Here is a 72,089-nt window from a genome sequence, read left to right as displayed (position 1 = left end):
TACCATTTATTTCATTTTGCGGTTATTTTTGTTTTTAATTTGTGGTTTATTAATGTGGTCTACAAGTCCTTAAAAAGAAACAAAACTCAACCTCCTACACTTGTGGATGATGTGAACATAAAGAGGGAATTCTATGCATTTCTCATATAACAGAGGCCTGGGGAAATAGACACATCCTGATTGAATCTGTACATTCTCAGGCTGTATGCCTATTCACCAGCCAGCATGCACACTTCCCATGAAGTCTGTAAGTCTAGTTTTCAGGTGGCCCACATGCTACTCATAAGCTACATATTATTTGCTACCTAATTTTACATGCTATATCCTAAACACCCTAAAGGCACCAGATTCTATCTGATCTTTGAAGCTAAGCAAGTTCAGCCCTGGTTAGTACTTGGATGGAAAAGCACTAATGTATACTAGTGCTATAGGTGATATTTCAGACAAAGGAGCTGGGAATATCACTTCTGAGTATTTTTTGCCTAAGAAAACCCAATCAAATTCATGGGGGTCATAGGTCAACAGAAGACTTCAAGGTGTATAACAGAGAGAGAGAGAGAGCGAGCAACTATTGCCAATCAATTTAGCAATGGAAGAAAGTACATGTGTCTGTAGCTTCCTTCCACTTATGCTGAACTATTCTGTGTTTTTCATGTGTATACTGGATCCTTCTGAAAGCTGCTAGAGGGCCGAGTGGGTAAAGTAAGTGGTGAATGCTTCACTGCAGCAAGGCAGATTTCCATCCTGTCTAAATTGTGGTGAGGCCGTTGCTGAAAAAGACTTCCCTGGATCCCACCATTTTGGATAACTATTGGCCAGTCTCTAATATTCCATTATTGGGCAAGGTGCTGGAGCTAGTGGTGTTCTTCTAGCTCTAGGGGTTATATCTGGAAGTAATGGATTATCTAGAGACATTTCAATATGGCTTAAGACCTGGCTTTGTGATGGAGACGGCTTTGGTTGGTGGATGTACCGACGTAGAGAACTAGACAGGGGGAGTGTGTCTCTGTTGGCCCTGTTGGATCTCTCAGTAGCTTTCAGTACCATCGACCATGGTATACTTCTGGGCTGCCTTTGTGGGATGGGTCTTGGGGCCACTCTTATGCAGTGATTCTGTTCTTTCTTGGAGGGGGCAAACTCAGAAGGTGGTGTTGGGGGACTCCTGTTCAACCCATTGGCTGTTGGCCTGTGGGGCTCCTCAGAGTTCTATCTTATCCCCCATGTTACTTAAAATCTATATGAAACTGCTGGGAGATGTCATCCAGAGTTTTGGGGTGAGCTGTCATCACTGTGTGGATGACATTCAACTCTATCTCTCCTTTCCATCTGATTCCAAGGAAGCTGTCTTAATACTGAACCATTGTCTGCTGTCAGGAATGGACTGGATGAGGGCAAACAAATTGAAACTTAATGAAGACAAGACAAGACAAGACAAGACAAGACAAGACAAGACAAGACAAGAATAAATAAATAAATAAATAAATAAATAAATAAATACATACTTAAAATTTAATATGTGTGTGTGTGTGTATAAATAATTTTAAATTTTAATTTTTTTATTCTTTGAAAATTTTCTTTAAAAAAATTAAAAACATGACATTTTACCAAAATTTCACTTTGTTTCATGTACATTTAAGCTGTGTGTGTGATATTGTAATTTAAAGGTATAATGTTAATTTTGCTAGTTATTTATGCCTCAACTATTATGATTACAGTCAGTGATATATTGGAATTATGATTTATTAGTAACATTAGTACAAAAAACATTCCTAGGGATTCTGTATGGTGTGGTATGGAAAGAGGTCAATGTTGGGGGTGTGGGTGACATCATGAGTGTAGAAGGTAGTAAAAAGAGAAGAAGACCACATGCCACAGGCTAGACACAGCCAAGGAGTCACAGGCTTGGACCTGCAGGAGCTGAGCTGAGCAGCTGAGAATAGGGAGACTTGGAGATGTCTCATCCACAGCATCACCATGAGTTGAGGTTGACTTGAGGGCAATGAGCAAGGAACAATGAGGTCCAGTGCAGTTTCCTCACAGCTATACAAGCAGCCAACAAGATCTTGGGCATAGTTCTAGAATAGTATTGGGAGTCAGGGGTTTTTTTATTTACAGAAAGTTTTGAAGGGTATAAATAAAGCATTTAGAGAGGGCAAAAATGTATGTCTAGGCATTTAAATATATGTGTGGGTGTGTGCAGATGTCTTTATGCAGTTTTTTTCCCTAGTGCTTCAGAGATTTCAGTATGGAAAATCAGCACTTTGGCCATTTGCTCTGTTGAACACTGGAAGAACTGTGGGAAGATATGTCCTGGCACTATTTCAGCCTTCTGAATCCCTCTCTCAAGTACTAAGCAAAGCAATAGGGAAGGAATATGCAGATTTTCCTGCTTATTTGTTTGGGACCCTAATGCTTTAGCTTCTTTTGGGTTCTTGAAAGGTTTTTGGAAGAAATAAAAAATGTTGCTTCTTTGTGCAAGAGCAGTAGGAATGGAGCTAAGGGGAGGAAAATGACTCACTTGGGGGAGCTGCTGCATGTTATGGCAGCAGTGCAGGTGTTCAGAAGCTGCCATTGTCGCCACACACTTTAGCATTTTCTTCCCAGGTGCCTTTGCATCTTTTGTGCACCTGGGAAGATGCAATCAATGTGGGTGGTGGGGAACCCCGTCACCAGAGTTGAGAAACTAAGGTTTTTTTTCCCAGGTCTGCCCATGTAAGTGAGAGCCCTCTAATCTGTAATCATTAAAGTTGTGGCCACTTTCTTGCCAAGAATCTCAAGTTGTGTGGTTTGTGAATTGACCTGGCTTCTTGCAGCCTGCACTGGCTTCTCACCACTGGACATTCAATGGATTGATGGCATTTCTCTATGTATTGATTATGCTGGTTTGCTCATTCTGCAGACTTGCTGTTAAGTACCTGAGCTAAAGTGGATCTGAATTCATTAAGGATAATTTGCCATTATTACTGAATATTTTTTGCAGTAGAGTTTGAAATATGGTTATATCTTGTACTATCTGTTTTGTTTTTATAGTGCGATGAGGTTTGGCTGATGCAATGCAAGAGGAGTTATTGATATTTTTCAAGTGGGAGCCACTTTGGCTCTAGGTACCAATTCCTGAACCATGAGGGCCCTCCCTCTGTTCTCCATCATTTGGCAGTGTAGTACATGACAGACTTAGTTGGAGGTTTCTCCATTCTGTCTCTTTTTACATCTTCTAAGAATGGTCTCCTCAGTCAGTCACCAGGTTACCAGACAGGCAAGTTCCAAAGGCTTTTTTTTGTTCTTGAATTGGGATGGGGCCTTTTCTTACTTCTGAGAGAGTAGTTTGGCTCTCCCAGTGCAAGTCCATTTTAGAATTAGAATAACCTTGCAGCTAGTCCATATGTTTCCTGAACTGGTGCCCAGAACTGGACACGATACTCCTGATGAGGTCTGACATGATTATAATGGTAGCAATAACACTATGAAAACATTTATTTCTGTACAGCACGCCCACTCCATATGCGGGCGCTCCATATTCTCTATGGTGTATACAGTCATTACGCGCGCACGCCACACCACTGCATGCATGAGACCCATTCATTCTAATGGGGCTCGAGCATAGGCGGAATTCACCTTACGCGGGGGTGGTGGTGGTCCGGAACGGATCCCCTGCGTAAGGTGAGGTTCCACTGTATTACCTTTTAATAGAACAATAGTTTTTTGCATTGTGACAAATGTTTTTGGTTTTGGTTTCCGGACAACATACATTACCCCAGCTTCCACTCTCCTTTTTTTCTTCCTTTGCACATGCATCCCCCCGGCCCGAAATCCGCAATGACGAGATCAGACTGATTATTGTGACACTCTTTGGGCAATTCATGTTTTATGAATTGCCCAAATTCTAGAGTTCTAGAGGATTCTAGAGTTCTGTATTGTTGTTTTAAGTTTTAGAATTAGAGTGGGGAGCAGAGTGGTTTTGTAGACAGCAATGCACTCTTTTATCCAGCATCAGTGAAACCTGTGCACATCTTCTTCACTATAAACTGGAAGCTTCACGACATAGCAGAAGCAGGAAGAATGGTTCAAGACATGCCCTCTCACACATCAACCTTACAGTCTCACTATTGTAGAGCTAAAGCAATTTGCACTTACACCATTGTGTGAATGTAGCGATATTGGCGTTATTGATGGGTTTCTCTCATTAATGTGAAATTGCACAATAATGATAGGACAACTGGTCAGCAACAGGTAGGTGCCAATGTCATGTGAAAGGGGAAGGAGTCACAAGAGTCTGTGCAATGATAGTGCTTTTCTCCTTCACAGGTAACTCATGCAGTCAAAGAGATGCCATCATACATATGGTAAGGGTGCTCTACTCTGTCCTATTTACACCCAAAGGTAACCAAATAAAATGAGAAATATTTCATCTGGACTTCATTAATCTGCTTTAGTCACTGACTTTCCATTTCATAGGCTCTTCCCACAAAAACAATTAATTAAGCTTTTTGTTTATATGCAATCCAATCATATGCAATGCCAGAAAACCTCTAAAGCCAAAAGAAGTGCATGTGTCTTGCTTGGGGTTAGCAATAAAATCGAAACAGACCATTTGGCAACAATTCAGCAGTGCCATGTTGGCTTGGCTTTTGGTAACTTCTCCAACTGTATGAATTTTCCATCTATGGGCAGATTCTTGTGATTCATAGTGTTAGCCTTGAGGTATGGTTTTAATGATGCAAGAACTAGCTGTGAACATCTTGGATCACAGGCTTCCGATTTTACTCAACTCTTTCTTTGATTGAGATCAGGGGAATCAGCCTACTTCCAATGCTGATTCCTGGGTGGTTTCCAAATAAGACTTATAAATCCCAAACCAGTGTTGGCTTGCAAATATTAGAACAGTATGCCTGCCCTGCAAACTTCAACACAAGCTTAGAGAATAGGTGGGCTACTTCTGATTTGTACATGCAATTGCCAAGCCAAGCAGCACAATGCATAATTTTAAAAAATATGGACCAGAATTCTTTTTTTAAAAAAAATAATTTTATTAATAAATTTTAAAATAACATACAACACAGAATACAAAAGGAAATATTCAAAAAAGTTAAATAAAAAAGAAAAAAAGGAAAAAACACCAACATATATACATAAACACAATATACAAAGACTAAACCTTATTACATACATTCAAACACCAAACATGTCCTACTCTCCAAGTGCTGATCCACAACCTTCTTCCCCACCCCCAACCTTCCCCCTATGTCCCTAACCCATTACCTTCAACCATCACCCTTCACACAAAAGACAGTGACTTCCTAACTGCCAGTTACAGACCACTAATGTTATGTGGCTTCCTCCTGATGGTCTCTATTTTGCTCATATGACAAAAGCATTACAAAATATATACATTATCTTCTGGAATCACTATATTGAGAACAACAGGATTTTTAAGGATTGGCTATTACTATCTTTCCCCACTCTAATTCAAAAAAGTTTGTTACTTTCTTCCAGTCATCCAGCACTTTAGTACTATACTCATTCCTCAACGCAGGGATAGGATATCCATCTCCATTCCCTCATAGAGTTTTAATAGCCCATCATCCTTAGTTGGAATTTGTTCATTTTTCCATTTTTGGGCGTAACAGATCCTTGCCAGAGAAATCATATAGAATATCACCTTCTTTTCTTCTTTTTTAATAGCCCCATTCATCATTCCTAGTAGATATAGTTCAGGTTTTAAAGTTAATTTTGTACCCATTATAATATTAATTAAGTTATTAATCATTCTCCAATAGATCTTAGCTTTGCCACACTCCCACCAACAATGATAAAAAGTTCCCTTTTCATTTTTACATTTCCAACAAGCTTCTCTCTTTGTTTTGTATATTTTAGCCATTTTATAAGGTGACAGATACCAAAAGTAAAACATCTTATAACAATTTTCCCTAATGTTTTGTGAAAGCGTCAATTTCTTAATGTCCGTCCAAACCTTTTCCCATTGATCCAATGGTATTGTGTGACCAATACATCTCGCCCGCTTTAGCATTTGGACCAGAATTCTGTTGGTGTCTTACACATGTGTGAGTTGACTTACACAAATGACAGGACATTTTCATCCAATGTGCAATGTATGTGTTGTTTAAGATGATGGAAGCAGATTTGTACATGTGGTACCACTACACATGCAGAAGCACTTTCTTGGCTGATCTGCATCCATCTGCCCTGCTACACTTGGCCTTAGTTCAGCTTCAGTTTTATTTATTTCATTGTGCATTTAGTTGTGCATTCAACAGCATATTCATTTCTGCATTTGTTTGTACAATGTTGCCATTTACCAGAAACACTACATAGCACAACCAATGAGCAGCTCTACATGTGGAGATTTATATGACGTAACATTGAGTTAGGATTACAAGCACAACATGGCTTTACTTGACTAATTTTCCTATTCCACACTTTTGAAGAACACATGCTTGATCCCCATTCTCAATTTTATCAATAGGGATTTCCCCTTAGATGACACATTCTCATCCTAATAGCAAGGACTTTCATAACCTTTATATCCCAGCATTAACCTGGCTGGATATTGTTGAATTCTTCTGAAAAGTTAGATGGAGAGGCATGAGACTGGCATAGCTGTTAGCTTTGTATTCGTATTGTGTATTTTATTGATATAGTATTGTAACTTCTGCCATGGCTGATTTATATGTTAGTGTTTGACAGCTGCAGTGATAGTCTTACCATATTTAACAAAGTGCTTGTGAGTGGCTTAACTGTGTCTACTAAGTGAATTGTTACTTTATTGAATTATTAACTCATTTGTTTAATAATGGTTTGAATTTTGCTATGTCTACCAAGTGATATCACACACACCCCCCCCCCCCCCCCCCAGATTCCAGTAACAGGGGCAAGTATTCAAGTACATACAAAGTTGGGAGAGCAACAAGAATAATAATTTTAACTATGCTAATTTTCAAAAGTGCCTTCTGGATCTTTCAGTGTAGGCAGTTTGCTAATCTACCAAGCAAATTCCAGGAATGCTACATCATTTAGCTTTCAGTTTAGTATAACTGATTCATAAACCATGGAGCTCGTAAAATACAGTGTACAGTTAGAGCTGCGGCTGACACACATTTGTTTTGTGTGTGTATATATATATATATATATATATGGGGGGGGGGGACACTTCCAAATGATAGTATGATCCCTATATCACTTTCTCAAATTCTTCCCTCCTTTTGATAGACATGGTTCCAGGTTTAGCCTGAGAAAAAATGGAGAAACAAAGGAAAACAATGATAAAATTCTGGTAGAAATAGGTCAGATTCAATGCAAATCATATTATGCCGGATGCAGTAGAGACTTCCGGACTAGTGTTCTATGGGACTGCCTTCCTTTGTTCACACAATTATTATTGAGAATCATTCTAGATGATGTCATTAGGCAAGCATTACAGCTCAGTGTTTTCTTTGAGATTTTTTAAAAATAATATCTTATTGAAAAAAATTCCATTTATACATCAATTAATTCTTGGTCTTGATTTAAATTTAAAATTTTAATTTAATTTAAATAAAAATAAATTATTTTTTCTTTAAAAATATCACATTTTACCATTTTTTCACATTAAACCACATGAAACTATGTATATGTAAACACATTTAGACTGTGCATATGATATTGTACTTTAAAGGTATAAATTTAATTTTGCTAGTTGTTCATGTTACCACTATTACCATGACATTCAGTGAAATGTGGGAATTATGACTGATGAGTAGCATTAGTACAAAAAACATGACTAAGGACTCTGTATGGTGTGGTAATGGGAGGAGGTCAATGGTGTGTGTGTGTGTGACACCATGAATTACTGCAGCGGGTGACTCCAACCCTAGTGATGCCACTGGTGGGGAGGATGGTTTATTTGGCCCATGTGGAAAGGGCCAAGGTTTAAGGGAATGTGACTTATCCAAGGTCACCCACTGAGTTTTCATGGGGAGTGGGGGATTTGAACTCAATTTCCCCAGAGCCCTAGTCCCACTCTCGAGTCACAATATCACACTGGATCAGACATCTGAGTGAAGTCAAAAACATCTGGAGGACCAAAGCTTAATAAATACTGTTCTAGCACACTTTCTGGAACTAGAGGTCCCTAAGAGAGAGGACTATGTACCTTGTTGTTGTAAACTGCTCTTGAGTTGACCTTGGCTCATGTTGACCCCATGGATGAGATCTCTCCAAGACCTCCTGTCTTCCACTCTCTGCTCAGGTCCTGCAGGCTCAGAACCATGGCATCACTGATTGAGTCCACCCATCTGGTATGTGACCTCCCTCTCTTTCCGCTGTCCTCTACCTTTCCTAGCATTATTGTCTTTTCTAATGATTTGTTCCTTCTCATGATGTGGCCAAAGTATGACAGCCTCAATTTAGTCATCCTGGCTTCCAGGGAGAGCATGGGGTTGGTCTGTTATAGAACCCATTTGTTTGGCTTCTTGAACATCCACAGTATCCTCAGCACCTTACCAAACTGCAATACATAAGAGTTCTTTAGGATAGAACATGGGAGTTAAAACTATATAAAATGGATATAAAACTGTGAGTTTGTTCTACCTGTTTAGAAGTCAAGCAGGCATCCCCCAACAGCACATCAAACCATCTTTACCAGTCACAAAGAACTTAATCACCACCAGAAGAACTGAGTTTACATTCCTCTCTATTTATCCTTGAGTTGTTGCATGTGTGAAACTGCCCTGGTTGCTGCGACATGGTGGAATGGTCATTGTCAGCTTTTCTGTAGGTCTTTGCAGGAATTTCTTGACAGAGACTGACAGGCAGGAAAAAGGGCCTGAATGTCTAGACAAGAAAAAAAAAAGAGCTTCTTTCAATAATGGGCTTCCCAAAATAACCAGGGCACTTTTTCATCAACAGGGGGCCTGTTTCCGTCAATGGAACAATGGGCGACTATTTGGACCGGCAAAGGCGACGGTGCTGTTTTCCTGAAGTCTTCTGAAACTGTGAGTATCACTATGGGCACCAAAAGATACAAGCCTAAATGATAAGGCTTGGGATTACTGAAAGGAAAAAAAGGAAGGGGGAAAAGAAGAAGGAAAGGAGAAGGGGACCTGGAGCTGATATTTAAATGGCTAGGAGAGTTAATTAAAAATGACGTAAGTTTTCCCACTGTCTCACACACAAACCAGCCTGTATCTGATTCATTGTTTCTAATCCTCTGCTCTTTTTCTTCCACTAGCTTCAGGCAAACTGAAGCTGGTTCTGTGTCTGACTTCACAATGGGACCCAAACATTTAGAGGCCATTGTGATTCAGGAGGTGTCTCCAGTCTACACAAGGGAAATGAGGTGGGAAACAGCACCGTGAAAGCAAGAGAACAGGTTGCCTCTCTGGACTGTAAAATGTATCCGGTCTCTCCTCATTGCTGCATTTGTCTTGTCGCATAATTGATAATGCAGGCCTGTAAAACTGAAGGCTATCATTTTTTGAAAATGTATGCAGGATTTCTTGGAATTTGATTTTTCAAATCCAAAAATCATCTCAACTTGACTGGATGTTTCTGTGTTGTAATATACAGCTGAATGAAATGATCCTGAAAAAAAAATGTTCTGCAAAGAGTAGGAAAGGGATTAAAGTCTTCTAATAGACTTTCAAAACACTTTAATTTGCTGATATGAAACACAAAAATCCATTCAAAAGCACTCAAAGAAATCACACTGGAACGTGAGTGTCTGAACTGTAGCAAAACTGAGTTAACACCTGAATTGATAAAAATATCAAATTTGTGAAAGAATTGTGGTACAACATTTTCATTGTGCCTTTTAAAATTCAGTGCCCCCAAATGCATTAAGAACAACTACATTATTGAAAAAAGTTTTTGTTTTCCATTTCAGGGCTGTGTAATTATTAAAAAGTGTAGTCCTAGTGTATCTTTATTCCAAGGGCTCAGAGCATGTAATGAAGGAAAACAGACATTTAGAGCTCACTTTGCAAATGTTTTGAATTCCTACAAGCTGAACACTTACCAACTTGTTTCACAGTGATGACTTTTCCACCTATTTTCCAACCTGGGCCTATATTATGGAAGTCCACCACAGTCAGCACTGCTAGGTGTCTTCCATGTTGTGAGACAAGATATCCACTTCAGTCTGAGCTGTGAAAGAGATAGCCAGGGTGTGAAAAAATAGGTCCTGGATCTTGGCAGACTCCAAAGGCCACTGACAAGTGGTTGCATAACACTCTCATTGATCTAAGGATCCAGGTCCAAAGAAGCATAACAGCACAGCTGGAGCTGGTGTTTGCTACAGGACTGTTCCACACTAGTCTTACAAGCTGTTTCAATAGAGCCTCCCTGCTGATGAGATCAAGGAGAGCATTTATTTCACAGCCAATGTGATTCTAGAAAAACAATTTCCCTTAACTGTCCATGGTAAAACCCCATTAGGCTTAAAGTGAGCACACAGGGAGGTGGTTGGAAAAGGTATCCTCTCAAACCCATGAACAATTGTGTTAAATTTGACAGATGAATCACCTCGTTAAAGAAGCATTAACAGAATGACAAGAATAACTATTTTCTGTGACTTGCTGGTCTGCCTGGGGGGCTCTGGGTGCACATTTGCAATGCCAGAAGCTATGTATGTTTGTGTTGCTTGGCATTCATGAGACTACAGGAACTTTTTAGAATCCTACCAAATGTCCAAGTAGCCCAGCACTCAGTTTCGATTTCTAAAAAAAGTAAAAAATGTCCATTGTTAGGCTATTTAAAAAGGCATTAAAGATAAAGGAAAACCCAGCTGTGTGGCATATGAATAACTCACTGATGACTTAATGTCATCTGAACACTTCTGATGAAGATCTGAGTTTCTGATGAGTGGATATTCATGTCTAAAAATTCATGTCTTCTTGTTGTTTAGAATTATCACCAGAACCTCATCACTATAGTCTTGTGTGTGTGTGTGTGTGTGTGTGTGTGTGTTGTGTGTTTTCACATCATTTCCAACTTATGGAGACTCTAAGGTGACCCTATCATGGGGTTTTCTTGGCAAGTTTTTTAGAGGAGGTTTGCAACTGTCATCCTCTGAGGCTGAGAGCATGTGACTTGCCCAAGGTCACCCAGCAGGTTTCATGGCTGAGCAGGATTTGAACCCTGGTCTCCAGAGTCATAGTCCAACTCTCAAACCACTAGACCACGCTGGCTCTCAGTACTTTATGTTAATTCATGTTTAGTGATGAACCTGTCTGCATAATACTCTTTTCATCTCCTTTATGATCAGTATAAGCTTGGAGAATAGTTTTGGAATTATGAGCTAACCCCAGGATAAGCATGATTCCAATGATGGTTAGGCACATAACTGTGGTGCAAAGCATCAAGTAGGAAAAGACCATAATGTAGGCATAGAGACAATAGAGACAATATATCTCCCTTGTTGTCTGTCTCAAGCTGCATCTACACTGCAGAAGTAGTCTAGTTTGACATCACTTTAACTGTCATAGTTCTATCCTATGGAGTCCTAAGATTTGTAGTTTTTTGTGGCACCAGGCCTCTCTGACAGAGAAGGCAAAATGTCTCACAAATCTACAGTTCCCAGAATTCCATAGCACTGACCCATTATAGTTAAAGTGGTGTCGAATTGCATTATTTCTGCAGTGTGGGTGCAGACTCAGTCTTCTGATATTCAGAGCTATATTGCTCTTGAATGTGGATGTTTGTAGAATCTTGTATGCCTAATGGATGTTATTTGATGTTAAGATGGTTTCAGTTTATGGTAATCCTATGAGTGAAAGTCCATCAAGAACCCTGGTCATCAACAGCTATGCTCAAGTCTTGCAAATTCAGGGCAGAGGTTTCCTTGATTATTTGTCGAACTACAGGTATTTAATTTATATCCCACATTTTCCCCAATACGGGACTCAAGGGGGTGACTGAATCAATCCATCTGTAATATAATCTTCCTCTTTTCCTACTGCTTCCCACTTTGCTAAGCATTATTGTTTTTCCCAATGAGTCATGTCATCCTGTGATGGGTCCAATGTAAAACAGCCTCAGCTTAGTCATTTTGGCTCCTACTGACAGTTTAGGCTTCCTTTGCTCTCAGACCTATCTTCATGAATTTGTCCCAGCATTTTAAAACATACACAGCACAGCATGTGCATATAAAGTACATTCATCTACTTCTTGCTATAACTATGTGTCTTATAAAAATATATACTGCTAAAGCTACCTTTCGCTTCTAATATAACTCTAACATCTCTAAGGGCTACTTCCCAACATTACTTCCTCAAAGATTTTTTTAAAAAAAACTGCTGTTGTGTTTCCAGATCATCATGTTTACTTTAATGCTCTCGTTAACGAGGAACATTCTTTCTTTGTTAATCTTTATAGCCTTTATCGTAGTTATGACTTATTTTTTTCTCATTCTAACCACCATATCCTCAAGAGACTTATTCTTTATGATGTAACAATCATACTGTTAAACTGCATACAAAGCTGCAGGAAATACATTGACGTGTTGGCTTAGTGCTCCTTACTTTTGATAGCTGAAATGTGGATATTCAGATACTGGATCATAGATTCATAGACTTATAGAGTTGGAAGAGATCACAAGGGCCATCCTATTTTTTATTCCAGTGCTGGTAACAGAATCAGTGGGTCTTCTCTAGTTGGGCATATGTAGAGTTCAAGCCCTTGTTTGAAACCTAGCTGCTGCCATTCGGTGTAGACCATTCTTCGTGTGACAAATTGGCAGGTCCCCCACCCCTGCCCCAGTATGCCAGGGACTAGCATCATATTTGTGATCATTGGCTACAACTGTTTGGTTCTTTTCTGGAAACGCACCACAAACCAGCAGCTTTTGATTTGCATACTGGCACCAGTCCACAGACCATCACTTTGGGTATCACTGGTGCAGACCACACTTGTCCTTGCCAATGGTGCTCTTCATATATACTGGACTGGAACAGGATGCTGGGATATTTGTTTTATATCCCATGCCTCCTACCCCCAAAGGCACTTGGTACTAAAATACATGATTTTAAAAGGCCTGATTAGATTATAATGTGAATCATATAAAAACACAATTAAAAAAAAAAGAAAGAAAGACAGAGCCAGTAACCAAGGAGTTAATGCTTTCTTTTGCCAACAGTCTACTTTACATGCCAAAGGCCTGCCTGAATAAAAAGGTATTTGCTTACCAATGGAAAGACAACAGAGAGGGAGTTAGCTTATCTAGCAAGGAGTTTTAAAATTTGGGAATCAGAATCCAGTACATCTGGAGGACACTAGATTGGGAAAGGCAATTCTGAGTTAGAAAAACTAGGTTGCATCTGCACTGCAGAAATAATGCAGTTAGATGCCACTTTCATTTCCATAGCTCAGTGCTATGGAATCCTGAGATTTGTAGTTTTGTGAGATATTTTGCCTTCTTTGTCAAACAGTTCTGGTGCTTCACCAAACTACATTCCAATATAACACTGAGTCATAGCAGTTAAAGTATTGTCAAATAGTTTTATTTCTGCAGATGGAGCCCAAGGAGAACAAGTGACTGGATTCAGTATAACAAAGATTTCTATAGTCCTAGTTGAAGAAGTAATTTACCTCCCTCTAATATCCTGTTTTAAGTAGTCATGGATCATAAAGTCACCTTGCATTAAGGTGGACTCATTATTTCAGAACTGGCTGCTACATATGTGCTTAAACGTTTTCTCATATTCTTTGTTATACCTTGTTCAGATTTATAACCCTGTCTGCAAAACAATCCCATCCCTTGACATGCTGGCCCCTGCACTGCAAAGAACCAAAAGATCTATTGTGTACAAGTCTTTGATTTCTTAGATTCTTGGAAGTCTTCTAATTTTTACAAGGCATGATGATCCTGCCATATGTGTGGGGGAGTCACACCCTACATGTGCTGGAAAGCTAGGGTGTGATGTCAGTGGAGTACACCATGTTTGAACATTCATCTCTATTGTTGTGTTGAAGGGAATATGTTTGGCTTGGGACACTGGTCAGGCAAGAAGCCAGAGCACAAAGCCAAGTGATACAGTTCATAGTCTAGTTCACTGCTTTTTGTTTATTTGTACTTCAATGGTGCCTGTAAGACCTCTTGAATCGCTGTCACCCACTAAGTTATCTGGCGTCAGTGATTTCAGTCAGCCTTGCATCTTAGGACTCAACTAATTGACACATTAAAAGCATGAATAGCATTTGTGTATCTTGATTGATTGAGTGCATTTTAGGACCACCCCATAACCAAAGTTCTCCTGGCATTGTACAAAACATTAAAGATATAAAATACAAGCACTAAACCAGCATGGAATATAAAGCTGAGATAAAACCAGCAGCAAAGAAAAAGAAACAAAAGCCAATACAGCATATAAAACCCAAGTAAAATTGTAGCAAAAGACAAGAGTGCTGTGATCTAAACACATTGAAAACTGGGCTTTAAATACCCAGGGAAGTAAAAAGATAATAATTTTGTGGCAAAGGGTGCAACTATCCTGGGGCCCCTGGCTGTTCCTGTCAAGGTATCCATGCCAAGAAGGACTCTAGAAGAATAGAGGTTTGCTGCAGGTATGTCTTTATTTGGCAACAAGCATTATAACTCCAATGTCACAGATCTGAAATGTCCCCACGTTATTTCACTAAGGACTTCATTCTCAGTGTCTCACTTTTCCAATTATTATGAATATAATTGAATGAAGATCTCTATTCCAAGGCAAATTCACCATCTCATTGGCTTTCAGTCTTCTGTCCAGGTAAATGCGATCCCTCTGTTGCTCCACTAGGGGCCATCTTTCTCTTCCTTCAGCCTGTCCTACAGCATCCTTGTTCATCTCTCCTATTCCTAGAAACCCTTTACCAATGTGAAGTCGAAGGCTTTCATGGCCGGCATCCATAATTTTTGTGGGTTTTTTTGGTGATGTAGCCATGTTCTACATGAATTTATTCCTGACGTTTCGCCTGCATCTGTGCCTGGCATTTTCAGAAAAATTGGCTTTACCAATGCTTTCCACTTGTGTTCTTCCTGCCTCTGCATCCCTCACTCTTGCACCCACCAGTACTCTTCCTGGGAAGGTGTGGTGGGAACTGGAGCTAGCTGTCTGACTAGTCCCAGCAAGTTGTTCCTCGGCAACTCATCATCTTTCTCTTCTCGTGGTTTGGGAGGGATCCCATACCTTTTGTCAGTTGTGCCAGCTGCTGCTCCTATTGCTGTTGCCCAGTGGTCTTTAAAGTTCACCCTCTTAGGGTTCAGTGATGTTGCAGCTCAGTTCCTCAGTTTTTCAGTTGCTCAGCCCAAGCCCTGGACCTCTCCTGCCTGAAGCATTCTCCTTTTCCTTTCATCCTCCACCCATCCTTTTTACTTTATCTTCATTCCCTTGTTCTTGTCCCACACTGATTGCCACTCCCCTTTAACCCACCAACTTCCACGTCTTCCTCCTCCTGCTCTCTCTACATATCCACTGCCTGGAAATGCAAAGCTGTGGTTAGGGTTGAAGGTGCTTGGGGCTTGGCTGCCCAACAACTCTGTCAGCATCGACATCTCCTACAGTCGGCAGATAGCTATGTTGCTGCTCTTGCTGCCGCCCAGATGAGTCTAGGGATGCTGCAGATTCCCCCTTGTCATACACGTAGTGCTCAGAAGACTATAACATAGGGAGAATACCCCACAGATGAGGTGACGTGAAGGCCTTAAAGAGCCTGCAACCACATTGCTTCACTGGTCATGGCTTGTGTTCATTTATTTTTTTGTTTTATGTGCCATCAGGTTCACCTTGAGTTATGGTGACCCTATGAATGAGAGACCTCCAAGAACCACAGTTATTGACTGCTTTGCTCAGGGTTTTCAAACTTAGGGCCATGGTTTCCTTGATTGAATCAATCCACTTGTACTGTGATTTTCCTTTTTTCTGACCGCCTTCCATTTTACCAAGCATTATTGTTTTTTTTCAAGGAGTCATGTTGTTTCCTTTGTGTCCAGGAGCCTTGGTGGTGCAGTGCTTAAATGCTTGTACTGCAACCAGCCAGGAGCTCAGGGCTGACTCAGCCTTGCATCCTTCCGAGTACCCAGCTTGTTGGGGGTAATTAGCTCATTGTAAACTGCTTAGTGAATGGTAAGTGCACTGAAATGTACCTGCTATTGCTACTTACTGTAGCACAGGTGATTCTGATTTTGGTATTTACTGATATTTCTTTACATGTGAGGATCTGATCTAATTCCTTCACTGCTGCTGTTCCAAGTCTTTGGGGGTGTTCCGCACAGGGCAGAATACTCTGGGAGCAGCTTGGAGCATTCTGGTCCCAGAGCTGCCCCAACCCCCTGTTACCTGGGTACTCCTGTTGTGACACCAGACAGCTGGTCTCATGCATGTCCCACTATCCTGTCTGGCATGGCCTTTGAGTCACTTGCTCTGAGAATGAGGCACCCAGCACCAATCATAAATCTGTGCACCTTATTCTGATCTGAGAGTGAGTGACTTGCTCTAGCAGCAGCTGTGATGGGTAGGCACTGTGGGAAACACCATAAACAGCTGCTGAACATCACAATGGAGGACTCCAGATGTTCCTGGAAGATCCAGAGCAAAAGGGAGATATTTTAATTCATTATAAGGATGTTATACCTCTGATTTGGTGCTGAACACTCTTGATGTTGTTCAGATTGTTTGAACCAGAACCAGCATTTGGGATTCATGCCGTCCAGACTTTCTCACCAAGAGGATGTGGGGAAGATGTGTTATTTGGCCCATGCAGAGAAAGCTTAAGTCTTCTGAATTCGTGATTACATTCTTCATTTTGATTGACGACTGAGCCAAGGTATATAGAATGTGATGCATTAGGATTAATCTTTTCTCCCAGGATGTTTTATAAATGATAATCTTCCCCCAAAGCAGCTATTTGCCCCCAAAGGGAGCTGCTATTCGTATCTATACCAGCTTTTCTTTCATGACAAATAGCAGCAGAAGAGGGGCAGAATTTCAATCAGGCCCCTGGCCAGCCACTTAAACATTATCAGAAAATTTATTTGCCTAATTTATATGTACCGATGCAAAATAAAATCAGAAACAACTTTTGAGAATAGACTTAATATATTTCACCTGAGTGAGAAAGATTGTGACCAGATGAACTATGTCCCTGCTGAATCTGCTGGATGGGAAACCTAAAGATTACCAGTTGCCTGCCTTATGGTTCCTTGTTTTTAATCCAGATTTGGACTTGAAAACCATTCAAATAGAGGATACCTTCAAAAAGAGGACTGTCCACTGGCAGCCTTTTAAACAGAGAGCTTTTCTCTGTAAAAGCAGGCATGTTGCCACACTATCATGATCATATTAGAACTGGAAATAGTTCACCTCTTTTCCCTACTTGTGATCATAAATACCTCCACACACAAACACATACTATACATATACATATACATCTCTTAAAAGTATGGAAATGCATGTTCACATTTAGTATGTTGTTTAGCTTGGTCTTCTGTGAAACTAGATTTTTGTGTTCAGACCGGACTTTTGGCTTGGTGGCATATTTTGTTTTCCTGTCTTTGCAAACATTTAGACTTTGGAGAATGGCGACATGTTTATAGAATTCATCCCTGGCTGGGGAAGATCAGGTCCTGCCTATGTAGCCCTTTGGAAAAGTCTTTAAAAACATATTTTCCCTCCTCAGTAGTCTACTCTTACAGATTTTATGGGGCTGCTTAAGGGAAATTGTTTCAGTGAGTGATTGATTTTAATGTTGGGATTTGGCTCTTGCTGTAGCTGTTTCGCTGGTTTTAACTCTGAATCTTTGACTTTTATATGTTAAGTAGTAAAATACTCAACTTCACAAAGGTCCCCTAGACCTACCTCAGTGCTCTTTCTTACCCCTCTTCTCCTTCTCTCTTGTCGCGTCTTTTTGTGGGAAGTAGGAGGTTCATTCTGCCAACAACTGAGTGTGTGCGAATGATGTTTCCTTCAGATTTTTGGGGGGAGGGGGTTGGGCCAAGAGAGGTTACTCAGTTAAGAATACAGTTAAGCTGATACAGAACAGTTGCCTATTTTTCTATTTTTTTTCATGTGGGACCTCCATTCTAGAAATGGTTGCCATGCCAAAATAAAGAAATGGAAACACTGTATGCTCATTTTGTCAGCCTTTCAGGTTATGGCACTGAAAAATGACACAAACTGACAAAGTGCTCAGTGAATACCTGTTTTCAAATTACATTTGTACCTTTCTGTTTCCAGAAGTTTGCAGGATGCAAAACAAGACTGGGCAATGCATGCCACTCTCCTGTGCAGCTTTGCATCCCTCAGAAGCCCATCTCCATTATTAAATTTTTAAATTTTATTTTTGTGGGGGGGGGGGGAGTCATAATCCAGGAAAACTCTATGACAAGCATGGGGAAAGACTGGCCCACACTAAGATCTCTTTGGGGAAAAAGACCCTTCTGTGATATTTTGAACTCCCTTTCATGACAAGAAGGATAGATCTGCCAGTATTTCCTGAATCATTTTCTATGGTCTATTTAGTGCTGGCAGGCCATTTGCAATATCATCCTCAACTGTCCCAGTTTATAAAGCTTCACATTTTGAACTCATGCATGATTTTGGGCCATTTGCCACTGAGCTCTAATGTGGCTTCTGAGGGCTTCCATTTGCAAAGTGATCAAGGCTTCAACAGAGCCGGTTAAATTCAAGCCTGATGTATGCTTTTCTCGGTTTCATGGGAATAGCAACTTGAATTTGTTCAGCACAGAGCTTTGAGTTTTCCAACCCTTGGATCTAATCCAGTGAAAGCATTTGTCACTGAATTTCACTGAAACCCTGGGAAGAAGAAAACAATAATAACTATCTTAAGTCTTGTTGTTTTCAATGGGATGTAATGCCTAGTCTAAGTGGAAGTAAATCCCTCAGAGATTGATGGGATGTATTGTCATGTACATATGGTTGGGACTATACTTAGTTAGGAGAATTGTGCCCTTGTATATTATATAGGGTGCATTTTCAAGGTTAAGGGCTATATATATACTCATCCCCATCTGCACTCCCATGTGGTTCCGTTCACAGGAGGGCTCTAAGAAGTAAATATTTACTTGGTTGCAGTTAAATATCTCACTGCTGTGTATATTCTAAATATGTGAATAGAGGAACCACCACCCTTACACTAAGATGTATATCCTCTCTGTAAAGGCACATACAGTTCACCTAACTCTTGCAGCTGCCAAACACCCACAAGCTCATAATATCATCTGAAAAACTGTGAAGCTAGCCTGTGCTAAGAATAATGTTACACCACAGTCCCTTGGGTGATGATATTCTAAGGCACAGTGGGAATGAGCAGGTTTAAATCTATATTTCCCCAGTGTTGGCAAATAAGATAAAGTGGTTTACATGCTCAGAGAGTACAGACTGACTTCAGCTTATTTATAAAGCCTTCAGGAAAGAAACCACCCAGTTGGATTTTAACACGATTCAAAACCCTACATGTAATAAATATGTGTGTAGGTCTCTCTGTGTGTGCCCACCTTCAAGTCACCTGTCATCTTATGGTGACCCCATGAATTTCATATGGTTTTCTTAGGCAATGAATATTAAGAAGGGATTTGTCAGTTCCTTCCTCTGAAATATAGCCTAAAGTAAACACTCAGACTTTTTACTCTTGGGACCCCCTTTATATCTCCATGAGGATGTTACACACCCACTTGATGTAGCACATGAATAAAACATTTTGTTTATTTAGTGGGCACATTTTCATTCACACATTCAAGTAAATCCATAGTTTAACATTTTATAAGGAAATAACAATGTTCAAATAAAAACAGATTTATTTAAAATGTTCTCAACAATATGTGACTCAATGCATGGATAAATTTTACACATAAAAAGTCTGGGAAGAGGAGGGGGTGGCAGAGAAGAAACAGGGCCTCCAGGTTTCATGCCCCCCTTGAACAACTCTCATGTCCCTGCAGGGTTCCTGCCCCACCATTTGAAACCCACATACTCTCCTGGGCTGACCCTACTTAGCTTCCAGGATCAGATAGGATCTGGTGCATTTAGGGGATACATATTAAAATACTAGCCCCCAAGTCCACGTGCCAAGATGGCCACTCCCTGCTGGCATGGGGAGTCTGGGTGCTTTAATTTTTTTTTTAAAAAATCATTCAAAACTCTGAAAATGTTTCAGTATAAAGTGTAGTTTGCAGTTCAAGCCAATCTTGTTCTAGCCAGTTACACCTGCCTCCAGAATGAATCATAGAATCATTCATAACCTTCTCTTCTCCCGGCTAAACACCCCCAGCTCCATAAGTCATTCCTCATAGGGCATGGTTTCCAGACCTTTCATCATTTTAGTCACCCTCCTTTGGACACGTTCCAGTTTCTCCACACCCTTTTTAAATTGAAGGTGCCCAGATCTGGACACAATATTCCAGGTGAGGCCTGACCAGAGCAGAATATAGTGGTACTATTACTTCCCTTCATCTAGACACTATACTTTTATTGATGCAGCCTAAAATGGCATTCGCCTTTTTAGCTGCCACATTGCACTGTTCACTCATGTTCAACTTGTGGTCTACTTGGACTCCAAGATCCCTTTCACATGTAGTCTCATTCAGCCAGGTGTCCCCCATCCTATATCTGTGCATTTTATTTTTCTGCCCTAAGTACTGTACCTTATATTTCTCCGTGTTGGATTTCATTTTGTTAGCTTTGGCCCAGCTTTCGGGTCATTTTGAATGTTGATCCTGTCCTCTGGAGTATTAGCTATTCCTCCTAATTTGGTGTTATCTGCAAATTTGATAAATATGCTCCCAATTCTGTCATCCAAGTCATTGATAAAGATATTGAATAACACTGGGCACAGGACAGAGCCCTGTGGGACCCCACTGGTCACTTCTCTCCAGGCTGAAAAAGAGCCATTGTTGAGCACCCTTTGGGTTCGGCCGGTCAACCAATTACAAATCCATGTAAAAGTTAAATTCTCTAGCCCACGTTTTACAATCTTGTTTGCAAGAATGTTATGGAGAACCTTGTCTAAGGCCTTACTGAAATCAAGATATACTATATCCACAGCATTCCCTTCAGCTATCAAGTTGGTAATTTTATCAAAAAAAGAGATTAGATTTGCCTGGCATGACTTGTTTCTCTGAAACCCGTGTTCACTCTTTGTGATTATGGAACTGCCTTCTAAATGTTAACAGACTCTTTGTTTAATGATCTGCTCTAGAATTTTTCCTGGTATTGATGTCAGACTAATCGGACAATAATTGTTGGGATCCTCTTATCTTCCCTTTTTGAAGATGGGGACAACATTTGCCCTCCTCCAGTCTGCTGGGACTTCTCCTGTTCTCCAGGAGATCTCAAATATTATTGCCAATGGCTCCGATATTACATTAGCCAGCCCTTTTAATACCCTTGGATGTAGTTCATCTGGTCTTGGAGACTTATATTCATTTTGGCGGGTTACAGACCGCCCATTTGGGGCAGGCTGTACCCGCCCCTTCCCCCCGGTGTATCGGGGCCTCAGTGGTCAGAACGGCAGCCGCTGAGGCCCCGATCCGCCGCTTTTCAGGCTGCGGGGAAGCGGCAAAACGCCGCTTCCCCGCAGCTTGAAAAGGGATGTCCCTGGGGCTTCAAGCCCCAAGGACACCTCGCGGTGGCGGGGAGGAGGAGAAAGGGGCCGCTTGGCCCCTTTCTCCTTTGGTCCGCTGGGCGTAGCCTTCCTGCTCCACGTTAAGGGCGCACTAGGCGCTCTGGCGTGGAGAGAGGACGTCACTTCCGCACCGCCCCGTATAGAGGCGGCACGGTCGTGACGTCCTCATGGCAGTGGCCGTGTGGAACGGCCGCTGCCATTTTGTGCGTGCTCCGCGCGTCCTAGGGTTAGGGGCATCTGGAAAGGATGCCCCTTTTTAACCCTAGCACGCGCAGAGCATGTACTAAAGTGCCTGTCTGTAACGGGCCTTTGATTAACCAGGTATTCCTGTACCATCTATTTACTTATTTATGCTGAATTTCACCTATTCTGTCATCTGCTTCATTTTCCTCAGGTTGAGCACCCTTTGCCTTTTCTGAGAGGACAGAAGCAAATATGGTGTTGAATAATTCTTAGTCCCCTGTTAGCATTTTGCTATGATCTCTGTGCAGTGGCCCTACCATTTCCTTTTTCCTTTTGCTGTGGACATATCCAAAAAAGCCCTTTTTGTTGTTCTTAACCTCTCTAGCAAGCCTAAGTTCATTCTGGACTTTAGCTTTTCTGACTTTACTCCTACACAGGCTAGCTATTTGTTTGAATTCCTCTTTGGTGATTTCCCCATTTTTCCATTTCTTATACATGTTCCATTTAAAACTTAGCTCAGTTCTTTAATCATTCATTCTGGTTTCTTGAGACATCTCCCATTTTTCTTCCTCACTGGAACTGTTTGAAATTGTTCCTTCAGTATCTCCCCTTTGAAAAACTCCTATCTGTCCTGAACTCCCTTCTCTTTTAGTATTCCTGACCATGGGATCACCCCCAGTATTTCTCTAAGTTTACTGAAATCCGCTCTCCTAAAGTCTAGAATGCATGTTTGACTATGCCTGGCTTCTCCTTTCCTCTGTATAAGAAACTCCAGGAGAACATGGCCACTCCCACCTAAGGATCCCACCACTTGCACCCCATTAACCAGGTCATCCCTGTTGGTTAGAATCAGATCTAAAATAGCTGACCCCCTTGTTGCCTCTTCCACCTTTTGGACAATGAAATTGTCTTTGAGGCAAGTGAGGATTTGGCTCAGTTTGACTTCCAGCAAATATCAGGATAGTTAAAGTCACCCAAACACTACTACATCTCTCCTTTCTGAGTGTGTGGTCCTCTGTTCTAGAAAGGCATCATCCAATTCCTCCATTTGACTTGGGAGTCTATAGTAGACTCCCACAATAACATCCCTATGACATAACAATGCTCTATGTATCCTCTTGCCTCTGTGTTTTCCACTTCCCTCTTCTCCCCTCTGCATTAAATGAGAATGCAAAGTCCGTATTGTACTGATTGAGCTTGTTGCTTTTACTCCATAGGAGTTTTCCCTCTCCTTAAAGACTTTTCACACTTGTGCAATCATTAGGGCTCATACTTCCCCCCCTTTGATGTGTGCATGGTGCCATATTTGGAAATAAACTCACTGTTAAGTACATAGGCTCCAAATCCTTTTTATCATTGGTGGATTTGGGGCTATTAAGTTATGTTTTGGGGAAAAAACCCAGATGTGCTTGCAAAGAAGATTTGCACAAAGCTATTATCTGAATCAGTCTTTGTAAGCGCTGCTGAAAGCCATCAGTCAAGTGTTAACACGTACAAGGAAAGGAACCCAAAGAGGTATTTATGTATGAATGAAAGATTTGCCTGTATCAGAAGTCATGAACTGTCTATGTGATAGCTTTCCATTTCCTTTCTACTGTGCCTGGAGGCAAGAGTTACTTGTGAAAGAGGAAAGGAGAATACTGGATTTCATCTCAGTTAGATGATTAAACCCACTCCACCTTGGAGTTACTTCCTCATACTTTCATGCACCACTTGCTGCAGGGAAGCTTCATCAGTATTCCAGAAGTATCCACTACAACAAATATACCTTTCAACTTTCCTGGTTTGGCTGGAACAGTCATTAATCCTTAGTCATCCCACTTTTTCAGTTGCTTTTAGAATGCCCCAGTTGCTATCCTCCCCCTACTACTTCCCCCCTTTGCCTTCACCCTTCAGCGTACTTCAATTGCTTCAAACTGAGTTAAAGTGAAAAAGTAATTTAATAATAATAATAATAATAATAATAATTTGTTTTATTTATATACCACTATTCCAAAGATCATAGCGGTGAACAGCAGGTAAGCTAATTAGCAAGTAAGCTAATTTGCCCCCAACAGTCTGGGTACTCATTTTAGCGACCTCGGAAGGATGCAAGCCTGAGTCGAGCTTGGGCCCTTTTGCTGGTCTTGAACTCGCAACCTTGTGGTTTCGAGTAAATGGCTGCAGTACAGGCATTTAACCACTGCACCACCAGGGCTCCATATGCTCAGCAGAGGGGAGAGGAGAAGAACAACCCCTCTCAAAAGCAAACAGCTATGCAGACTCACATTTTTGTTTTGTTTTGTTGGTAAAAACACAGAAGTGATTGGTAATTCATTTCTGGTTTTAAACAATGGGTATTATCTTAAAAGGTCCAGGGCAAATTACTGAAAAGGTGGAATCATTACTCCTGGGAATTTACAGCACATTTTCAGTGTCAATGAATGCAATTATGGCACTGATCATAAAACCTGACACTAAGGGGAAAGCCCAAACCACTAAACTATGCTGGATCTCCCATGCTTTATAATTAGTGCTTAATTATAGACAGGACTGACAGTTCACTAACACAGATGTTTTGTATGCTCAAAGCAGCCATTCTGTTGATATATAGGAACATCTGAGTGCATGATTCCATACAAATGTGTTCATTAGTTGCTTCAGTTCAGAGGCCACAATTTGCCAGATAAACTGGAACATTACACACATACAAACACTGTTTTCCATGCCCCAAAACTGGAAAATGTGTCCAGAAACAACTTGAGTTTCCACAGTTGTTGTTCCAAAGTACCCAACTTCATTTTTAAAGGAATTGTGTTATCTCAAATTACCACTTGGTTCTGGCTTAATCTAGACCTCTCTGATGACCCTTGTCAGCCTCCCTACTTAGAGGGTGTATATGATCCCCAGTCTCCATATCGCCCTCTCCTCTTGTTGTAGCTTTGCTTGTATCAGTTTAGAGATATGAGCAACATATTTCCACTCATGATACCTTCCATTTACTGCTGAAATTCCATTGCCTATTTTCACTAATGTACTAATGGAAGAAGTTGCCCTGTGTCCCAGTTTTGGGAAAAGGGTAAGATATAAATAAATATAATAAAATAATAATAAAAGCAATATTTTATTTCACAGTTTGGGAGAATTGCATTGTGTTCAAAGTCCAGAGGAACTGATGAACATAGATGTGTGTGTGTGTATCTCCCAAATTTTATTTCTCATTATGATTATGTTTTTTTTTATTGTATTGCTGTAAACAATGTTTTCCAATTTGAGAATTGTGGAGTATTTTCTGACACCAGCAAAAATACCCAATGGTAAAATGGGTCATTAAAAATTTATTTATTGTGTGTTATTCCATATTATTCACTTCTTTCACTCTTAGATTAACCAATAACCAATGTTCTCTGATCAGCATATGGGTAAATTAAGAACATAAAAACAAAATACAAGCATAATAACTTAAAATAACATCTAATAAAATTGTAGGAAAATCAGTAACATGGGAGTAAAAAACATCAGAGCACAGAACAGGCTCAGGTCAAAACAACAACAAATATAAGACTGCAAATACTCAAAATCACTGAAACAGTTCTTTAAATGCATGGGGAAATAAAAAGCATTCATTTGGCAGCCATAAAATGACAATATAGGGAACAGGGAATTTCAGACACTTGCCTTTCAGGGCACTTGCAGTGAAAAGGCCCTGTTTCTTGTAGCCATCCACAACTCTTCACTGGAGGAATTGGGAGGAAGACCAGTGTCCAGGTAGGCAAAGGGGAATAGGAGATACTCCTTCTTCAAGTCCTGTTTTGTCCCATTCTGCTCCTGAGGACACTGTGCTTTAGAAGCTGGTAAGTTCTTCCTACTGATGTAATTATTCATGAATGTCCTTCTCAAAGGAAGCAACCAGTAATTTTAGCAATTTTCTTCCCACTGTGAGAAAATGTTGGAAAATCATATGATTTTGAAGCCTATTTGAAGGGCAGGGCTCTTGTACAAGCAACACCTAGAGAGAAAAAAAATTCAAGGCTCAGATATAGGATGGGGGAAACCTGGCTTGACAACAGTATGTATGAAAGTGATCTAGGAGTCTTAGGAGTTTATCGCATTGCCTTTGCTCTCGCGATAGATGCAGGATGTAACTTTAAGAAGGTGGATCTTATCGCATTACTCCATCACTGGGCAGTACACAACCCTTATGCAATCCAGGCTTCTGACACAGCTTTTCAAGAATGGGAAAATCCTGTTCTTGAAAGGATGCAGGAGAAACTTGGAGAAGCCTGAGTTGCATATGGGCTGCATACTGGCCAGTGACGGGGAAATGAGATAAGATCTGCCTTCTTAAAGTTATATCTTACATCTATTGCAGGAGCAAAGGAAATGCAATAAACTCCTTAGTAAACCACAAGCTGAAGCAGCTAAAAAAGCTAATTACAGTGCACCCATGTCATATGCGGGCACGCTTTACGCGGCTTTCAGCATATGCTGAAAACTGCGTGGGGAGAAGTGGTGGCGCGTCCCATAGGGATGAATGGGGCACGTGCCCATGGCATGTGTGAGCCAACACACCGCCACACCACTGCATGCACTAGCCCCATTCATTTAAATGGGGTTTGAGCATAGACAGTATTTACTTTATGCGGGAGAGTCCGGAATGGATCCCTCATGTAAAGTAAGGGTGCACTGTATGATTCTAGGCTGCATCAATAGGCATGTAATGTCTAGACTGAGGAAAGCAATAGTACCACTCTAAGCTGCTTTGGTGAGAGCTCACCTGGAATACTGTGTCCGTGAAAAAAGAATATTGACAAGCTGGAATGTCTCCAGAAGAGGGTGATGAACATTGTAAAAGGTCTGGAAACCATGCTCTATGAGGAGTGACTTGGGGAGCTGGGAATATTTAGCTTACAGAAGAGAAGGTTAAGAGGTGACATGATTGTCGTGTTTAAATATTTGAAGGGATGTTATATTGAGAATGGAGCAAGCTTGTTTTCTGCTGCTTCAGAGACTAGGACACAGAGCAAGCTACAGGAAAGGAGGTTCCCTATAATCATTAGGAAGAATTTCCTGATGGTAAGAGCTGTTTGGCAGTGAAACATGTGGCTCCCTTGGAGTGTGATTGAGTATCCTTCTTTGGAGGTCCTTAAACAGAGGTTTGATGGCCACATGTCAGGAATGCTTTGATTGTTTCTTCCTGCATAGCAGGTGGTTGGACTGGATGGCCCTTGTGGTCTCTTCCAACTCTATGATTGTATGATTCTTAGTCCATCTGGCAACTGGGATGAGAGGAAGTGAAACTGTATTAAAAAAAAAAAAAAACGAGAAGAACTTGAGTTTTCTACTAACCAAAGCAGTCCAATAAACATCATCTGTATGAAGCATTTGAACGTAATTCCAGAGTCTCATTTTCCAATCCTTAGTTACAAGATTGTATACATGGATGCTTAATGAAACACAATGCTGCAAAGATTTATTATTTCAAAAAGGCTTTTAAAACTCTTCATTTCCTAAGCCCGGGCCTCTTGGAATGGATGGATGAGGAAGTACAGCTATGACAATTCTCTCCTTATGCCAAAGATCTCAGCAGATGTGGCATGTCATCTTGTAGTAACCATGGGAATAGATATGGCTAGGCCAAACCTGGGCAATCAAGCAGTGTTTAGAGCTGGGTAGATTAATAAATACGGTCTAGAATTACTCACTTCTACAGCATAATGAATGGATGAAATTACTCATGACTGCTCTCTCTTTGATTCAGTACAGTCTGCAAGTTCCCTCTTTTTTTACAGCTGCAAGTTTAAGACTGAGAAGCAGTGACCCTCAGGTGATTCACATGAACAGCCAAGACCAAGACAAATGGCACACAATGGCTTACATGGCTACAGGGGCTTACTCTGCCTCAGCTGTTGCCCACAGCTGTTCCCCACTGCTTCTGTACCTGCATTTCCACTATGCAGTTGCATCAGTTTCATACTACAGTAACTGATGTGCAAAATTATGCTTAAAATTTTGCAAATCATATATGGAGAGAGAAATCCCAGAGGTGCAAGAAGGGTTCAAGGGAGGCACTAGGGACTACATTGCAAACATACAATGGCTAAAGGAGCATATCAAGAAATTCTAAAAGACTACAGCAAAGACTTGGACTGCACAGATCATGAAAAACTATGGGATGCTTGGTTGTTGGAGACAAGATTGCGATGGAGGCAGATGCATAGCAAGAGAGCTCCTGTTCTTCCAAATGGAAAGCCTCAAAAATCTTCCCAGATCCTCCCAGATACAGCCCATGGAATGCTCTTAAAGACATGGGAGTGCCACTACATTTGATAATCCTGATGGGAAATCTGTATTGAGGAGAAGAGGCCACTGTTAGAATAGAATATGGAGAAACAGAATGTTTCCCAATTGGCAAGGTGGTCAGGCAAGGCTGCATTTTATCACCCTGCTTGTTCATTTTGTACACCATGGAGTTTGTCGCATGCACTTTTCATCCTGATCCAGGCACGGGATGGGATCAGGCTGCAACAGGGGAAAATGGGTTTTCTCACACACAAAATTGCTGCTGCGTTGCCGCCTGACCATCACCTGTCCCCCAGCTGCGCTTCCCTGATGATTTTGCTACCACGGAATCTTTCTGTACCACCAGAATCAGCCGGCAGAGCATGGCTGAGGGATGGGTGATTATTGGGCTGCAGCACAACAGCAGTTTTGTGTGCAATAAAACCTGTTTCCTGCCACATTCCAGCCCAATTCCATCCTGAGCTCGGATCGGGCTGAAAAATGCATGTGATAAACTCCAATGTTTCAAGGTCGATTTGAGGGCAGTTAACAACAGCAACTGATGTGACTCCATCATATGCCCTCAAGGGTTTCACAGGTGCAGACTGGGACATGTATAGCCAAGCAACATCAGAGTTCAGTCAATATGACAAAATTTAATAATGAGACTGAGTAGACAAGCTAGGAGAGACTCCTGCAGTTTCCTTTTGCCTGTGTCTATAGGGAAGGGCAACATTCTGCTCTTCCTTTCTTCTTTCCGCTGCTGATTTAATTAAGTGCAAAGTACATGAAGTAACCCAAGGACAATAGAGTAAAGCAGGAAGAGAAAAAAGACTTCAGTCAGGGATGTTTACATGCCGTAAATAAAATAGATGCAAAGGCAATATATAAAGTCCACTCTGGGCTGGAGAAGAGAAGGTTAAGAGGTGATATGATAGCCCTGTTTAAGTATTTGAAGGGATGTCATATTGAGGATGGAGCAAGCTTGTCTTCTGCTGCTCCAGAGAACAGGACCTAGAATAATGGAAGCAAGCTCCAGGAAAAGAGATTCAGCCTAGACACTAGGAGAAACTTCCTGACAGTAAGGGCTGTTCAACAGTGGAACAAACTCCCTCAGAGTGCAGTGGAGTCTCCTTCCTTAGAGGTCTTTAAACAGAGGCTGGATGGCCATCTGTCGGGTATGCTTTGATTGGGAGTTCCTGCATGGCAGGGGGTTGGACTGGATGGCCCTTGTGGTCTCTTCCAACTCTATGATTCTATGATTCCAGAGAAAGTTTTAGTCTTAATATGTTGATTGGAGCATTTTTTTAAAAAATGATTGTTATATTTTAAAATGAATTCATACTTTTAACAAAATTAATTGTGCTTTGATAAGGTAGTTTGTTTAATTCTGTTTTAACAGTTTTGTCACATTTTTAGCTTTATTTTGTTTTAGCCTTCTTGCATGAAGGCAAGAAAGAAAGAAAGAAAGAAAGAAAGAAAGAAAGAAAGAAAGATCAAGGGAGTGATGAATTATTATTAAGAAAATTGTCTATGTGAACTGGCCTGAGGCTGCAGGCAGGCCTAAACATAGTTAACAGGTAGTCAGTCCTGCTAATTTCAGTGGGACTCCCTTCTGAGTGTTTGCATCATGCTGAACATGTCACATCTTAACTATGAAGTAGAAATGCTGGAGGTTGAATTACAGAACACTTGCTTCCCATCAATTTCTTCAGTAGTCCAAAGTACACAAATACTAAATAAACTGCAGCAAGAAAATGCTTCTACTGAGATCCAAAAAAACTCCTAAGAAAATGGATTATGCCTGAAGGCAAAGGCAAAGGTTGAGATATTTTGCCTCCTGGGTCTATTTAACAATAAGCTAACATGTTTCATCCTTACTGTAACTAAAGTCATTTCTATGAAAGAACATGCATTTCAGCCAAGTATATACTATCAAGGCGAGTTAGAGAGTTTTGGCTGTGCTTCAGCAGAAACAGAATTGGCTTCAGTGGAGCAGACAATTTAAATCCATTGACTTCATCATTCACGCCAGTCGGCTGTGCAACAACCAAACAGTTGGACTTATTTTAAATTGATTCTTAACACTGTGAGACAAATCAAAAAGTTAATTGGGAGGTTAGCAATCTACCCCATGTCCATTTAGACTATACGTAACAAAAATCAGGCTTAGTGGTATCATTCTGGAATTATTAGCAGATCTGAACAGTATTGTAGGAACAAGTGGCAGCTGGCAATTTTTGTGCCCAAAGTTTAAATGTCTAAACTTCACATGAGTTTTTCAAGGTGCCAAATCTCATCCCCCAAATAGTTCCTTTAAATTTTAGAGTACATCCCAGAGTAGAGTCACCATACCACTGACATAGAAGTCACCAGCCATCACTAGTACATACGTGATGGTTTCTCTCTCTCCCCTTTGAATTTTGGGAGAGAATTCCTAACATGGGGGGTGTCTGCCTTCTGATGTGAGGTATACCACTGAACCTCTTTGTGGGTAGACTGGTACTCCTGGAGACAGAAGGCCTTGGGAAGGACCTGGCCCAGGTGCCTGGAGACAGCAAGGAGGACAGCCAGGATGCTATTGACACACCATGGTGAACTCCTGGAGGCCTTTCCCATTGCTGAGTGGCACCTGTATCCCTTGGAGACATGCGAACAAAGCAGGTAGACCAGAACAACCCAGGATACAGACAGTCCCTTTGAGTACTCCAATCCACCAGCCATCAGAGGAAAGTAGACCAGAGCCTTTATCTTCCACAGTGGGCCATTCTGCACTTGAGGGACCATTGGCCTGGCGGCTCTGATCCATGGGTGTGACAGCGTGAGTTACCACAATGGAGTGATGCCAACCCTAGCGATACCACTGCCCCTCCATAAACTGCCAGTCCCAAGATTCCATATGACAGAACCATGACAGTTAAAGTGGAATAATGGCACTATAATTATGTAATGCGAATGGGTCCCAGATCTTTTAAATTCCTATTCAGACATTATTTACTGTTTGAATCCAACATTTGTGTGTGTGTGAGTATGTGCTAGCCCTTTTCATCTCTTTCATTGGTCTTCTTGCTCAGAAATCAATTAGTGTGAAGAAGAGAGGCTGCTGTACATGTCGACCTTCTGCTACTATCCATGTGAGAAAAGCAACAGTGGAAGAGAGTAGGGGCTAGCATGCTTTCTTCCTAGTGTGTTGGATAGACTCAGTAATTAACACCTGAATAAGGCTGTTGTTCCAGTCCAAGGAATTCCCATAGAGCAAAGCTCTCTTGTTTGACTGATTCTCCCTCCTCATGTTTTGCTTGATTTGAATTGCCACACTTCCTTCGAATTTTTTTGGGATAATGCAATTAAGATTAATTTATGTAAAATGCACAGTATAAGGCCTTAGATGTCATGGGGATTATGTCTTCAACCTTGCCTTATTTCTTTCTTGCATTCTTATGCTCTGCTGAGTAAAATTATGTTTTTGTGCATTTTCCAAAATAAATAAATAAATAAATAAATAAATAAATAAATAAATAAATTGAAATTTCATTGCAGGACTTTTGGTGAGAGGTTCATTTTTGCAAATTAAAAAAAAAAAAACAGTTTTGCATAACAACTAATGCATTTTTTCATCAAGCCACTTTTCTGCACAACACGATGGATTGAGGTGGGATGGGGTGGAAATTCAATTTTTACCAAAACAAAAACAAAAACCAAAAGGCCTGATGTAAAAAAATTTGGTCATGCTTGGACATTTTTTTTGCTGGACTATCTCATTACATCAAGACACCCTTTCACAAGAAGGATGAAAATAATTGTGACTATTCTTTACAGTGCTAGTTTTCAGTATAAGTGAAAAAAATCCCCAGCAGGCTATTTCTTCTTCTTGTGATGTCAAGGGCAAAGAACAGAGGATGGAAACTCCAGCAGCTCATATTATTCCTCTAGTAGTCCAGTACTGTTATGCTGATTGGCAACAGATCTGCAAGGGTTTAGACAGAGTTTCCTTCCAGCTCTATCTGTTTGCTTAATCATTGGTTTCAGATCTGGCTATGGTGTCACGTGCCTTGATTTCTTACCATCTGGACTACTATAACACACTCAGTTTGGAACTGCTTTTGGAACAAAGTCTTTCAAAAACTTCAATAGGTTTGACATTTTGCAGCCAGAATGCTGACTGTGGCCATTACAGGGAACATACCACACCTCACTGAAGTAGCTTTACTGGTTACCAGTTCATTTCCAGGTATAATTCAAATGGTTGGTTATAACTCATAAAGCCTTATATGGCTTAGGTTTAGAGTATCTGAAAGACTACGGCTGCATCTACACTGTAGAAATACCAAAGTCTGACACCACTTTAAGTGCTGTAGTATCATCCTATAGAATCCTCAGATTTGTAGTTTTACAAGGCTTTTAGGCCTTTTTACAAAAGAGTGCAGATGACTCTCAAAACGACAAATCCCAGGATTCTGTAGCCATTGCAGTGAAAGTACTGTCAAACTGCATTATTTCTATAGTGTAAATGGGCCCATAGAGACAATAGGGTGGATTAGCTACAATCTCCGTTGATAGACAGACTGATGGAATCATGGTTCCTTAAGGTATTCCAGGTAAGTTACATTTATATCTTGAATTTCTTCCAATGAGCTCAAGTCACCATACATGGCACTCATCCCTCTTTTCATTTTTTCTCCCAACAACAGTCCTGGCCAAACTGAGACAGAATATGCAATCCATTGTTCCTCCCCTGCCCATGAATTTCATGGCTTACTGGGGACTTGAACTTGTTAAATTATTTTTATTATGTATTTATTTATTCATTTGATTTATATCCTGCCTTTCCCCCTGTGTTACATACACTACATTGGTTCTCTGCAGTAGACACACTGTTAGGCTACCCGCTGAACCTGAAAACTTCTGCATGGAAAAGTGCCTACTTAGATGCTTTTGTTAAAGCAGAAGCTGGGGTGCCCATCAATTCTGTGAGTAGAACTACACTGGATCAGTTTCAGTTGGTGAGTACCAAAGACATGGGCAAGCTGCTAAGACAAGTAAGGAAGAAAATGTGTCCTCTTGATCCCTGTCTTTCTTTATTGGTCATTCATGGGGGAGATGAAATTAGACTTCAGCTATAATGTATTATTATTGCATTTCTCAGGGATAGAGGTTTTCCATCTTGTTTAAAAGAAACAGTGGTAGGGCCATTTCTAAAAAAGCCCTCCCAGGACCATCTGGACAAAAACAATTATAGACCAGAATTAAATCTTCCTATTTTGGGGTAAGGTGATTGAGAGTGCAGCTGCCTTCCAATTGAAGATACAGGTTTTTTAGACTCATTTCAAATTATTTTCAGAACAGGATAGATAAATGGAACCAATTGCCTAGATCAGAGATTTACAAACTTTAGCTGTTTTGGACTTCATCTCCCAGAAGGCAAGCCAGCTTGGTCAGTGAGGAATTCTGGGAGTTAAAGTCCAAAACATCTGAAGAACCAAAGTTTGGGAATCACTGGCCTAGAAATGTGATGGGGTGTCCTTTCCTGAATTTCTTTAAAAAGAGGCTGGATAGCTACTTGGTGGGGAAGCTCTAGCTCAGTGGTTCCCATTCTTTTCTGTGCCCCACACCCCTAGGAAATGTTTGGTTAATGTTCTCATCTCCTACAAAAACTAATATCACATTTGAAGATGAAAAAGTCTACTTTCTAATTTTTAATCCACAAATTGAACCACATACTGAACTTTTTTTTTAAAAAAAAAGCTATTAACTCGGTGCATAAAATTCCAGTTAAACTGAGCAGATTCTAATTTATTCTGAAAATTGTAAACTATTGTAAATTGTAAAAGTGTTTCCTTTGGATTAAATAAACAATGAAACTGCTATTTAGGCAACACAACCATTCACATGTCACACTGGAAGCTGACTGAGTGATGACTTGTCACTCAAGGACACAAACCACTCTTTGTGCAAGTGGAAATTTGATCTGAAATTTCACCTTGCACCCCCTGGGAGTGTGGGCACCCCTGATCTAGTTGGAGATTTTGAAATGAGCAGAGGGCTTGTCTTGATGGCCCATAAAACACCTTTCAACTCTATTATTCTACTACTCTATGTACTTTGCCATTGAACAACAGCTCTTTCCTTTGCAATAAATGAGTATTCATTCAGGAGTACTGCAGCATGTGAATGTGTAGATGAGTTTTAATCCTTTAATAGGCTAGTGGTTTCATAAGTTACACATGTTTTGTTCATGGCTGGTGGCTGGTTTAGTGCATGCATGTTCTATCTAATGATGACTAGTGTTAATGCACCCACAAATTGTTGTCAGCTGGCTATTAACTGGAGAGCAGATGTATAATACCTGATAAGCAGTGTGGCACATTCTAATGGGTGAGTGCTCACTCTTCAACATCAATGTGTTTTAATGCATTCCAGATCACTTGAGCTACGCCACCCATTTAATGAATCTAGTTTTATTGCAGGAAATATTGCTTGAGGTTCTGCCAGTCTTTAGACCATGTCTTGATGACCCTAGACATGCTCTCATCCATGCTGGCTGTTCTGTAATGAGGTGTGAATATACATTGGAAGGGACTGTGGCTTCAACGGAGATGAGGTGTTTAAGACTTGTGTGTTTTGTCAGTTCATAACTTGGCTTCCGTGCAAGCTTGGTGAAGAATAGTCCCGTTTGTGGCTAGGCTGTAAGCATACACCGACTTCTGGTAAATGTCCTTTGTGACACTGTAGTGCTGGCCAAAATGAAAGTGAAGTGTCCTACTGGGATGTTTTCCGATAACAAAGAGAATGTGATTTCCCTTTTAATAACCATCTTCTTTAAGAATGAACTAAAGGTCAAACAGAATGCTATGTAAAGCACATATTTAGAAGTGATGCTCTCTCAAGTGGTAAAATATCTGTTTGTCATGGCATGAGTTTTTCCTCACTTCTCTTTTATGTATCTTGCATGCTTTGTTTTGTGACTGAGCATTGGATGAAGGTAAACATTGACAATTTATAAGCTCCAAGAATGTATCTCTGAAGAAATAATGTTTTGGGAAGAAAAACAGGCTGATAGCAGAGAATACATTTTCCTTTCAATATTTAATTTGCCAATTAGGTTTTTGAGTGGTAACAGGATTACAGACAAAATTAGACCACTGAAACACAAAAAGTAAGCTGGTAAATAGAGCTTACATGAACTTCAAAACATCCTGACATTCAGAGTATTAAAAGATGGGATCTCTCCCCTAATGACCATCTCACTGTATGTTCCCTAGCATCCAGAAGCCAGAATATGTTGAATGCCAGCAGCTGGAAAAGAAAAATGTGGCGGAAAGAAGAAGAGTGAACCAAAGCACATTAATCTGCTTGAACCCCTTATAGTTTATGGCAGTCTTGGGGATGTTGATCTCCAGATGTTATTTTGGATTAGATTTCCCACCAACTCTGACCATTTGCCATGGTGACTGTGGCTAATTGAGAGCTGGAGCCCATCAACATCTGTAGGGCTACAGGTTCCCTCCTGCGGTTTTAGAACTTGGAATTTGAACTCTTTGGAATACAGCTCCCAGAATCCTCAAATGCCATGCTGTATGGGGAATTCTGGGAGTAAGGCCTGCATGGTGTATCCTTGCCAGTTCTCTAAACTCGACCACTCCTGTTAGAGATGGAGGATGCATTAAAATAAGAGTCAGAAATGTGTCACCTTCCAGGTGGTGCCCCATGAGGTCTCAGAGGTAATAGTGCATGGTAATAGTATGGCAGTGCATTGCCAGATCCTTTTCTGATGATGATGATGATGATGATGATGATGATGATGATGATGATGATGATAACAAATATTTATTTATATCCTGCCTCTTTCGCTTTGAGGCCACTAAGTAACTGTGAAAAGGTGGGCAGACACTGGAGGGAGAATGTATGGCAGAAAGGAGATTTAGCATAGTTCAACCTGGGGAAAATGTGTTTGCACAAAACAAAAACAAAGAACTCCACAATGCATCTGAGGGAAACTCTGAACATCACTCCAACTTGGACATTATCTTGCTCACTAGAGAGAAGTGTTTGGCTATTTCTATATGTGATTTATCATGCCAGCCACTTATGACTGTAGATGAGATACATACATATATTGAATGCACATTCAGTATTCTCTAAATTGCATTGCCTTTAAGACAATTAAATAATTCTTCTCCTTCTCCTTTGTCTTAAAACTGAAGCAAATAAGAACCTGGCCCCATCATGTCTGCATCCTCCTATGATTAAGCGATGGAGCCTGATTCAAGACAGGAGGCGGGTATAGTGATACCTTTTCCTAATTCCCTTTTGGACAATGAGACGTTCCTTTGTTTTTGAGAGTGCCTGGGCGAATCCTGGTCGCTTTGGTAATCCAGCAGGGGTTATGATAACAGACAGCTTAAACAAGTGGAAAATGCCGTGTTTCATCATCGCACACAGAGGTTTTATTATGCATGTCATAGAGACAGGCATAAATTTTGGGGATGAGTCACACAATGAGTTATTTAGCATCTTATCCCTGATTCTAATCTAAAAGTGCACTGGTAACAAAAACAAAAACAAAACAAAACAAAACAAAAAACTCCCCAAACACAAATCTAGAAAACAAAACAAAGATGAAGTAGAATATTGGTATGTACCTATTATCCATTTAGATCTATAGGGGCCATTCTTTTTGCCAAGGATGAGGAGATACAAATCTAATTTATGAACCAGGCCCACTCTAGAGCATATCACACACTGCATGTGAGATCTTCAGCAATGATATATCGGAACAATTTTGAAATGCAGACACTCACCCTGACAATCTCCATGGACATGTCTGTAAGGAGAGTCTCAAAATGGAGGCAGTTCCACTAATCCATATTGACAAACCAATTGTAGAAGTTTTCCCCTTCACCAAGAGCCAGTCTTGTATACAGTGAATAGTACTGAACTGCCCATTTGAAGCTAAAAGAACTCTAAAATACTTTGCATTACAGAGGGTAGTCCATAGCTACGGTGAGGACTGCAGTTAAGCTAAGAGAGAATAGGGCAGCCTGAAGGGTTGGGAGATGATGCCATTGTTTCTGTTCATTGAAAGATGCTGGTGCTTTGACCCAGTGAACTCTGGTTCCAGTACTCATTTTCCCCCTAAAGGTCTTGCTTCAATTTTATGGAGTAAAGGAACAGGCAGTAACAAAATAGAAATTTTGAGTCTCTCAGGCCTGGTACATATTGGCCCTGAAGGACGCCCTCATCACGTGCGAAGGGCGCCCTGCCCACATGCCCCTTGCCCCTCACCCCTCGGACGTGATGAGGGGCTCCTATTGGAGTAGTGTGGGGCAGGGGGAGATATAGCGGTAGGAGGGTGGAGACATATTGCAAGGGAAGGCGGGATCGATGCGTAATATCTATCTCTCCTTCCATCCACTCTCCTAACCAAAGAGATCTGTGGGTCAGTCCAAGTGTACCACAAACCCTGTCTCTGCTCCTGTGCAATGCCAGGTCTGTTAGGAATAAGACCCACATAATGTACGTCTCCTAGAGGATAAGAACTGTGACCTGGCTTGGGCCTGAGAGTGAAGCGGTGTGAGCACAGGCCCTCCCTGCCGGGTACTCAGTTAAGGACCAGATCAGGGCGCAGCCATTTTGTACGGACTTGCCCCTTCTCAACCCTAATACGCCCCTTCCTAACCCTAGCACGCCCCTTTGGCGCATCTGTAATGCGCCTTTGTTACTAATAGTATTTGCAGTGGTGACTGGTGGATCTTATGTCAATACGCTGGTGATTCCATTTCAGGTTTTAAATAGGCTTGCAGGAGCTGTCCAAAGTGCTGAATCTGTTTGATAGCTTCTTTTGAGTCTCCCAACTAAAACCTGAGGTGGGTTCAATGCTCCATCAATGCAAAATCCACCAACTGCTGCTAGGTACTTTGGACATAGTTTGACTGCATATGGATCAAACTGGAACCATATGTAGCTATATGTAGGTCATGTAGAAGTGTGCATGTTACTTCACATTAACATACATGCACACATGTACACACAGAGGTATTTTGAAGGGCCTCTTCTCTCTGAACAGTCCATCATCGGGCAAAGCAAGTAAGCTGCCATTCCATTCAAAACCAACACTGTTGCTTAATGACTGGCTGTGCTCAACACATTGGAAACATTTACAAATCGACACTTGCTTCTTCTTGCTCATTCATAAACTATCTTGCATTGCAACCTTAGGCCTAAAAATCAATTGCTAATCTTAACTAAAGTAGAGCCATTGAATCAATGTGATTTACATACTGTAAGTGTTATTTTACCATAAAGCAATTAATTCAGTGAATCTTCCATGTTGAGACAAGTAGTTCGTATGGCTCCTCTGCTTTTCTTGAACTGCAGTTCCCATCAGTACCTGTCAGAAGAGGCAATGGTAAGGAATGATGGGAGGGCTGTATGATTCCCATGTTGGCTTAGGTATGGAGCAGCGTTGCTGTCACTGACTTTTGTGCTCTGTTGTTTTCTTGCCTATGCTGAATATTAACACATAATAAAGGTGCAGGAGTTACTCATGCAGTTAAGGCTTTCAGTTCAGGGCTGAGCAAACATGAGACCCTGAAAGTCTATTTTTCTGGCATAAAGATCCCCCAGGGGCCAAAGGGCTCCCAAATACCCTGTAGAAGACATGAGGCATTTTGACCACATTTATGTGGTTACATGGTTTTTCCAAGAAATAAATCAAACACAAAACTATGCACATATTTTAAAAGGCACATGACTAAAATATGAATAATCGAATAACAGACACAGAAACATGCTTTAGTCAGAGGGAAAGTCAATTAAATTAGATAAATTGTCCACAAAAAGGAACAAATTAATAAAAAATGCAGATTGGGATAAAATTTGCACCGTTGGAAGAGAACACAGAGTTTTGCACCCTGTTAGGAAACAAAGATGGAAGGAAAAGACAGGTGGAATTCAGAGGACTTTTGATCTACACCTACTAGCAGTCATAGCCAGACACAGCCCATGGAGACGGGTTATGGGAATTTCAGTCCAAAGACATTCATAGGGCCATAGTTGCCCATCTGTACTAGTAACAAGTGACATGGGAATGCACACATACAAAACAAAATGCAGTTTTTGATATCTAGGTAAGAAGGCCAAGGATGATTCACAAAATGTCACATGTAACATTTAGAAACAATGCCTGGCATTCTGTTAGTCTGTTATGTTGTTGTAAGACTATGGCTTTGTAACTTTCTGATACATTTATGATTGTGGTCCACTTCACACAATTATAAATATATCTAACACTCATCTTAAAATCCAGCCAACCTCACTGGGGGACCATGCTATGCTGGTGAGTGCCTCTTCCTGGCAGCCTCTTCCTGGCAGCCACTCCACTCCACTCCAACCTCTTCCTGGCAGCCAGGGACAGTGCAACTTCAGAAGCAGGGACTGTGGTGGGGTCCTGTTCCAACTCTCTAGTGCATCACTGCTCACTGGTATGAAGGGGCTGGACATGTCCTGCTCAAGAGCACCACAGATCTCCATCAATCAGTGGAGCTTTCTGGATTTGAAGGTGGGCTTGGGGGATCAGATTGGGAGATAGATGTTACCACAATATCATGGTTATATGTGTGATGCTACGTCTTGGCCTATAACTGAAGTCCTATTGGTTCCTGAAGTCCTATAAGTTCATCTACAAAAGTGGTAGGCTTTTTTGTCCAGTGCAGAATATCCACATTCAGTTCAGGTTTGTGGAAGTAGAGTTGCTCTTTTGGTGCTATTCCATATGAATCTAAAGGCACGTGTGCATGCAGATGTACATGACATGCACATGGATGCATGTGCACATTTGGTTGTGGATTTGATGTGGATGCATGTGCACATTTGGTTGCAGATGTGGGTTACACAACTTTGTCATTCAACACAAGGGAGGTATAGCAAAATCAATGCAAAACTGCAAAACTGAAAATTTATGCTGAGGATGTAGGATCTTGCTTTGTATTTTATATGTACCAAAAGAAAAAGAAAAAAGAAAAAAAAAAAAGGATGTGTTCTTGTTTGGTTTTCTCTAGGATCTCCCAGGGAAGAGGACATAAAAAGAAACCAGCAAACCAGCATGATTTTTATTTATTCAAAAAAAGACAGAGTGGGTTTTCCCCCCTCTCTGACCAGAGTGCTGTCTTCCCTGAAGAGGAACTGATTTCTTATTTGCCATTTCTTGAGGCTATGCAGATGAAATGTAAATATTTTAATGGGAACCCCCAATTAAACCAATGTCCATATAGGGATAGATGGGTCTGTTTCATTTCCTCCCACATTCATACTTTTAAAAATCTCATGTTCTTTCCATAAAATTTGTGAAGAAATGTGGGAATTCTGGAAAGTCCTTATAAATGAACATAGGGAGTCTTGGAGATGTCTCATCTACAGGGTCGCCATGGCTCGAGGGTGGATAACAACAACAACGGCAACAAACTATTCCTTGCACAGAGAGAATCATGTTGTACCATGTAGCGATTAAGGGTGGGAAACTGTCAAGAAAACAAGATGGCTCTCATACTTTAGCATCATAAACATTAAGGGTGTTTGAATGATAATGGATCAAGAAAGAAATTTGCCTCCTGCAAGTAGGTAAACTTAATAATTTGCCTGCCCCAACCTCCAACTTAAGAACAATTCTAGGGGCTCTCCCTCACTGTTCCATTTCCACTAGAAAGAAGACAACAGCAGCCCCTCATCCTTCAACATTTTGCAGATGAAAACCAGGACATATGCCATATCATAGTCAAGATGCCAAAAGATATTAATGAGGAAGAACACTGCAAGCTAGGAGGGGCTGAAGCAGTTTGTTTTCCCCTGAGCCTACTCGAAGGGCAAAATTCCAACAACTCATTCATTCATTCATTCATTCATTCAATAAATATGCTGCCTTTCTTTCTCCCCAACTGGGATCCAAGGTGGCTTTTGAATTTTGAACCCAATTTGCAGCAATTGAAGTATGCTGAGGACAAACAGAGGACAAAGAAATTGGAAGTTTTAAAAGCAGCTGAAAAAGAGGAAAGAAAGAGAATTAAGTAAAGAGATTATTGCACCCCAAAATCCTGCTGGCATAGATGCAGGATTTAAAAGTCAAAAACAGGTGTTATCACACTTACCTGTTTCCAGGCTGTATGCAGCCTGTACCCATCCCGGGCAGTCCATCTACAACCTGGATCTTTTTTTAGGAATGGGAAAATCCCAGCTGCAGCCAAAGTCTGGGTTGCAGACGAACTGCCTGGGATGGGTACAGGCTGCATACAGCCTAGGAATGTGATAACACCCATTTTTTACTTTTAAATCCTGCATGCCCAAATCAGGGCGTCTGAAGGGTATGCTAAAGGGTTAATTTTCCCCTATAGGGGCTTTAAAGTTGTAAGGTGGAGATTTTTAGACAGGGCACAGCAAGCTACAGAAAAGCTCCCTGCGCCATGCCCAAAAACCTATGTGTGTGTGTCACTAACAGGATTCTAGCCAGAAAATTCCACCTGATATATCTGTCTCATCATCCCTCATAGCAGGGCCACACCTGTTAACATCATGTATAGTTTACTTTTGACTGTGGTCACCGTACTCAATGATCATTTGCCTTGATCCAAGAGGGATTTTCTTTTGGTTTCAAGTACATCATGTATATTTATTCCAACATAATCCACTTCTCACCCTGCCAGTATGTATATTCCCACACAGCCCACTTCCTGGCAAGTTTTGCAGACTTTTGCATGTAAACAAGTTAGGAGATCGGTAAAAACTAGAGCACATTTTATGCTGTGTAACTGTTAAAACATCACTTCCCAATGCATGCAGAGTCAGCATGTTCTATTCCTGTGCCTCTGGAGGACAGGGAATCTTTTGCGCCTTCAGTGAAATTGAATACCTTTGAGAACATAAAGGCCACCGGGTGAGGTGCTTAACAGTTTTACCCATTATGAATGAGATATGGCTGATCACAGAAGACTTGGGGCAGCCTTAGAGGTATTATGAGCCTGACAGTTTTATTGCAGGTTAGGGCTATGACAAAAGAACCAAACAGTTAAAACTCTGTGCCTGCTGCTTTGATTCTAGTAGTGGGATAGGTTAGGTAAGGCACTGAGCTGGACAAAAGTATACCCTGTAACATTTCACAAATGAAAACTGGGGCATATGTGGCCAAGAAGTATCAGAGTATGGCCAAGATTGCAAAGGTTACTGAGGAAGAACACACACACTATGAAAGGCTGGAGCAGTTTGCTTTTGCCTGAGCCAACTGGGAAGGGTAAGATTCTAGAATGTCTCTCCTCTACTCCTATGCTGAGTTAAGTGAGTACAAACTATTTTTGCACTTTGAACTTAGTTTGCAGCATTTAAAGCAATCTGAATACAAAGGGGAAAGGGAGCGAAGGGAAGAGAAACTGGGACATTTTAAAAGTAACTTAAAAAGTGGGATGACAGAGCATTAATCAGGACTGTACCTGCAAAATCAGGACAGTTGGAGGGTATGCAAATGTTCTAAACATTCTTTTAGATCTGGGTGGGCAAAGTTTGACCTGAAAATGTACCTCATTTTTGGCTGCAAAATCACCCAAGAATCTCAACCAGAAATGATTTTTTTTAAAAAAAATCTTCAATTTGGTTATAGGTTTCCAAGGCTTTGGGAATGGGGACCCTCCAGGAGCACTGTATGTGAATTTTTTATGCACTGGTTATAATTAATTACAGGGGTACAGGGCAATGGTGGCCCTGTATTGAACATGGTCAATTATTTGGTACTTCAGCATTATTTGTGTTATGATAGAGGCAGGAAGCTGAGAACAGTGGTTGTCCCTCAATTTGCCAGATAAATCCATGGCATAAGTCAGATTTGAATTAGGCACTTCCTGGCTCAGTGCTCACAGTCTTAGGCATGACATGAAAGGAAGGAATGAGACCACGAGTTAGAGTATATGCTTTTCAGCATGCAAAAGATCTCAGCCTCCCCTTAGAGGAATAACAGTAAAGCAGTGTTTCAGTGATTGCAAAATGTTCATTTAATTGCACGAAGTGAGACCCCAGTATAAAACTATTGTCTACATTATGTTGTACTACAATTTGAGATTTTTCCTTCCACTAATAATAAATTTCCTCAGTGTGACAAATGCCCACTGTGCCACCATAAAATTTGCTAACTTGCTACTACAATGGGCCCTTGGTATCTGCTGGGGTTTAGCTCCAGGACCTCCCATGGATACCAAAATCTGTGGATGCTCAAGTCCCATTATATACACTGGTGTAGTAAAATGTTGTCATATAAATTGGTAAAATCAAAGTTTGCTTTTTGGAATTATAATTTTTTTTCAAGTTGTGGATAGTTGAATCTGTGGATACAGAACCTGTGGATATGGAGGGCTGACAGTATATCCCAAACTTCTCATATTCAATCAGATGACTTTTGTTATTTCATTACCATTAGTAATGCAAGCCAGTCATAAGCTAGTGATAGTAGTGTTATTAATATTATTTGGTCATTTTGAACAATGAACAGTTTGGATTTATATGTATGCAGGTATCCATTTGTCTGTCTTTGTGTTAGAGAGTGTATGTATGTGTATGAGAGAGAAACATCTCAGTATTATTATATCATCTCTCTAGAAACTGGCAGGAAACTTTCTTCTGATCTCAGTTTTAGCTGAGTTTGTGGCAACGAGTCTTTTTATTTCTGCTTTGGACACTGTCCAATGAAGACAGAGATAACTTTCTTGGTGCATAATGTATGGGCAGTAAATCAATAAATTGCACAGGTGGTAAATTATGAACACTTTATAATGTTGTGAGCCTAAGACAGATAAAATTTGCAGTCGATGGAAGGAAGCTGTAATGCAATTTCATGCTCTTTCCATGTTCCAAATGGTAAACTTTTATTTTCTTCAATAAAAACACTTAGAAAAAAAAGTATAAGCCACAGGGCATTTGCTATATTTATGAGATACTCTTTATCTCCATTTTCTGTGGGAATCAGACTGTTAGAAGAAGAGCTTGGGGACATTATTTTTAAAGAATCCCTGAAGCTCATACTGACACTCAGTTATAACTGGAAAAATAACTTTGATGTGAATCATTTGTGTGAATGCTAGTCCAAGCACTGATGGGCATTTATTTAATCTGTTGAAGTGAAGACTGTCTGGCTATCATGTGGTTTGTTGTAGTCATGTGCCTTTAAGTTGACACCATGTTATGGAGAGTTTGTCCAAGGGTTTTCTTGTATGTATGTATGTATGTATGTATGTATGTATTATATATAGCACTGTAGATTGGCAAAATTTATTCAGAGGAAGTTTGCCATGACCAAAAGCAAGGATTTGAACTCTGGTCTCCTGAAGTCTAAGGAGTTTATCACATGGAAGGCTAAGTGCAGAAATAGGATTTTAATCCCAGAAAAATCTCACAAAAGCAGGATAATTTTCAGACACATTGGGGGCATTGAGCATTAATCTGAAATTAATCCATGCAGAAAGTGGACAAAATAGGCCGCTTTTTACTTTCGGCTTAAAGTAAAAAGTGGCCTATTTTATCCACTTTCTGTGCAGGTTAATGTCGGATTAATGCTCAATGCCCCCAATATAATCTGAAAACAATCCCACAATTGTTGACTTTCTGTGTGGGATGCCCCCTGACATCATCTGAAAAAGATCCCTCTTTTGCAGGATTTTCCCGATTTCAATCCCATTTCTGCATGGAATAAACTCTATTTAGAATCATAAAATCATAGAGTTGGAAGAGACCACAAGCCGTCCAGTCCAACCCCCTGCCATGCAGGAAATCTATATCAAAGCATCCATAGTCCAAACACTCAGACCATACACTATAGTGGTACTTACTGTGTGGTCAGAACAAGAGAAAATCCTTAGGTTTGCATTTCCCTGCAGGAATATCCCCCAATATTGGCAATGGAATGGAGCTCACATCGCCCCAGAAATCTTTGTATGTAGGAAGATAGAGCAGCAATTTTGGGAACAAAATGTGCATGCTTAAAATCATGTACTTTTTTTTTTTTAACTAAAAACACATACCTTTGAAAAATACTATGCTCACAAACACCTTTCAGTGAACAGAAAAAAGAGTGTGCAGAAATGCTTACAAAACGTTTTCCATTAAAAATACACACACAAAAATATGCTTACAGCCTAGAACTGAGATGAGACAAGAATGCTGAAGTGATTCTGAAATAAAATGAAAATAAGACTGACAGGCTTTTACATCATTATTATTTTAGGAATTAATCTATCAACCGTTGTGGCCACAACATTCAGACAAAGTTTTTTGTTTTTTTACTTTTCGTTGCTTTCTCTTTCCTTCCCTTCCTTCCTTCCTTCCTTCCTTCCTTCCTTCCTTCCTTCCTTCCTTTTTGTTTGGTCCATAAATACCATGACCTAAATTTATTGGTTGCCCTGTCTCGAATCAAATGTTGAATGATGAGTGAACACTTACATAAAGCCCATTGATTCCACGGATCCATTTGACTTGGGTTTGTCAATGGGATTCAGACATATATAGATTGATGGTTTTATAACAAGAATAAGAATAAAAATGATTTTCCCAGACACAGTGGCCCCATACAGACAGGCCAAAATAAAGCTGCTTCGGGTCACTTTGGAAGTATGCTGTTTAAATGATGCATGCGTCCTAAGAGTCTGGAAGCTGCGCCAAAGCTGCACTCCAGTACTTAGGATTGGATCGTGGCTTTGGTGCGGCTTCCAGACTCTTAGGACCCATGCATCATTTAAACAGCATACTTCCAAAGTGACCCGAAGCAGCTTTATTTTGGCCTGTCTGTATGGGGCCTCAATATCTTTTAAAATGATAGCATCCTGATGCTGCACAGAGAGCCAGAGCTTTATCGCATGGGGCTTAAACCGTTCCCCAGCGCGTTCTAACGGGGGCGCACGGGGGCGTGCACGGAACACGATGGGCACTGGATGGGGCCCAGAACACGACTTTATTGCACGGGGGGATGCCGCCGCGCATTCCCATCGTGTCCCAATTCGGTTCCAGAGGGCGCCATTTCTGGGGACGCTTTGAAACAGTTCCCAGAAATGGCGCCCTCTGGAACCGAATTGGGACGCGATGGGAACACGCGGCGGTGGCGTCCCCCAGTGTTCAATAAGTTTAATATGAGCAGTGTTATTTCTGTTCAATATTGAAATACTTTGATATAGAGTAGAAATGCCTGCTAGTTTCCTGCAGCTGTGTTCTTCATACTTCCAGTCATCTCAAAAGTCATTGTTGAGCTGCACATATCTGTCTTGGCCACATCAGTGACTTGGTTTTATCCCTTTTAAGCCTGGTTCTTTCCCCCTCCCTTACCTTTGCATTGTATGGAGAGCACCCTATTCTGGGAATCTTATGGCTGAAGAAACCTGATACCTTTAAAGAACTGATTTCCATAATCCTTTCTACCCTGAGCCACTTTTCTCATGATAGAGCAGCTGACAACATGTCCCACATCACAGCTTCTGTTGTGAGTTCAAGATTGTGAGCAGATGCTCATCTTGATGTTATATATTGTGTGATAGTCCTAAAATCAGAAAGATTAGAAAGTTAATTTCTTTCTTTCTTTCTTTCTTTCTTTCTTTCTTTCTTTCTTTCTTTCTTTCTTTGAAAGCATGAATCCAAAGGCATTTAGAACTGGGAATTAGTCCTGTTACTTCAATGCTACCCTACCCCTGGAATAAAGGGACCAGACACAAGATGTATGGGATAAAACCAGGGCCATTTATTGACCTATTTATTAAGTTCTTAACAGAACTGCAACTAGTATCATAACCAAAACAAATGTGGGAGACAGGGAAAGCTGCATACCGGTGTCTTACCACAGACTATCTCTGCAGCTTATCAAGGATGATAACACCTGGGCCCTCAACGACAGTCCATAAGTTGGGTTGCCGTTGGACAGCCCGCATAAGGAAGCCCAGCAAGAAGTCCCCCTTCTCAATCTGTGAAGATTAAAGTTGGGGTATACCTTCCAGCCAGACCCAAGGTCCATTCCTTTCACCCACCCCCCAGGTCACAAGGCCCATAGAGGTGCTTCCAAAAATTTTCTTAACACTCAGTAGGGTGTCCAAGGTGCTTGCTGAGATCAAATCCAAAGATTTATGCAAAATATAAATAAATACATCCAATTAGAATCAACAAATTTCAAGCCAAATCATGTATTAATGTGACACCACCTCAGCCAATCTCCCTTATGCCACTGGAAACAGTGTGGGGTAGGCAAAAAAACCCATGGAAAAGGGGAAAAATTCCTACCTGGCCCCTAGGTGACCAAGTGAAACTTCAGTGGCGGATGGGTGGGTTGACCGTTAATCCAGGAATGAGACACCTAGGGGATGACAGGCAAAGCATGCCTTTAACCACACACCCCTAGAGCCTCATGCCATGGAAACCAGCCATGGTATGATTCAACTGCCCTGGTCTCCACCAGTAGGAGGGCAGCAAAAAGCCCATCCCAACTCCACAGCCTCCGGCGTGGAGGGGGGTGGGATGGCCATTTTTTTTACAACTGCTAGGCCACAGTATCCCAATTCTGTGTGAAAAACAGCTGGAGATCAACAGTATACCTTCAATAACCGTACTTAAATTTTTTGTTCCAGCAAAACCCATGTATTGGCAGCACAGCAGGATGCATTTTAAACAGCCTCCTGGTGTCACAGTGGAGGGCTCCAGATCTTCCAGTAAGGTTTTAAAATACATTTTAAGATGGGTATACCCTGGGTTTGGCACTGAATGGGCTGGATTTCATTTGGACTGTTTGCACCAGACTCTAGGACTGGGCCCTACACTATTTGCACTCCTTGCTGAGAGAATGTGGGGAGGCCATTTTATTTAACCCATGCAGACTGGGCTTCAAACTTTGGTCTCTAATAGCTTTATTTCAGAAGGAAATAATGGCCGCTGGAGAGAATAGTAATTCCCTCTGCATATCAGTGGAGGAAATGTGGGTCCACCTTTGGTATTCATCTCAACAATGGGAAAAAGAATGGTGAGAGTCTTGCTTAGGTTTTATTAGCAAGAACACATAACAGACACACACGGTTCAACCACTGGCAAGAAGAAAAGATTTGGTCTTCTTCTCTTCTATTGTTGCACTATGGATTTTTTTACTACGCAATATAAAAATACAACAGGACCCTGCCTCAGGTAGCATACAGTATGGAGGGGAAGGTGTTAGAAGCAAACCTTACAGTAGGTGCACAAATATAGTGATGCATCTTAAGGTTTAGGACAACATCACACCAGTCTGCTGTCTTGCACCAAAAGGGTTGTTTCTGAAATATGTTATTATGGAGCTGTTCCCTTTCACACCATTACAACATTAGTCTTTAGTGCTGCTTTGATGCTGCATGTTTCCATGATTGCTTTTATGCACCCCTTCACCCACCTTTCTGCCTGGGATTGCTAGTATCTGGCCACATAGTGCATGAACACATGCCTTACTTTTTTTTTTTTTTTTGCTCCAGTGCTGCCACAAATGCACTGTTTTGATTGACTGACACTGTTTTTATTGCTCCAGTAGTGCAATTGCACAATTGTGCAGTTGTGTCAAAAAGTTAAAAAAAAAAACATTTTGGGGGAAAAAGAGTAAAAAGATGAAAGTGGTTTCCCTATGAACCACAATGACCTCCTTGCTTTAGCACCAGAATATTGCAATGGCAGTAGAACAAGACATCCACACCAGAAGTAATAGTTGGACAGAAGCAACACTGCCAGCCATTAATGGCTTTTCCCCCCAACATGGAAAAAATGTGATCCGACAGTTGTCTAACTACAGTGTAGTGATGGGAGAGCCATGATGGCATGTGATAAGGGATAGTCAAGGACAGAAGTAAGCTGGTGAAATTGTGCTACAAATCCATTGTGTGATATTTGTCTTAGTTTCAATGTGCAAGGAGAATTAAGAAATGGCTGAGTCAGTATTTGGTTGAGACAGGAAAGGCTGAGTTGGCCCTAGGGAGCAACCTAACTGATAATTTTTAGTGTCTTCTTGATGACAAATTCATACCCTAATCCTGTATTTAGTGTCTAACACAAGAGAACAGTGCCACCCACTAAGGTTTCTCTGTTAATTTTAGTGGAGGCATGCATTCATTTCTCCACATGCACAGCCTCGCTCTCTCTCGATATAGGGGGAAGAGCCTCTGTGTACAAGAACTCAATGTGTGCATCACAGGAGACACAAGGATTTAGAATAGGGCAACCACAAATTATGTCTCTGTGGTCTTTGTAGATGGGTCACCATTCATCCACCAAGCTTTATGTGCAGGACAGAGGCTGAGCATGTGGGTGTTTGTCTTAAATCACAACCAGAAACTTAACTTTAATAACTATTCCAAAAATAAATTAGAAGCAAATTTTAAAATCTCATGAATTGTCAAAAGTAGGCACAGAAATCCCATCCTTCTTCAGCATATGATATTGCTATTTTCCCTAGGTAGAAACAAAAGTGACATTTAATATAAGAGAATGGAAACGTTTTTTTAAATAAAATGAAAATGAAAAGGTTTTTTTAAATGAAAACTCATAATCACTCAGCCAGCATGATTATTGGGATTCTGGGAACTGTAGTCCCATCACATTTTAGGTACAGTTAATAGAGATATGAGATAGGGCTTTTACAGTGGGTACTCCTAGATTTTAGAACTCCCTCCCTACGAAACCTAGAATAACTCCCTTCCTGCTGGCCTTCTATCAGCAAGTGAAGGCTTGTTTTATTCCAATAGACTTTTAGAAATGAACCATTTTAAGGAAAGGGCTCTTAAAGGAGTGCTGTATTGTTTAAATTGTGCTGTTTTTATACCACTTTTTATTCTTTTAAAGTTGTGTTCCCAAATGTTTTAATATTGTTAATAGTTTAATTCTATTTTAATCTGACCTTTTAATACTCCTAACTATAGGAGTGACAATCATTTTAATTTTCAAACCACCTTGCGTCCCAATCTTAGGGGAAATGGAGCCCTGGTGGCGCAGTGGTTAAATGCCTGTACTGCAGCCATTCACTCGAAACCACAAGGTTGCGAGTTCAAGACCAGCAAAAGGGCCCAAGCTCGACTCAGGCTTGCATCCTTCCGAGGTCGCTAAAATGAGTACCCAGACTGTTGGGGGCAAATTAGCTTACTTGCTAATTAGCTTACTAGCTGTTCACCGCTATGATCTTTGGAATAGCGGTATATAAATAAATAAAAAAAAAGAAATGTGAGATGTTGTTGTTGTGTGCCTTCAAGTCATTTCCAATTTATGGAAACCCTAACATGAACCTATCATGGGGTTTTCTTCACAAGATTTGTTCAGAGGAGGTTTGTCATCAGCTTCTCCAAGGCTGAAAGAGTGTATCTTGCTGTTGTTGAATTATGGTCTAGCTGTGGAATCGAACTCCAGTCTCCAGAGTCATAGTCCAACACTCAATCCACTACACCATGCTGGCTTTTATAATATGAGGTATACATAAAGTTTGGACTAGGAATAGTCCAAAGAGTACCTTTTCCAAACTTTGTTTAACAAGCCCCTCTCTCAAGGTAATCATGTAGGGGGAAAAATGGAAACATATCATGTTCAGAGCTCTAAAGTCTAAACTCTAGGAAGACTTTCACAGCTGGTTGATCTATGTCACTTGTTTCATGTAAAATGATCATCATAGGATAGGTGAAGCCCTTTATAACAACATCTCGCCATTTCTTCCTTGTTGGCACTCAACAGATTTCATGTTCTATTTTAAAAGGACTTTAAATACTACAATTCAGAATGTGCAGAGATATTAACTTTTTGCAACAAAAAGAAGAGCCTTGTAGCTAGCAAACTTATTTTCATATAATCTTTTGTGAACTAGTTCCCCCTTTATCAGATGCCTCAAGTTTTATCCTAACTTAAAAAGATAAAGGGTCATAACCAACTTTAGGGGATGATGTTCATCTCCGTTACTAAGTCTAAGATCCAGCGTTGTCCAAAGATGACTCCAGTGGTCATGTGGTCAGCATTACTGCACTGAATGCTGTTACCTTCCCACCGAAGTGGTACCTATTTATCTACCTGCATTTGCATGCTTATGAACTGCTAGGTTGGCAGAAGCTGGTACTAGTGACAGGAGCTCATCACATCATGCGACACTCGAGCCTCAAACTGCCAAACTTCCAATCTTCTGATAGTCAGAATTGGCATCTTAACCACTAAGTCACTGCATCCCTAGATATCCTAAGTTACAGGTGTGTGTGTGTGTGTACACACACACACACAAAATTTAGGATAAAACTGTATACCTCTGATGGGTGGGGGGCAATGAGCTCAGAAGGAAACATTATGCTGAAAGTTCAGACTTCACAAGTGTTCATTTACAAAGCAGTACTGATGATAACAAACATAATAGCAGTGGGAAGATAATTAACACATATTGTCCTGAATTCTATTGGCAGTCTAGAGTACACTCAGTGAACCAATAAGATTTACTTATGTGTTGATTCAGTGAGGTGTAGTGGTTTGAACATTGGATTACAACTCTGGAGATCAGGGTTCAATTCCCTGCTCAACCATAAAAACCCACTGGGTGATCTTGGGCAAGTCACACTCTCAGAGGATGGCAATGGCAAACCACCTCTGAAGAAAATTGCCAAGAAAAGGCTATGATAGGTTTGCATTCATGTCACCATAAGTAAGGTGACTTGGGAGGCACACAATATGAAACAACGCACACACACACACTATGCCATATATATGAGAACCATATATAGATTTCCATAAGTCAGAAATGGATTGAAAGTACACAACAAATACACATGCACACACATTAATATTCTCCCACATTTGTCTATATCTATATCTATAAATATGTAGGACAAACTTGCGAGAAGTACTGTTGCTTTACCTTTCAATTACATACACACACACATTCTATAATATAGTACATACAAAAATTATATGTTACCCAAAATGCATGTAAATTTTCATGAAACCTTCAGTTTAAAGTTTAGAAGGAATCCAACTCAGGATTGGAAAAATGGAAGCTGACTGATCTGTTCATCTATACACCATCTCCTTGAGTAGGCTGGGCCTGTTGAGATGAAAAACAGAAGCAAATAAAAGAGAGTTTTGGTAATCAAGACACAGCATAGTTTGGACTCTACCCATGTTATGAAAGGGAAGTAAAGGGTTACTGCTTCCTTCACCTCGAAGGAACATCCAGTCCAAGCAAAAGAGGATGGTTGGGGTGGTTGATGATGGCAGCTGCTGATTGACCTACTGTATGTCAAATGTGTTGGTGGTCTAGGCCAGTTCCCTAGTGGGAAAATGTTTACATCTTGGACACTCCGCAAAATGGACATGGAGCATGCCCTTGCTGGTACTCCTCCAGGGGGAAATCATGAGGTAGCATCCCTCAAGGGGAAAGTGACTGTGAAAATATTAGCAATAAAAAAGGAACAGCTCTCATAAACTCGGAGAAGGAAGGAAGACGTGATTATGTTTAAACATCAGCCATCCAGGTTTGTCTCTGTTCGCATTTGATTTCACCCTAAAGAACTCTAATTGTTTATTAAGTGACCTTGGTGTTCCTGCCCCTTGTAACCCTGTCTGGAAGGCCGTTACACACATTTATTATTCTCTGAATGGAAAGTGCGGCTTCCCAACATCTGTTCTGCATTTGTTTTCCTTTAATTTCCTCTAAGCCCTTCCACCCCATCTCTCAGTTCTGTCATCTAAGCTTGGCCTGAATGTGGTTAATTTGGGTTGATGTTAATACAATGCTATTTATCTTGGGATCTGCGAATTCTGTAAGAGCTGCATTCTCACCTCACTGTGACTGGTTGTGTTGTACTTTGGTGTATGTATATTTGTGTTTGTGTGTGTGAGAGAGAGAAAGAGACAGGGAGAGTGAAAGGGGTAGGTGGGACAAACCAGAGGAATACTGTGTTTGGTCTTCTGATTGCTTCTATTGAATCCTTTCTCAGGACACCTGTCCTATGTTGTGCCTCATTTCTCTCTTCCTTCAAAGTCCTCCTTGAAAAAGATATTTTCCACCACGGCTTTTGCAGGGCTGAAACTTTGATAGACAGGTTGAAGCAACTGCCTCAGGCAATGGATGCTTTATACTGGAAGCCTGCCAGCCATCTCTCCTAGAACCCCTCTGTTGGAGGACAGAGATGTGTGTTTTGCACTCTCTCTTCTAGCCTCCTACCCTCAAGGGTGGTGGAGGACGCTCTTCCATCACCAGTGTTATTTAGTTGTCAGTCTACCTTACTTCTGTATATGGAATGGAGAGACAGGAAAACATCTTCCCCTTCACCACAGGCACCAAAATATTTTGCACCAACTCTGAGCTTTTACTTCAATCTCTTTCCTGGAGACTATAATAATGTGCATGAGGGGTGGGCAAGTATTGTCCAAATCATTGTATTCTCCAGCACAATGTATGGACATGAAAGCTGGACAGTGAAGAAAACCAACAGAAAGAAAGGTGGGTTACAGACCGCCCGTTTGGGGCGGGCTGCACCCACCCCTTTCCCTGGGGTATCGGGGTCTCAGTGTCTAGAGCAGCAGCCGCTGAGGCCCCGATCCGCCGCTTTTCAGGCTGCGGGGAAGCGGCAAAAAGCCCCTTCCCTGCAGCCTGGAAAGGGGTGTCCTTGGAGCTTCAAGCCCCAAGGATACCCCGTGGCGGCAGGGAGGAGGAGAAAGGGGCCGCTTGGCCCCTTTCTCCTTTGGTCCTCTGGGCGCAGCTGTGTGAAGGCTGCGCCCAGCGGACCAAACCAGGAAGGAGCTCCGAAACGGAGCTCCTTCCTGCTCTGCGCTAAGGGTGCACTAAGCGCCCTGGTGCGGAGCATCGACGTCACGTCTGCGCCGCCCCGTATAGAGGCGGCGCGGTCATGACGTCGTCATGGCGGCGGCCGTGTAGAATGGCTGCCACCATTTTGTGCGCGCAGAGTGCGCACTAGGGTTAGGGGGGTGCGGAAGCACCGCCCCTTTCTAACCCTAGTATGCGCTCCGCGCATACTATATGGCCCATTTGTAACGGGCCAAAATCAACTTATTTGAGGTGCGATGCCGGAGAAGAGTGCTAAGGATATGTGGACAGCCAAAAAGACAAACAAATGGGTTCTAGAACAGATCAAGCATGAACTCTCTCTGGGATCCAAGATGACAAAATTGAGGATGCTGTACTTTGGCCACTTTGTGAGAAGGTGTGACTCATTAGAAAAGACAAAGATTCTAGGAAAGGTGGACAGCAGTAGAAAGAGAGGAAGACTGCATGCCAGATGGTTAGACTTAACCAGAGAGGCCATGGGGTAAAGGAAAGGGGGTCTTGGAGATGTCTCATCCACATGATCACCATGAGTTGAGGTTGACTTGAGGGCAGTTAACAACAACAATAAAAGTTGGGCACTGGCTAATAATTATTCATTATAATGCTCTCACAACTGCCTTCTTTAGACAAGTTGGAACTTTGCCTTGCTCTAAGGAGCATTGACTACCCCCTTCACCCACTCATTCAATCTCCCCTGGGCTGTTTGATAAGCCACAATGGGCACACGTTTGGTGACTCTCCCCTCTCCAAGGATCCTGTCCAATTCCTCTGGCTGCACAAATTGAAAAGTGCCAATAACAATGGACAAGCAGGAGCCAAGGCAACATCTATTGGAACTGTGTCAATAACAGCATCCAAGTTGGAATGGTTCTGCAAAGTACTGTGCAAATTTTTCACAGTGGGCTGTTGAGTGGCCTACATTTTCTACTTGAAGAGCAGTGTGTGATAGATTTCTGACCATTTGGAACAGCTTTGCTGCATGACTCCTTGCAGATGCAATGGTCGCAGCATAAAATAATTCCTTTGCTGCCCACATTGCCACGGAGAAGGCCTACAAATAGGCTGTAGTCCATGTTGGGTTAGACGTGCTCCAGTCTACATTGTAGTCCATGTTGGGTTAGACATGCTCCAGTCTACCTGTCAACATTGCTCTAGCCCCCATCTCACTTCATCACCACCAACTCCCTGGAAACTCTGTGTGTGTGTGTGTGTTTTGACTCCACTTTGTAAGAGGGGACACTCAGAAGCAAATGTGCTTACCATTTCCCTATTCCAGAAGTCAGCCAAAGTTTTGACCAAATTGGCTACTGAGATGAAATCTTCAAGAGTTATCCATCCAGATACATCAGCCCCCTGGAACAGACCATCTTAATTGGTCCTCCACTGCTGCAGAGGTTCTCTCAATCCCTGTGAGTCTAAACCTGACAAGATAATGATCTGTCCATGACAATGGAACTACAGACATAAGCACTGCCCATCCCGCAATATGTCATGAATGGGAATCATGTAGTCTTTCAGATGTTGTTGGGCTACAGGTCTCAGCAGCTCTAGGAACGTACTGATTTTCTACATGCAAGGAAATTGCAACAAGAGGGTTGAGGTAATTTAAAATGAGCTTCCCATCTCCCAAGCTAAATTGTATAAACAGATGAAAAAGGCTGATGAAAAAAGTTTAAAAACAAGAACCTGGTGTCCACACCATTTGGGAAATCAAGAGGGAAATAAGTAATATACTTTTAAAAGAAGCTAACAGAGTTGTTTGCAATAAGAAATGTGGTGCTACAATTTTAATTGCAAAACAAGTCATTCCCAAGCAGGCTGGATACTTGAAAACTGGGGGAAACCAATACTGCTGGTACAAACCCTCAATCTAAAGGGAAAAAGAAGGGCAATGGAAAGAGAAATGTAACAGTCAAGACATGGCTTATGAGTTTCTCCTCCATTATTCCTCTGAGAGATGGAGCTGGTTTTCTGAGAAGTCCATGAGACAGAGGGTCTATCCACAATCTCCACAGATTTCAGGAACATTCTGTTGGTCATGGAAATGTGGGGCCAAGTGCCAAGGCAAACAGAAGTGAGCTGACATTGTAGGAGGGAAGACAACATTTATAATAATATTTCCACCCACTGAAGCCCCTTTCTTGATATTTCTTAGTTGAAGTGGGGTGCAGGTTTATGGTTGAAAAAAGAGCTTTAAAAGATACTATTTTGGATTGCAACTTTGCAGTATCTCCACCTAGTGTGGCCAGTGGTCATGCTGTCTGGGGAATTCTGGAAGTTATAATCTTGCAGACTAAGAGGCTTCAGCTTGGTTGCCTTGGCCACAGTCACATTCCTTCCCCTTCCTTGCCATATTGAGTGAAAGGAAATAATTGGCTGTCTGCTCTCAAGAGCACAACTATATAGCAAACTCTGATTGGCCAAATCCATCCATCCATCCATCCATCCATCCATCCATCCATCCATCCATCCATCCCTTTATTTATATCCTTTCTTCTGGGCTGGAACTCAAGGTAGCTTACAAACTAATAATAATAATAGAAAATGTAAATGACAATGTTTATTGTTCTCACTGATTTCATGATCCCCAACTGGCTCAGATCACATGGTCACAAAGGAGACAATTGCTGGGAATTTAGATCAGCTACTTAGGGACGAAACACATGCACCATATGAAGTGGCTTCTGGCTGCTTTGGAGGCATGCCAATCAGACAATCCTTTGGACTAGAGCAAAAAGGAGCTGGGCTAATCTGGCTTCTGGAAGCACCGGTTGGCTCCAGTGAGCACGGCTTGCCTTGGGAGTGGGCCATGCGGTTGGCAGGGTTTGGACCCACTTCTGGCCAGAGCAGACCCAGGCCACTCTTCTCAATCCATCTGCTCTGTCCCTTAGTTAAGTATACTAAAATATGCGTAGTTATATCTCCTGGACCAGCCCCCTTTCCACCAACCCTGCCTTACCAGGCATTAGCTACTGTGAAAGATTGAAGTCTGTTGTTTTATCAGTTGGGACACAGCACAGTGACATTTCCACTACCTTCCCACCAGCAATCTCTGGTGTGACAACTAGAAACAAGATCTCAGTCACAATTCCTTTGCACCAGAGATTATTGGTGGGAGACCTCAGCCTGGTGTGTGTGTGTGTGTGTGTGTATGTAACTTCAGGTCACCTTTTGGCTTATGGCAAATTTCATAGAGTTTTCTTAGGGAATTTCATAGAATTTTCTTAGGGAAGGAATACTCAGAGGTTTGTTTGTTTGTTTTTTTGGTTGGGTTTTTTGCCAGTTGCTTCCTCTGAAATATATCCTACAGCACCTGGTATTCCTTGATGATCTCCCATCCAAGTATCAACCAAGTCTGACCCTGCTTAGCTTCTAATATCAGACAAACTAAGGTGCCTTTAGGGTATTTAGGCCCTGATCTGTATCCTGATTAATCAGGACTAGGGGATATTTGCAACCCCTATGTATTCACTACACTATTGCCACAATCATGAATATATAAGGATCATGAATACCAATAAGTTATGAATGCATAACTGTAGGTTATGCATTTATAACTATGACCATGTATTTCAGCTCTTAATATTTTGGGGTTGGTGATGGTGGATGATGGGAGAAATGGGTGACAGGCTGCCTAAGGGAAGAACTGAGAAGTGCATTTTCAGATCATCTGAGCACTGATTTTTTTTGTAAAAATATGCATATGCAAAGGTTTTTCACATCACAGAAATTATTGCTTCAGTTATAAAATCTTTCATAGTGTTAACATGTGATTGTTGGAAATTTTTCAATGGGGCAATAGGGTCTCCTTCATTAGGTGCTGCTTTTCTAACACTGAAAGATAAGTGGCAAATAAGAGACCAAATGATCAGAATCTTCCAACCTCACATTTTTTTTTCTAGCTGTGGTGAGCCAAATTCTTCAGGGAAGCTTTGCAGCTGCTTGGAGATGATGGGAGTTGTTGTTCAGTACATCTGGAGGATCTTGGGTTGTGGGAGGCTGATTTATGGACAGTGTATGAAACTTGCATGTTTTAATGTAGTCAGTAAATTCTAGAGGTAATATAAGACAGGTTCCCATTTTGCCAAGATAGTTTTTTTCTTTAAAGCAAAGTTGATGATTTCTCTAAGGTCCCTCCTCAAGATAACTCTGTTTTCATTTATGTCTCCTCAATTTCTACTTTTCATTTGTTTGAATTCAGCCAAATGGCTCTTCAGAGTTAAAATTTATTTTCATCTGGCCCATTGCAGAGCAGATCTGGGTCTCTTTTGTACTCCCTCATTTTTGTGCAGTCAGCCATCATAATCTAAGTTATGATATGTCTCCATAATTTAAATAGACTAAGAACAGGACACAGTGCCCAAAGTAGAAAGCTTTTCAGAGAGAAATCCCTACAGTGTGGAAACTTGTCTGACAAGTGTTCTGTTTTCATTTGGGTACTGCTTGGAACCCTGTTGGTGTTTTATTCATGTACAAGTTCCCCCTATGGAAGCATATGGACAATTTTATCTGATGCACAGCATCTGCATTCAGTTCAAAGTCACAGAAGTGTATTTGTGCCTGCTGTGCCATTCATCATGCATTCAGTTGTGCATTTAGTTGCACATTCTATTGTGAAATTTACAAATGGACATTTGATGAGATTTTATAGAAACTTATGACCAAAGTGGTTATATTTCCTCTTTTTGTGTTTTTTATTTTCCTGCTTTTGTTACACTAGATCATTATTGTATGTAACTGAGATCCCTTTTGAACGTAAATAAATATAAATAGATTTATAAATGTTTCAATTGAACCTTGATTGTCTTGCTATTCTGACAGTGGCAGGTTGGTGCCACTCTGGTCATTGAAAGAGATCTAGGAATCCTAGTAGACCACAAGTTGAACTTGAGCCAGCACTGTGATGCAGCAGCTAAAAAGGCCAATGAGATTCTAGGCTGCATGAATAAGAGTATAGTGTCTAGATCAAGGGAAGTAATAGCACCACTCTATTCTGCTTTGGTCAGGCCTCAACGGGAATACTGTCTCCAGTTCTGGGCATCATAGTTCAAAAGGGATGTTGACAAGCCAGAATATGTCCAGAGGAGGGCCACCAAAATGGTAAATTGTCTGGAAACAATGTCTTATGAGGAGCAACTCAGGGAGCTGGGTATGTGTAGCCTGGAGAAGAGACATTTAAGAGATATTTTTTTTAAAATTACAGATCCCAGAATCTCCAGGAAGTTAAAACTCTGTAAATATGGCTTGGGGGATTGTGGGAACTGTAGTCCCCTAAAAGCAATGTTTCCAAACTCTGGACACACGTGATAATAACATTATTTAATTCTGTCTAGAAGGAAGAAACTGTATTAAAGGTTCACTCCTGGCTTGTAACAATTATACAGGCTTTTAAGATCTGTGTTTATGAGCAATCAGCAGTTAATGATTGCCATTATCTCTCCTAAGTGTTTATAGAAATAACTAACAAGTACAGCCTGAGCTAGGAGAGGACGTACAGGTCAGACAACCAGGTGGTCAGTGCCACAAGAACTATCACAAGGAAACCCATTGAAAATGCAAGTAGTTACTTGACAAGCAGATTTTCCTCTGTCTTCAGCTTGCGTGACTCCCTCAGCAACCCCACTTTTTTTAACAATTAAGACAGTCCTGATTTTTCTGGTCACTTTCCCAAGTAAACTAACAGTCATTGCTTTGTCCCTATTTATGCCTTTGGGGGCGATGACGTCTTTAAGTTTTGTTAGTGGGAGCTGCTAGAGTTGTTTTCTTTCAGGGTCTGGTCTGGTTTTCCAAAATGTTGTATCTCCAGTAGAAACATCCAAGGCCAGCTCCACTGCAAAGCATAGCAAGATGGCTACCTTAGGCAGCAGATGTTGCGATGATGAAGAGGAGCAATGAAGTGTTGGAAAAGAGAGCTGTGTTTATAAAGTCATGTGCTTCTCTGCCCCCCTAAGCTGTTCTTCTAATGCAGGGGTAGGCAACCTGCGGCCCGCGGGCCGGATCCGGCCCGCCAAGGCCTTCCAAGCGGCCCCCGAGCACTCCTGCCGCCAATTGCCGCCGAATTCCCCCGTTTTTTTGCCGCTCCGGGCGCCATTTTGTTTTTCAAAATGGCGGCCGAAATCTCGCGAGACCTCAGGATGGCAAAGGTCATACAGGATTTCGCCGCCATTTTGAAAAACAAAATGGCGGCGCCCATGTAGCAGGCCCGTTGCAACCCCTAGAGCACTCCAACAGGGCTCCAGGGGCTGCAGTGGGCCTGCAGCAGGCTCCACCTCGCCCTCCGCCCTCCTCCTCCCTAAGAGCAGGGAAAGGAGGAGGAGGAGGCAGCAGAAGGAGGGCAAAGCCAGGGAGAAACGGAGCCAGAGCAGCAGCTGCAGCCACAGCTTGGTTCATTGGGGGAGGGGGTTAGGTGGGTGTTCTTTGCAAAATGCCCTCCCAGTAGTACTTTCTGGCTTTTCTTTGCTTGCTGCCTTTTATTTTGAATTGCATTTTAGTAATCTCCATGCTTGTAACTTTAATATTAATATTATTATTTAATTGCCCTGGTGTTCTTTGCAAAATGCCCTCTCAGTAGTACTTTGTGGCTTTTCTGGGTTGAAAGAGTGCATGTTTCCTGCCTTTTATTTTGAATTGCATTTTAGTAGTTTCCATGCTTGTAACTGATTATTATTATTATTATTATTATTATTATTATTATTTTCACTTGCCCTTGGTGTTCTATGTGCAAAATCCCCTCTCAATGAGAAAGAGGAGGAGGAGTGTGACTTTCCAAAGTGCATTTCTGTGTATTTTTGGTGCATTTATTGCTGAAAGGTCTGCTGTAACAATGATAGCAGTGGAGGTGGTGGTAGTGATGATTATGATGATGCTTCTGTGGAAGCTCCGCCCCTGGAGGGTGGAAGCTCCACCCCTGTTATGTGGCTCTGCCCTGGAGGGTGGAAGCTCCACCCCCAGCATGCGGCTCCGCCCCGGGGGTGGACGCTCCACCCCTGTTATGTGGCTCCGCCCCTGGAGGGTGGATGCCCCACCCCTGGCATGCGGCTCCGCCCCCCCGGAGGGTGGAAGCTCCACCCCCGGCTTCGGCCCCCCAGTTGTCTAAGGGACAGCAACCTGGCCCCCGGCTCAAAAAGGTTGCCTACCCCTGTTCTAATGTGAGCCACAATCTGACATTTTGTCTCAGGCAGCAAAATATCTTGAACTCTCCAAGGGTGCAACTTTTCTCAAGCATCTCATCCATACAAGGAGTGCATTCAGTTTTTAAATGGGAACCCATGCGTGACAAGTGTAAAAAAATAAATAAAAGCAAAAATGGAATTGAGGCCTATATTTGCTTTTGCTTTTTGCATAGTATCCTGTTAATGATGTATTTTGTCATTATGGTTGTTGAATTCTGTATCTCCCTCATGCAACTTCACCAGTTTTCTGATATTTCTTTCCCCCGATATGGCCATACAGCAGCTGGTGGAGAGCTTGGAACAGTTTTGGGCCTAGTACCTGAGGAGCAATGATGAAGGCATCGTCTGAAACCTCACAGAGGTCCTTCAGGGGTTCTGGAAAATGACATCACCATTCTGTGTCTGGTTGTGGTCATGCAGGAAGATATGTCTTTGCCATGTTTAAATATTTGAAGGGATGTCATACTGAGGATGGAGCAAGCTTGTTTTCTGCTGCTCCAGAGAATAGGACCTGGAGCAATGGATTCAAACTACAGGAAAGTGAAGTCCATCTCAACATTAGGAAGAATGTCATGACAGCAAGAGCTGTTCCAAAGTGGAACACACTCCCATGGAGTGTAGTGGAGTCTCCTTCTCTGGGTTTTTAAAACAGAGGCTGGATGGCCATCTGTCGGGGGTGCTTTGATTGTGTGTTCCTGCATGGAAGGGTGTTGGACTGGATGGCCCTTGTGGCTCTCTTCCAGTTCTATAATTCTATGAACATATAAGTGCCACTGAATTAATACAACTTTCCATTTTCAACTAGGGTCTATCTTAATTGGGACTAACAATTGGATTCAGACCTTGGTTTCAAGTTTGCTGATATGTGAACTTCTTGTATGTGGATGGCACCATTTTGGCTACCGAACCTATGGGCCATCATTCAGATTATTAAGCTTGCTTTACTTTCATTATGTCACTCTGATCTTCTTGACTGGTTTTAAAATGTAAGCATGGTTGAGTATGATTAGTACTTGGATGGGAAACCACCAGGGAATACCACCAATTTTTAGGTGGGGCTAAGAAAAAAGTCCTGCCTGACAACTGTCAAAACCATTGTTGACTGTCAGAGCTGTTGGGCCTGATCAGTGATTCCCAAACTTTAGTCCTCCAGGTATTCAGATCTCAGAAGTCCCAGCCAACTTGGCCAACATTCAAGAATTCAAAGCGGGGTATAAATACTCTAAATAATTAAATAAACAGACAAACCATCCAAAGACTAGTTGCTACACAGCTGATAGCAGTGACACAACAGCTAATGAGAAAGCAATGTAACAGAGCAGCTTACAGTCTAGCACGGACTTTAATTAGAAAGCAAAAGCCTCAAGTCCCAGACAAAGTTCATTCACAAGCTTCAGGTCCAGCAAGAGTGTTCATCAATATCCAAATCAGGTAAACAGCGTCGAGAGACAACAACACAGTCCAGGTCAAGGACAGAATTCAGGAACACACTGTAGAGCCAGGTAGGTCAGATAATCTCTAACAACTTCTAGAGGACAGGGCTGAGAATTTCTAGATCAGCAGCTCAACACAGCTGCTTCCTATAAATCCTCTGAACTTCCTCAAGTCCTCCCTTTGTTGTCTCCGCTTGGTGAAGGTAGTTGTGGGTAAGTTGTCTTCTGTATCTGAATGGACAGGACTCTCTGCCAGAGTTGGTACTGCACTATGGTCTGTATCTGAAACTTGTGGCTCTAGAATCTCCTCCTGCTTTAGCTCAGCAGCAAGTCCTAGCATATCCACTGCTTCAATCTCTAAGACAGAGTCCATTTCCATGATCTGGAAGCAAGGCATAACACTAATCCTGATGGAGGATCTTAGCTCACACTGATTACCTGGATCCTCACTCAGTCCACAAACCAGAGGTTCCTCACCCCTGCCTAGGAGTCACAGCTAGGACAATTTGTTGATGTCCCTTTCTTTCTCCTTTTCACATTGTGTCACAACTCAGCTATCCAATGTTTTTACTGGACACATGCACCCAGAGAGATCTTGTGCAAAGCTCATTTGGTCGACTTAAACAAATAAATCCATGTGCCGCTGTTACTTATTTCTAAAATGAAACACGAACTCTCGACATCAGCCGGTGATTATGGTGCCAGAGAGGGTTATTAGCTCAGATGCAACCTATCAACAGGATGAGAAGAAGGAGAATTGCTTAGAGTAAATATATAGACAAAGCTCCACTAATAAAACATTACTGGCAACTAACTGAAAGCTATATGATCCGTGCAAGGCTATGCTTATTATTTTGTCTAGTCTTTTCTAATTTACGGCAGCTTGTGACGCTTGTCCTTTTCAAGAGGTGTTTTTAATTTTGGGGAAAAAAATCACAATTAAAGTAAGTTCATATCAGGTCAAGAACTAGAAGAGGCCTAAGACAGAGGTATTTCAAAAAGTAATCTGTTCTGGGTTGGGGATCATGATTTTCAACATTAGAAAGTTGTAAGGGGAAAGCCCCTTCCCTCCTTGACTACCATCAACCTTTAAAAAAATTACCTGTGATTGCTTCCATATCTCCATCCTTTAATATGGGATAATGTCAGAGCCAGGCCCGTAGCTAGCGTGCGGCAAGTGGGGCACTGTCCTGGGGCCCCCAGCCAAAGGGGGGGCCTGCGCCACCCTTCCTCACCTCGCAAATCTCTCTCTCTCTCTTTCCCTCCTTAGCCCGGCTTCCTTTTCACAGCAACAGAGAAGTCAGGACTGGTGGCCATGTGGGGGCTTGAGGGGAAGGCGCCAGGCCGGCAAAAAGGAGTCGAGGAGGAGAGGGAATGGCACCAATTTGTGAGGGCTGCATCAGGCTGCATCCACACTGGAGAAATAACCAGGTTTGGCAGTGCTTTAACTCTTTTTCTGGCTCAAGGCTATGGAATCCTGGGTGTTGGAGTTTGTTGTGGGGCCCAGATATCAAGGCTTGACTCTTTTTCTGGCTCAAGGCTATGCTGGTTATGTCCTCCATTTTTCTTGAATGTCCTACATTTTGGGGTAAATTTTGTCCTACATTTTTTCTACATTTTGTCCCTGTTTGGTGGTAGAGAATTATGACAACCCTACCCAAAGGAGCTACGACACATGGCTCCTTTGTCCACAGCAACAGAGGCCCCATAAGCACCCTGGAGCGGCGCTATGATGTCCCTCGTGCGCCGCACCATTTGGACATGGAGCATGAACCACATCATCACCACACACCCCATGTAAATGGCGGTGTGCCAAGATGGTGCGCATGGCTTGTGGTAGGACTTGGGACATTAAAAAATATAGGGGCCCCAAATGTACTTTCTGCTCCAGGGCCGCTAAAGGCGTAGCTACAGGCCTGGTCAGAGCCTCCATGGAAAGGAGTGCATCACCCCCTGCACCCAAAGCATTCCCTTTCAATCAAGCCCAGACCCACTAACATAGGGAGAAGAGTCTTTATTTTAAGTTTAGAGCATCCTCAGATAGGAATTGGCCAGTATACTGGTGAATAGTAGCTGCAGGGTGAGCTTCCCAGGTACACTGGTAAAATGTCTGTAAATAAGGCTCTTGATAGATAGTTGCAGGATGGGGAGCCCACATGGAGATACTGAGAGATCTGGAATCTCAACGAGCAAGCAAAACAGAAACCACTGAAAGGAAGGTGTAAGAGAAGATGACAAAGGGTAGTTTGCATCACCCCTCCCACCCCCCCCAGATCTCTCTTTACCTTGCCTACTGACATGGTTCCTATTTGTAGAGGGGCTCATCTCTTGGGACCCTTCGAAGAGTGCATGTACACTGTAAAAATGATGCCATTTGACACCATTGTAAGTGCTGCAATTCCATCCTATGGAATCCTGAGATCTGTAGTTTTACAAGTAAGTTTATCGCATGGGGGTTAAACCGCTCCCCAGCGCACGGAACGTGATGGGCACCGGATGGGGCCCAAAACGCGACTTTATCGCACGGGGGGATGCTGCCGCCGCCGCATGTTCCTATCGCGTCCCAATTCGGTTCCAGAGGGCGCCATTTCTGGGGATGCTTTGAAACAGTTCCCAGAAATGGCACCCTCTGGAACCGAATTGGGACGCAATGGGAACGCGCGGCGTTGGCGTCGTCCCCCCGTGCGATAAAGTCATGTTTTGGGCCCCATCCGGTGCCCATCGCATTCCGTGCGCGCCCCCGCTTGCCCCCGTTAGAACGCTCTGGGGAGCGGTTTAACCCCCATGCGATAAACTCTAAGGTCTCTACCTTCTCTGCCAAAGAGTGCTGGTGCCTCACAAAACTATGGCTCCCATGATTTTGTAGGATGGAGCCATAGCAGTTAAAGTGGTGGCAATCTGCATTATTTCAACAGTGTAGATTCAGCCCAAGTCTCTCTCACCTTACGGCAGAGTTTTGTATAACCTCCCAACTCTGGAAGCCAGGAAAGGCCTCGGACAAGATGTTATGCACAAGTCTTGGGTGAGAGCTCTTCATTCCCTTGCAACTGCAGACTCCTACTACCACTTTACAGCTTCTGCCATTCAGGTCTTATCCCTCAGTGGCCTTTTATTGGCTTCTTGGCTCCTCTTTTCTGCAGAGGTTTTAAGTAAGGTCAGCAATTGGTTCTTATTCACTCGTGAGGCCAGCCAACAGAGAATAGGCAATGTGGTGCCTCTGGTGAGTTCTATTCTTCCATTGAGAGGCATTTTTTTTTTGGGGGGGGGGCAGGAAGCTGAATCTTAAAATAGTTGAGTCTAGTAAAGTATTAGCTATTCCTCCTGCAGATGACACCAAATTAGGAGGAATAGCTAATACTCCAGAGGACAGGATCAAAATTCAAAATGACTGTAATAGACTAGAAAGCTGGGCCAAAGCTAACAAAATGAAATTCAACACGGAGAAATATAAGATACTGCACTTAGGGCAGAAAAATAAAATGCACAGCTATAGGATGGGGGACACCTGGCTGAATGAAACTACATGTGAAAGGGATCTGGGAGTCCAAGTGTACCACAAGTTGAACATGAGTCAACAGTGCGATGCGGAAGCTAAAAAGGCCAATGCAATTTTAGGCTGCATCAATAAAAGTATAGTGTCTAGATCAAGAGAAGTAATAGTGCCACTATATTCTGCTTTGGTCAGGCCCCACCTGGAATATTGTGTCCAGTTCTGGGCACCACAATTTAAAAAGGATGTTGAGAAACTGGAGCGTGTCCAAAGGAGGGCGACTAAAATGGTGAAAGGTCTGGAAACCATGCCCTATGAGGACTGACTTAGGGAGCTGGGGATGTTTAGCCTGGAGAAAAGAAGGTTAAGAGGTGATATGATAGCCCTGTTTAAATATTTGAAAGGAAGTCATATTGAGGAGGGGGCAAGCTTGTTTTCTGCTGCTCCAGAGAACAGGACCCGGAACAATGGATGCAAGCTCCAGGAAAATAGATTCCACCTCAACATTAGGAAGAACTTCCTGACAGTAAGGGCTGTTCGACAGGGGAACACACTCCTTCGGAGTGTAGTGGAGTCTCCTTCCTTGGAGGTCTTTAAGCAGAGGTTAGATGGCTATCTGTCGGGGATACGTTGATTTGGATTTCCTGCATGGCAGGGGGTTGGACTGGATGGCCCTTGCGGTCTCTTCCAGCTCTATGATTCTATGATTCTAAATTCTCCAGCTACAGCAGGAGTTCACCATTAAAATCTTCTTGAAAAGTGGCCATTTAACCACTGTTTAGAAACTTCCAATGAAGCGGAGTCCACCCTCTTAGAGATTTTGTTCCACTGTTTAACAGCTTTTGCTATCAAGATGTTTCCCCTAATCTTTAGTTGAAATCTTCTGTCTTGTAGTTTGAATCCATTAGTCGAGGCCTACCTTCTGGAGCTCTATCTTTCTACATGACAGTAGAAGGAAAAAAAATGAGGTTCTTGAGTTCCATAACCTGGGCTCAAGGAACAGGCTTCATGAACAAGGTCTATTCCCCCTCCCATGCTTTAGTTTACTTTCTGTTACTTTGGCAATTGTATTTAATTGCATTTGAGTGCGTTTTTCAAGGGAATAGGATCCATAGGCCGGTTACAAACCGGCACTTTATTGCGTGACAAGCACGCACTAGGGTTACAAAAGGGCGGTGCTTCTGCACCGCCCTAACCCTAGTGCGTGCTCGTCACGCACTAAACGGCGGCGGCCCTTCTGTATGGCCGCCGCCGTGAGGATGTCACGTCCGCGCCGCCTCTAGACGGGGCGGCGTGGACGTGACGTCCTTGCTCCGCGCCAGGGCGCTTAGTGCGCCCTGAACACGGAGCAGGAAGGAGCTCCCTTTCGGAGCTCCTTCCTGGTTTAGTCCGCTGGGCGCAGCCTTCAGACGGCTGCGCCCAGCGGACTAAAAGAGAAAGGGGCCAAGCAGCCCCTTTCTCTTCTCCCCGCCGCTGCGGGGTGTCCTTGGGGCTTGAAGCCCCAAGGACACCCCTTTTCAGACTGAGGGGAAGGGGCCTTTTGCCGCTTCCCCGCAGCCTGAAAAGTGGCAGATCGGGGCCTCAGCGGCTGCCGTTCTGACCTGACCACTGAGGCCCCGATACTCCGGGGAAAGGGGCGGGTGCAGACCACCCCAAATGGGCGGTCTATAACCCGCCAAAGTGTCCATTCATTTCTCAAAGGAATTCATAACTCTAGAAATATGCTGTTTCCCGTGGACAAGATCCTTCCACAATGTTTACCAGCAGTGGCTAGTCCATATAAATTAAGCAGTGGATTTACTCCAGGTTTTTGTCTGAACTTTCAAGGAGCTACCCAAGGCATTATTAGATCCTATCCCCCAAGTATCTCAGCACCTTAGACAGCTCCTTTAATGTTCAGGATAAAACTCATGATGGATTGACCATCTTACTCACATAGAAGCCACTCATAAATATGTCTCTCCAAATTTGCGGCTTTGACTTAATAATAATAATAATTTGTTTTATTTATATACCGCTATTCCAAAGATCATAGCGGTGAACAGCAAGTAAGCTAATTAACAAGTAAGCTAATTAGCCTCCAACAGTCTGGGTACTCATTTTAGCGGCCTCGGAAGGATGCAAGCCTGAGTCGAGCTTGGGCCCTTTTGCTGGTCTTGAACTCGCAACCTTGTGGTTTTGAGTGAATGGCTGCAGTAGAGGCATTTAACCACTGCGCCACCAGGGCAGTTTGATTATTTACAGAATTGATTAATACTCTCTAGGAATCTCTAGGTCCTGCAGCATGATCTGTGATCAGTGTCAACCAGAAAACCTAGCAGTTCCTAGAGAGAGCAATTCTCTAGGCATTTATAGGTCCTCTAGCACAATTCTATGGTCAACGCCTGGCAGATGTTCACCACAGACTTGTGCTAGAGGACCTAGAGAGTCCTAGATAGATGTTCTCTTAAGTAAAAATATCAGTGTTTTTTTTATTTGTGGTTTTCCCATTTTCATGGGGATTCTGCACCCCTAACCCCAGCAAAGGTGGAGAGCCCTCTGTAGATCCTGTTCAGAGCTCCAAGAAGTCACTCTTTCAGGCTCTAGTCCTGTTCAGCATCAGTCTTAACCACTGTTAATTCATTGCTTCCTGTCTGCAGGTATTGCTCTTTTTATCATTTTGTGTCAGTCACTGCTGGGAAATATTAGTGATGAATAACCTCTTCATTGGGCCCCCTCATAATTTGCCCTAGCATCAAATTTCTGGTTTCAAGAAGGGAGAGGTCTTTAATTACTAATTTCCTCTTGTTACCTTTTCCCCCCTAGGGGAAAAAAAAGACAAGAAAAGAATTATATAGAAAAAAAATACTGGTTTCACCCTGCATGGTTTCTGGAGATGAATAGTAATTTTCAAGAAGGAAGTAGATTTACAAAGGCATTGGTTTGCATAGTGGAAACAGAACCCCTCTTCATGCAACTAAATGGGATAATATTAAACAGGAAAGCAAACATAGAAATGGGATTATGGACCCTGCTCAGCAATGCACTAATGTCCACACTTTCATTCTGCCTCTGTGGGCACGTGAATTGACTATAGATGACTTTGTTCCACACAAGTGCCTTTTCTCAGATAGATTTTGGGGTGTTTTGGAGGTAGAGAGCCTTTTTTAAAAAGTGGGAGCCTACATATTGTAGTGCTTAATGTTAGGGTGGAACTTGAGAGGTTCAGGTTCTAGTCCTTACTTAGACATAAAACTTGGTGGGTGACCTCTCTAAGCCTGATTAAACTCATACAGTTTTTGTAAGGATACAGTGAAGGAAAGGAAGGATCTAAATGTTATCTAAATGTCATACAAAAGCTGCAGAATACATTCAGTACTGGGAAAAGCTGGATGAGTGATTATGCTATAAGTAGCAACCATTCTTATACGTTGCCTTCCATACTTTCTGGACAGAACCAACTTGGAGACTTAGGGCCTTTGTTGTTGTTAACTGCCTTTGAATTGGCCTCGACTCATGGTGACCCTGTGGATAAGAGAGCCCCTGCCCCCCGCTGATCTTCTGTGGTCCTGCAAATTCAGACCTGTGATGTCCCTAATGGAGTTTAGCCATCTGGCATGTGATTTTCCTCTCTTTCTAGTACCCTTTACTTTCCCCATCATTATTGTTTTTTCTAATGAGTCATGCCTTCTCATGATGTGGTCAAAGTACGAGAGCCTCAGTTTCATAATCTTGGCTTCCAGAGAGATTTCAGGCCTTATTGCATTTCAAAAGAAAGACGAACAGCAGTGAGACAGAAACGGCTTTCTGCTTACCATTCCTGCAAGACATCGTAGCATTATCATTCTCCCTCCAGAGGGAGGCAATTGTAAACATGTGTCTTTTGTCAAATGGATTTTTCCAGCAGCACAAAAGTTACACATTTATGATCATCTCCCTCAGCAGTTGAGCGGATGTGCTTCATAGGGCAGAAGCTGCTTCTATTTCACTGCCTTTCATCTTTCTTTGAAATGTGATAAGGTCCTTATGCTGGTGTAACCAGGGATTTACTTGAGCATAAGTACACCTTTCAGTGTTGCACAAGGGAGTATCCAGTACCTCTTTGTGTAATACTTTACTCCTAATTGCACAATGGCATTTAAATGGTACCCAGGCACATCTCTGCTGCCTGACCCCATGGCCACTGATCAATGATAGGGGTGCACCAGTGCATCATTTGGCTGCCAGTGAGCAGCTGGGGAGAAAGGAGTAGCCTTTATCCTCTTGTAACTTCTGTGTAAGTATTTAGACTCTGCCAGCACAGAGTGATTTATAAATAAAGGTTAATAATAATAATAATAATAATAATAATAATAATAATAATAATACTGTCTGCCTCCAACTTAAAACAGACTATTTCATAGCCAAAAATTTGGTAGAATTTGTGAATAGCATTTGCTGGGCTAGGGATCATTTGATGCAGAATGGACAAAACATTAATACATACTCTTTCAAATATTATTCAGTTATATTAGACATTAACACAATAATATTTCTACATTGGAAAATGTAATAATAAGGGGTTATTCCTTCTTAATCATGTCCATGCACTTGTATTTATTAGCAAGAACAGTGCAACTGGTTTCATAACTTGCTAATACTGAGAACATTGCCTGCACACCTTTCCTTGTACTTCCACAAATAAGTGTCCTGAGAGCATCAGATCCCTACATGCCATTTCCTTTGCAGTTATAGGAAACAAAAGTAGTAACAAGATATTTCAGCAATTTTCTTCTTGCTGAAAGAAAATATTTGAAAAACTTGCTGTTTTCAAAGGCCATTCAAAGTTTTGGGACTTATTATACACAAAATTTGTACATGGTTCTTTGCACAGAAAATAGCATTTTCTGTGCAGAAGACTGCATTTTTTGTGTAGAGAATAACATTTCAATGCAGAGAAAAATGCCGTTTTCTATGCAGAAAACGTCCTGGACTGTGATTTTTTCCATCAGGGTTTCTCAATATTTGAAAAACATGATTTCTGACCATTTCTCAAATTTTCTTGCCATCACTACATGCACACATGTCCTTATATGCACACACACACCTACATGCACATGCATGGCTGGTACTATGATATCACTAAGAAAGACATGGTTCTGGAAAGAAGGAGGTGTGGATTTCTCTTCCTGCCCTTGAACTGTCCATGGATAGGTAGCACTTACTGCTCACCTGGATGAATAGTGAGTGAAGAGACAGATGGAGAATTGAAAGGCTGACTCTAAGACTCTTGGTCTTGGTCTCATCAGCTTGGACGAAGGCAGGGAAATGTCCAGAGCTACTGTGATTGGCACGAGCCTGCACAGAGGGAGGCCTCCTCTCTATTTTCTTGTGCCACCAAGTCTAATCTATTTCATTACAAAGCTAGTCTTCTTAAAAGGGGAACTCAGACAAAACAGCTCCTGTTGTGACTGTTCCATAGCTCCAATCACCTTTATTCAGCTTTGTTTAGAGTAACGAGTAAGACAACTCTGTATATGTGTGCATGTACTTTCGGTGAGCCCTTGAATTTCATAGGGTTTTAGGCAAGGACTACTCAGAGGTGGTTTTTCCAGGTCCTTCCTTTGAAATATAGCCTAGATTATTTGTTATTCCATGGCAGTCCTCCATCCAAGTACTAACCAGGTCTGACTCTGCTTAGCTTCTGAGATCAAACAGGATCTGTACCTGCAGGAAATTTGGGCTGCAAGCTACTGATTTCCTTTAAAAAAGTAACATTCAGACTCTGGACTAGATGATCATTGGTGTTCCTTTCTACTCTCCAATTCTATGAGTTTATGATTTCCCACATCCTTGCCTGAGATCCCTGATGGCATCAATGAAGTGAGGGGAATGGGACAAGAGGAAGTATAAGCACTTCCTTCCTCAGTTCTTGTAATCTCAAGCATTGACTTTGACAGAGAATCTCCATCATCTTGGCAGTGTTTCTTGCCAACACAAACAGACCTTAGCCTGAACACTGGAGTCTGATGGCAGTGGACTGATTTATGACACCATGTGCAAAAAAACCCTGGGTGAACTTGTGTCACTTCAAGTGAATGAGTCTAACCCAGCATAATGGGTACAATTTGACAGTGGATCTTTTAAAAAGGTACTTGCTA

The sequence above is a fragment of the Sceloporus occidentalis genome, unplaced genomic scaffold (genome assembly GCF_023333645.1).
Source record: "Sceloporus occidentalis isolate IW3139 unplaced genomic scaffold, rSceOcc1.0.p SCAF_3, whole genome shotgun sequence".
Taxonomy (NCBI): Eukaryota; Metazoa; Chordata; class Lepidosauria; order Squamata; family Phrynosomatidae; genus Sceloporus; species Sceloporus occidentalis.
The sequence above is the reverse complement of the archived record's forward strand: the minus strand, read 5'-3'. Positions refer to the sequence as shown.